General features: G+C 39.8%; 2 protein-coding genes across 3 annotated transcripts in view; one reads left to right on the top strand and one right to left on the bottom strand.

Annotated features, from left to right (window-relative positions):
* The window catches only part of tmem131 (transmembrane protein 131), a 199,055-nt gene extending 181,234 nt beyond the window's left edge, over positions 1 to 17,821 (top strand). The window contains exons 32-41 of the mRNA XM_039744684.1: positions 4,582 to 4,751; positions 6,511 to 6,644; positions 6,727 to 6,848; positions 7,406 to 7,564; positions 7,729 to 7,885; positions 9,320 to 9,441; positions 9,523 to 9,619; positions 15,714 to 15,814; positions 16,426 to 16,577; positions 16,799 to 17,821. Of these exons, the coding sequence (XP_039600618.1) occupies positions 4,582 to 4,751; positions 6,511 to 6,644; positions 6,727 to 6,848; positions 7,406 to 7,564; positions 7,729 to 7,885; positions 9,320 to 9,441; positions 9,523 to 9,619; positions 15,714 to 15,814; positions 16,426 to 16,577; positions 16,799 to 17,089 (1,505 nt within the window). The 3' untranslated portion in view covers positions 17,090 to 17,821. The remainder of the gene's footprint in view (positions 1 to 4,581; positions 4,752 to 6,510; positions 6,645 to 6,726; positions 6,849 to 7,405; positions 7,565 to 7,728; positions 7,886 to 9,319; positions 9,442 to 9,522; positions 9,620 to 15,713; positions 15,815 to 16,425; positions 16,578 to 16,798) is intronic.
* Positions 17,822 to 33,107: 15,286 nt separating this feature from the next.
* On the bottom strand, positions 33,108 to 65,214 carry si:ch211-201h21.5 (uncharacterized protein LOC555526 homolog). Of its 2 annotated transcripts, none has more exons than XM_039746097.1 (6): positions 65,184 to 65,214; positions 50,895 to 51,093; positions 49,660 to 49,839; positions 45,399 to 45,510; positions 39,159 to 39,295; positions 33,108 to 33,621 (listed from the first exon to the last, which is right to left on the bottom strand). In XM_039746097.1, the coding sequence occupies exons 2-6, from the start codon at positions 51,075 to 51,077 to the stop codon at positions 33,274 to 33,276; spliced, it is 960 nt and encodes a 319-aa protein (XP_039602031.1). In that variant the 5' UTR covers positions 51,078 to 51,093; positions 65,184 to 65,214; the 3' UTR covers positions 33,108 to 33,273. The 2 variants fall into 2 exon arrangements, with proteins under 2 accessions (XP_039602031.1, XP_039602030.1); XM_039746096.1 differs by lacking the exon at positions 65,184 to 65,214 and adding an exon at positions 64,405 to 64,427.
* Between the last annotated feature and the right edge of the window lie 6,875 nt (positions 65,215 to 72,089).

Raw genomic sequence — 72,089 nt, 5'->3', positions numbered from 1 at the left:
TAACCCATTAACAGCGGTGTTTGGGGTTCTTCCAGAGGGGTTTAAAGTGGAGAAAGACAAACAAATTGTGATTGCATTCACTACACTGTTGGCACGCAGACTCATTCTGATAAATTGGAAGAATCCAAACTCTCCTCTTTTAAGTCAGTGGGAAACCGATGTGTTATATTATTTGAAATTGGAAAAAATCAAATACTCAGAGGATCTGTACAGACCTTTTTCAAAACATGGCAGGATCTAATCAGTAATATTTTAAAACTAGCAAAATACCCGCGCTTCGCAGCGGAGAAGTAGTGTGTTAAAGAAGCAATGAAAAGAAAAGGAAACATTTTGAAAATAACGTAACATGATTGTCAATGTTATTGTTTTGTCACTGCTGTGAGTGATGAGTGTTGTTGTCATATATATATATATATATATATATATATATATATACACAAATATATATATATATATATATATATATATATATATATATATACACACACACACACATATATAAACATATATATACATATACATACATATCTACATATATACACACACAGCTATTTCAGATCAGTGCAATACGCTGTTTGTTAAAACGGATGACACCCGCTCTTACGTGCAAGTCTGCGTGGATATTATGAACTATCGATTTGTTCAAGTTCTATTTAAATTTTAAATAGAAGGAATTTTTATTTAGTCGACAGAAATATCTTTGGTAGGAATGGTAAAAACAGACAGGAATATTATTCCTGAATAAATCAACTCAAACCTTAAACAACTTATAATATTTTGCTCTCCATAAAAATATATCCTGTCTAAATTATACAAGTTAGAAATAAAGTAAACATTAAAAGAACAAACATTCAAATTTCTTTACTCTTATGTAATTTTATATTTTATAAAAATAAACTTAGATTTTAAATATCCCAAAAGATTTTGCTCTCCATAAAAATATATCCTGTCAAAATTATACAAATTCAAATATGAACATGCTGCATAACAAAACCTGGAAATATAAATAAAATGTGTTCCTTTCAGCAATAACAAATCAAATCATTCAGTTGTCTTTGCTCATATGTCATTTTAGAGCTGGACGCCTGGCATCTTTTTGGCACAGGTTCGTTTCTGTTTGGTGTGAGGTTCTGTGTTGTGGAGATTCTCAGGATGGATTGCAGGTGCTCATCAGTGAGGCGACTCCTGTGTGCTGTTTTGTTAGTCTTTATCACTGAGAAGAGCTTCTCACACAGATATGTGCTACCAAACATGCACAAGGTTCGAGCCGCATGTAGACGGACTTTTTTTGTTCTTCAAAGTCACCAAAGCGCCGTGCAAACTCAGTGCGCTCAGTTTATCAGCAAAGTGCGTATTTGGGAACACCGTAGTGACGACTTGGTTTAACATTACTTGGTAATAGGGAAAGTGGGGCAAGTGGTTGTGTCTCCCATAAAAGCAGCTCAATTGAAATCACTTTGTGATTGTGCACGGGTAAAACGTCCGCTGAAGTGTCAGATTCTTATTTAATTCTTCTGCTTTCTGTATCTTCTGCATTGCATTCAGGTCTTTCAGGTTACCCTGATGTTTTGTTTTATAGTGCCGTCTTAGATTAAATTCTGTAATTACAGCCACATTAGCTCCACAAATGAGACACACGGGTTCAGTAAACATATACTCAGCCTCCCATCGGTTTTAAAGGCTCTATTTTCAGAATCAACTTTTCTCTTCAGCATCGTGTGAGCTAGCTTCGCAATAACTTGCAGCATCTTAAGGTAGACTTGATTAACGCGTAACTGTTAGGCAAGGCAGCTGAAGCGCTGCATTATGGGATCTGTAGTTTATTGTGTTACCAGCGCTTCATATACCCGGCTTTAATAACAATAATACAGTATATAAAATGATCTCGGGCGGATATAATTACGCGCCGGGCGGATGTGGCCCGCCCTTGAGTTTGACACATATGGACTAAATAGAACTTGAAAAGATATATTTTTTCAAATGTGATCGCGCAATTCAGATAGAGTTGACGCGCACTACAGCCTGCATGCCTCAATAAGTCATCCTCCCTTGCCCTTACTTTTTACCGCTCATCTAATGAATACACTGAGTATGGCTTTACCAAAACAATCACTGATGGCGAATAAAGTATCCATTATTCGAGTATGTAGATCGGGTATATATATATATATATATATATATATACCCGCGTATCGCAGCGAGAAGTAGTGTGTTAAAAAGCTAGAAAAGAAAAGGGAACATTTTAAAAATAACGTAACATGACTGTCAATATACAGTATTTGTTTTGTGAGTGTTACTGAGTGTTGCTGTCATCAAGGATTTGATTATCATTATTTCTTTCAATCAGGTTCGTATTTGTAGGATGTGTTGTGTTCAAGTTACATTCCGTGTTTGTCAATCGTTGTAAAGATGACAGGTTTCATTCATCGATTCGCTTCTTACTGCATCAATAAACAGCTCGTCTTCTTCTTTATCTGAGACCTGACACACTGCATGCACGGGTTTTTTACACTGTCTTCCTTTAGCGGGACATTGACTTTTTCCAACGTGTGCTTTGTTTCCGCAGTAGTTGGATTTATGAATATGCTTGTATGTATGAGACGCTTCATATTTTTGCTGCCTTTTCAATTGTGTAATTCGGTTTTTGTTCAGCGCTTTGGAACTGTTGCCTTTTATCTGTGCACTGCGTCAGTTCACGTGAGCCGCTCGGTGTACATGCATCGAAGGTTCCCAGCTGTGCTGGTGCCATCTGTGCTATGTCCATGGCTGTATTTAATGTTACCTTAGTCCTGGCACTTAAAACTTTCTCTCGCAGTTTCGCTGAGTTTGTGTCAAACACCACCCTGACCATCTCATCTTCCTCTCCATAAGCACAGTCCTTAACCCGTGAATATTTAGTGGCAGTTTGCTATTGGATTGCCGCTGACGGACGGCCTTATATGGGCAGGCACTAAATTACAAACGCCAGCGCAGCCTGTCTATGAACTTAATTTAAAGTGTAGGTTTACATCGTGCTTTGTTTCCGAAGTAGCAGAACTCATCAATATGGTTGTATATGTCACTTGCTTGCTTCTTATTGTTTCGCTGCATTCTCAATTATATAATGCATGTTTTCTTCAGCGCTTTTTGAGGTCTTCCTGGTTTTCTATGTAATGCGTGATGATGTCACACGAAACTCCGCCCCTACGGCGTTGAAGCTCATCTCCATTACAGTAAATGGGGAAAAACTGCTTCCAGTTATGACCATTACGCGTAGAATTTCGATATAAAACCTGCCCAACTTTTGTAAGGAAGCTGTAAGGAATGAACCTGCCAAATTTCAGCCTTCCACCCACACGGGAAGTTGGAGAATTAGTGAGTGAGTGAGTGAGTGAGTGAGTGAGTGAGTGAGTGAGTGAGTGAGTGAGGGCTTTGCCTTTTATTAGTATAGATAAGTTCATAAAGCACAGATAATTTTTTTTTTTTTTTAAATTAGGTATGTTTACAAGCCTTAAATTTAACGTTATTTGGCTTGCTCTCTCTCTCTCTCTCAGAGGTGGGGATCGATCTGTTCTTAACTCAATTTTTCTTTTTGTAAAATCTTGATTGCTTTGTATGTATTGTAATAAAATTAATAAAAAAAAAAAAAAGAGAATGTCAAAGATGATAGAATACATTAGACCTGTCACAATTGTGTTGAAAATGTGCGTAATTAGGCAATGATGAGCTGTTTTATAAAATGCTTTCTGCGCACATATTTACTAGTCACTCATTGAACCACCTTGTAATATTTGTAACTAAATCATTTAAAATATTGCTAAGCCCTGCTCAGACGAATGGCTCAGGAGTTCTAGAAATTAGTAACTTATTGATTTGGTTTTACTATGTTAAATTAACATCTCAGAGAGCTCGGGGGCACTTATTAAAAAGAATTGAAGTCCAGTTTTAAAAAATGTGTAGAAGTCCAAGCCTTTATCTCATCCTGTAATATAGTAAGAATTATTGACAGTAAAATCATCAGATGAAGCCTCTACTAGTAGACACATTTAACTAACAATTTTAAGTGACTAAAGAAAGATCTTGTTTTGCACTTTAATCACAACAGTATTTTCTAACAGACAAATGAAAGATTTAGCAGACAAAATAGGTTGTTGGAAAGAGCTTTGTTGCTTAGCCTTTTAGACTTCATGCTCAGCATACACTGCATGTTTGGTTTCAAAACTCTTAATCAAAGGATATGTTAGCATAATTCTTTATATGACCTATTGGATTTTTTCATTTTGAAGTTTTCTCAATTAATAAAAAAAAGATTTCCTGCATATTTTCAAAATTTTGGTTGAACTAGCTAAAGTCTCAGAGTTGTGTTTTTAAGTACAAAAACATAAACATATATAATTTATTTAAAATATAAATAATTGGTTATTATGACAACAAACTTAAGGAAATTGCTAGATAAAGTGGTACTTCAGACCTTTGGTAACAGTTGCCTCTTTACTGCTGATCCAAAATGCAAATAATGGCTGTGTCTGTACCTACTTATTCACAGTATAACAATAGATCTAATTAAGGTGTGTGTACTTTTTTTTTTTTCTCTTGGAAAAGTCAAAATTCAACGTAAAAACAAAGCTCAAAAGAAAAAAGCAGAAAAGGAGAGAAGAAATAAAAGCAAACCAAATGAGGATGACTTAAAAGATTCACTTGCAGATAATGATGACAGCTCTTCAACAACTACTGAAACTTCAAATCCTGACATGGAAACAAGTACAAAAGAGGTAGTGGGGCTTGTGCTTTTGTTGGAATATCAGGATCAAATATCATTAGTCTCAATATCAGTTTTTCATATTGGACTTTATTGCCTGCAGGTTTTTAGTAATATTCATTTATATTCATTGTGATGAATTTATTAGACCAACTTCTTATAGATGTGGTTTTCAAGTTTGATCCTAAATGGCTACAGGTCTTTGTTTTAACCAGTTTCACAGTTAGTGAAATCATCCCTGCTTGTAATTGATCTCATTCTTTAGTTACCTGGCCTACAAATATAATTATTTGTATTCTTTGGCATAGATTTAAATAGGTGCATTACTTCAGTGCAATTTTCACTTGTGTGCACATGAAGAAAATTTTCTTATGATTGAGCAGGTAAGTTAATACAGTCATATGAAAAAGTTTGGGAACCCATCTCAGCCTGCATAATATTTTACTCTGCGTTCAACAACAAAGATAACAGTGGTATGTCTTTCATTTCCTAGAAACATCTGAGTACTGGGGTGCTTTCTGAACAAAGATTTTTAGTGTAGCAGTATTTAGTTGTATGAAATTAAATCAAATGTGAAAAACTGGCTGTGCAAAAAATTTGCGTACCCTTGTAATTTTGCTGATTTGAATGTATGTAACTGCTCAGTACTGATTACTTGCAACACCAAATTGGTTGGATTAGCTCGTGTGGCTAGTTCAGGGACTTGGGGCCCTTGTTAAAGTTGAGGGTCATATGAATTCAACCCAATGTCAACAAATTCTTCAGGATAATGTTCAAGCATCAGTCACAAAGTTGAAGTTACGCAACGGTTGGATATTCCAACAAGACAATGACCCAAAACATGGTTCAAAATCTACGAAGGCATTCATGCAGAGGGAGATGTACAATGTTCTGGAATGGACGTCACAGTCCCCTGACATGAATATCATCGAAAATTAATAGGATGATTTGAAGCAGGCTGGCCATGCTCAGCGGCCATCAAATTTAACTGAACTGGAGAGATTTTGTATGGAAGAATGGTCAAAAACACCTCCATCCAGAATCCAGACACTCATCAAAGGCTATAGGAGGCGTCTAGAGGCTGTTATATTTGCAAAAGGAGGCTCAACTAAGCATTGATGTAATATTTCTGTCGGGGTGCCCAAATTTATGCACCTGTCTAATTTTGTTACGATGTATATTGCATATTTTCTGCTAATCCAATAAACTTAATGTCATTGCTGAAATACTACTGTTTCCGTAAGGCATGTCATATATTAAAAGGAAGTTACTACTTTGAAAGCTCAGCCAATGATAAACAAAAATCCAAAGAATTAAGAGGGGTTCCCAAACTCTTTCATATGACTGTATGGTGCAAGGTGGTTATTTCCTTTAGAATTTGGTGTTATTGGCATTTGAATGCAATTGAAAGAGCAAACTGTAGAGACATTGGTAAATTAAGAAAAAAACTGGCAAATGAAATATAAGCATTTCATGTCTGTGCAAAATATAAATATTGAAGAAATTCTAAGAATAAAGACATTTCAGTTCACTAAAGAATGAGATCAGCTAAAAGAAAGAATTATGGCCCGATTGTGAAAATGGTTGGAATATAAGTCTGCAAACACAAGGGTAACCCTGGAACAGAATATGGGAGCCACTGCTATAGCACTTTGCTCTTCTTTTTCATTAGTATGCTTTTCCTGGACCTCTAAGCCAAAATAAAATGTAGTTGTTTGAAGTTAAGCATTAAAGAAAAAAATGCATTCTATTAATAATTTTGGACTTCACAGGGACCTGAAAGGAAAAAAGGCAGAACTTTTCCATTTGAAAAAGAAAAAGATGTTAACCAGATATTTCACCTGAAAGCTAAACACAAGAAGGTAGGAAATGGAAGGAAGGATAGCCAAACAGATGTCAAGCCCAGGTAATAATTTATCAATTATAATATCTTGGTTATTTGTGAAAGAACAAAACCTGATTAGTGTGTTTGTCTTTGTGTTTTCCAGTTCTTTAGAACTGCCATATACAACTCCTCTTGAAAACAAACAGCGCAGGAACTTCTCATCAAAAAACTTAATGCAACAGTCTATACCAAATGGATCAAAAATAAGGAACATCCCTAAACGAGGTATTCTTATGTCTTTTGTTAATCCATTTTGCATCTTTAATCTGGCAGGAAACCTTCATGGCAATTATTGAATTATTAAACTCTTACCAGTATTTTTTTATTTTTTTTTTTCTGAGAGAGGATATCACCCCAGTGGTCCTTCTGCCTACAGTACTTAAGTTACTGGGTAGAAAGTGTGAAGCTATCTAGATTCTCATTAAAAGCCCAATTTTCAAGTACTGTTTCACAGTTAATTGTAAGTGCACTCCATCACTAGCATTTCTAAGGAAGACTGATAATAAAGATGGAACCTTTATGTATTCTAGTACAAACATTCTTATACCTTAAACCTATAGTTTGTTAGACACACACGTCCTGGAGTTCTTTATAAAGACATATATCTTGTGTTGTATCCATCATTATAAATGTACAAAAGGTTTTTTTGAAAATATTTTACACAAATTAAACCATTTACTAAGCATTCTTTTTGTTTAAACAAAAACAGATTACATTGTAGCCATTTAATAGTAATTGCAAAGACTTACTTTTTTCTCACCTTCTCCTTGTACCCTTCCCAGGTTCATGCGGAAAACTTGAAGATTGTCGGCCTTCAAACTTTTCCAAGTTTCTTTTAAGTAACTCTACCCAGGAACCTAGTAATAGCAGTAGTTCAGAAGGAGAAAAGGATTCACCTCCACCTGAGTGGGACTGTGTCCCGCTGCACAAATCAAGCAGTTGTAAGATTAAAGTCCTCTTTGTGCATTAGTTGACTTTACTTTCTGTATCCTTGTGGTCTTTTATTTCATACTGTATTCCAAATACAAATGAAATTGTGTTTTCCATCGAGCAATCTTCAAAGGTTTTTCTTAAAGCTAATTTGTATAACTCTGTTTATTTACAGCTGCAGACAGCTTATATCAGTTATCCTTACAAACAATGAATGCCGACGTTTTCCTGAAAAGACCTATGTCTTCCATGTCAAGGACTTCGTCTCCTCCCCCATCTTTATTTAATTTGACATCCCGTGGCTCCTACAGCAGTATTGTTAATACCAACAGGTAATAATTGTTTAAAGTTCTGTGTTTTCTAATATTAAGATGTGTACATCTTGCTTCATTTTGACTGATATCTTTTTGTATTAATGAGCATTAATAAGTATTATATGTAAAACAAAATTCAGTTTATGGATACAACTAGTGTTACATACAAAGCTTTTCAAAAACCTTTAACTATAGTAGCATTTAAAACTGTTCACCTTCTATATTTTTCAGTATTTTCATATTATAAGCCAGAATCTATTATTAAATACTAGCAGGGGTACCTTGCCGCTGCTCAGGGTGAAATAAAGTACAGGTGCAGTTTCTAAATAAACTTCCTGGAGAGAAATTTGGGCACCAAACTACATTTCACTGACTAAACCCACAGTGGGAAGCAACTTGGCAAAGTTAAAAGTCCCAAAATGCCTCCTAGAAGCACTTCCTCCAACAAGGCACAGGTGTTGTCAAATTTCAGAACAAAATGCAGCTTATGGCCTTTCCCTGTATAAATAGGGGAATCTGTTGCCATATTTGGCAGGAAGAGGTTCAGCTGGGTGGATTTGAATATCGGAACAAACATATGTACACTCTTAAGGTAACAAGTAAGACAAAATGTTGGTTCAATACACAGTGTTCCATGTTGGACTCCATATCTGGTTATACCACATTTAGCAGTACTAAATTTCCCCCTAGGAGCAAAAAAAGATCTGTCTATAAGTGAAAGGAGACTTTTCCTATAGTAATTGATCAGCTTTTTGGATAATTTTTAGCCCACTCCTAGCAGAACTGTTTAAGTACATTTGCTTTTGTTGGATTTCAAGCTTTAGGTGTGGCAGTACTAGATCCTACCTACTGAACTCAGTTCATTGAGGCCTACAGTGCCTGCACAGCCTTCAAACACACCTGAATATTATATATTTTCAAGCTTGTTTTCTTTGGTGAAATACTAATTTGACCTTTCAGTTTAATTGTTATTCTGGAAACTTGATTATAAAGGAGAAATAAAGTAATCAACTATTGACATAAGCAGATGTGGAGTGATTGCAGCATTATATGTATGGCACTTTACACAGATTTTATTAAAAATGTAAAAGATTGAATGCTAATTTATAGATATGTTTTTCTATAGGATTTAAATGTTTTTTATCAAATCACTACTGACTTGTAAACTTTAGTACTGATCTAATTTTTAATACTATAAGCAAATGTAATTTTATTAATTCAGTATGAGTGCTTCTGGATATGTAGTATAATTAAGATTCAAGTAATTGATCAACTTTTGTTCATTCTACTTGTGCCGTATTTTTAAATTACACATTGGTTGATGTGTTTCAAGACAATATAGCTAATTGGAGAAAAACATAAACAGAAGACCTATGAGGTTTTGCACAACCAGTCAGTTTCAGTTAATTTGATTATGAACGTGGTGCTAGAAATTTCTCCTCTTGTTTACAGTGAAAATGCAGTGAAGAAACCTAATGCAAACAAACACAAGCTGGCAAAGTCATCATCATTGCCAGGCAAAAATGGGAACCCCACATTTGCAGCAGTGGCGGCTGGTTATGATAAGAGTCCAGGTAAGTGTGAGATTTTGTGCATTTTGCTGTGCCAGATGCCTTCTTCATTTAACTTGCAGTATTTTTGCTTTAACAAAACAGGAGGAAATGGATCTTTGAAAGGTTTGACAAGCAAAAAAGAGTCTTCAAACCACCATAACATTCCAAACACCTCCTTTGAAAGTGATGGGTCAGACAGGTAAAGCTTTATAATTTCTATACTTTTTATAGTCTGTTGTGTTGCTAGTTTCATAATAGTTTTTCTTCTATTTTTGTTCACTACAAACTAGGCAACGTGAGGTTAAGTAACAATCCTTTTTTTATTTAAATGACTCAGAGTTGCCATTTTTAGCGGAGGTGTGTTAGGTGATAAGGGTTTGAAGTTGCCTCATTTAGATGTGTTCAAGCTCATTTGGGGTTGTGTTTATGGCTAAGGGCAGAGTATGTCTGGAGATCAACAGATTACTGTTAAGTTACCCCTTTTGTACCCAACATTCATATGAAAATTAAATTATGCAGCTGGATGAATTTTTGTTATCAGTTGGTGTACAATACTTGTTCTGGTCACACTAAGTTTTATATTTTCAGTGAGCTCTCAGTTAATGATGTGGTGAAGTGATCAACAAACTTGAATCATCACTGGAGTAAAGCCATCGAGTTGTTTTGGTTACTTAGTTAGAATATCGGTAGGGTGATGTCTGTAAGGTGCCACCACTTGTGCATATGTAGGACATGACATGCAACAGTAGGAGTTTCAGAGTAAACCTGAATGAAATAAGCATTTGTCAGGATGGCCCAAGGAGATTAAGAATAAGTCTTATTTTTCAAGTCAAAGCTATTTCTTCATAGTCATGGTATATCTGTATTAACCACAGTGTCCATTTGCTCCATTTTAAAGCACAAGAGCAGGGTAGTTATTTAATTTATAAAATATACTTCACTCTAGAACATAGTTTTATGTGGCAACTTAATATATACCATGATTGTGAAGAAATAACTTGGACTTGAAAAACAGACTTACTCTTTAACTCCCAAGAGGTTTTGGAATCTAAATTGAATATATTAAATACGTGGAAAATGTATTTACCTTTTAAGTATGTGCCTTTTTATAAAGAAGGTAGGTTAAGTGTTTTGTATTATGCATCATTGTTTCCATTTTCAGATTTTTATGTAAATTTTATTAACCTGGCGAGTGTTTCTAGTTTTCCTTTGGTATTGAACATTTAAATTAATGCATTCAATTTGCACCCCTGCTTATTCCAATACGCTGTTGAGGAAAATTGAAATTGATATCCATAACACCAGGGGCCTCATGTATAAACGGTGCGTACGCACAGAAATGTTGCGTAAGAACTTTTCCACGTTCAAATCACGATGTATAAAACCTACACTTGGCGTAAAGCCACGCACTTTTCCATGGTACCTCATGCCTTGTCGTACGCAAGTTCTCCGCTCGGTTTTGCAAACTGGCGGCACCCAGCGTCAAAGCAATGGTACTGTTCTTGTGTGATTACTCATTATTTTCATGACGCGGCTTTATAAATACACAAACTAACCGCATATTGTTTATTAGTGTAATGCATCTGATTGTAATTAACTCGTAACAATATAATGGTCCAGGGAACAGCCATAGTATTCCAAATACCGTAACTGCTTTAGCGTTGTTACTCTCACTTCTTCTTCTTCTTTCAGCTCCTCCCGTTAGGAGTTGCCACAGCGGATCATCTTTTTCCATATTACTCTCACTGCACGACTCGGAGTATTTATATCACTGTATCTGAGTGTGAATCACAGCAACAGCTGATCGGAAAGAGAATTATCGGTATACAGCTTTAAGGACACGCTGTCTCAGCCACTGCAAAACATTTTAAAGCCTTTCCTGTACAGACCTCGCGGTTCAGAAACAGTTTAATCCCAAGAACTTTAAATGCACTCAATCAATTGCTCCTTGTAGAACGGTTTGTACTTATAAGTACAATCACCCCACTGTAAACTTGCACTACAGTTATAATATCTCACAACCTGGACCACTTTATAAAGCGTATTTACATATGATGACGATATCATTTTTAAGGTGAAATGCAGCAAAATATGTTTGTTAAATTATACACAAAACTTTAACTTCATTTAAATAATCTATATTCTTCACTGGGAGTGTCGTGAGGGATAGAATAATTAAACATGTACTACGAAGATATTTCAATGTTCCTTAAACGTTTTGAAGAATCCCGCTCTAAGCTTACAGATGGCTTAACGTCTATTACAGAGCTGATTGTGTGGCGATCGGTTACTTGGGGAAAGAAAAGCAAGGACTCTTGGGGCGGCCACGCCAATATATATTGAATGTAAAACAGAAAGAGAAAATAAAAACACAGCTAAAAACGCAGCGACAAATTTCGACAAAAGATAAATGCTTGTCATGAGCACGAGGCTGCTGTGCGGTGTCCGCAACGGACGTGGCCATCCACCGTGATAAGCTACCTTACTGACATTGGCCAACGAAGGAGCCACCGATTCTTCCTCTGCCCAGTGCCACCACAAGCCTAGAGCCGCCCCTGGGTACTGCTGCAATAAATTATTTCATCGAAGTGAAACACATGTTTAATAATGTGCTTTAACTCCTATCATCATGAAAATGACATCACGTATACATCTCAGTATTTTAGTTATTCAGAGAGCTGTAATATCACGAATGTAATGGACTCTGTGTCCAGTTGGAGGAAGAGAGCCAGTTTAAGAAGCAAGTAGTGATTCACACACACAGAGCACATACGAATAGAAGATCAAATACAAAACAAAGCATTTAACGTGCTACTTTAATTACGATGTGATTTGAGAAACTGGTTAATTAAACGATTTTAAGATGAAGTTTATAATGTTCTACTAAATGACAAAATAAACTACGTGATTAAAGTGGAAATGTCGAGATTGAAGTTGACATTTCGTGCTTTTTCCCCCCCGTGTGCCTTTTTTCTCTGTACCCTAATAAACTTTCATATGACACTCAGACAGTGGGCTTACAACTCTTTCTTTTCACGGCAACTTTGATATGTGACTTCTTTTTTTATTTCCGGCACTGTGCGATTTTGTGAATGTGAGCTTTCAAGTTTCTCCAACACGCTATGCCACTCGATCAACTTCCTTTTGTTGATTATACCACGGTTTATTTGAACAAATAGTATGTTTTTCCTTTGCCTCCACTTGGTATTCGCTGAAATTCTTATATTTTTCCCGTGCTTTTCCCATTGTCTTTTCACAGAAGGCTGCGCTTAAGGGCGATTTATATTGATTTGCATATTCAAATAGGCGTAATTCTGGGAGGATTTGGGGCGTTACATAATGCGCGTGCACGAGCGTTAGTGATCGGGATTTATGTAATGGAAGAACGTGGAAGTTGGAGTATGCACAGATTCCTGCATCTGGATTTTTCTGTGCGTAAACACATTTCGGCTTTTGTGCTTACGCCATGTTATAGTGCGAGTTCTACGCACGGCGTTATACATGAGGTCCCAGGTAATTCAAGAACTAATATTAAATAGGATACAAGTCCACTGTGAGGAAATTCATTTATACAACTACAATGACGCATTCCAGACCAGTTTGGAATAACCTGCCTGCGTAACGAAAGTCAAAATTTCAAGACCTTATTCCTTCACTTTGGGCCTTTGGACAAAACTGCAATATCTCCATAAAGCCCTTCCAAAAATAGTGAGACCATGTGAAGCCAACACAGCGAGCCAGGATGAGAATAAAGCAGCAGGATGAACACAGTACATTATTGCTTTAAATAAATGTGGCAGAAAAAAAAACGTGGTGGTGTTCTTTCTTTCATAGTGCTTTTCTTACCTCTGTGAACTCATACATATCAGTACAGATATGGTTGTTAGATGCTTTTCTAAGCATTTATCTTTAAAGATCCGTTTGAGATATCAAGAGACTTTTAAATTACAAGTAAAGGCAGAGAAGCCAAGCTTTCTGATGATTAGTATCACTTCTCTGTGTGTCATTTGCCTCCCCTTAAATTCTGCATTTATTTATGAATTATTTATCGTCATTCACTGTAAAGGTTTACAGCCAGTCAGATGCTAGGTTAGCAGTGCAGCAGCCTGCTCATTGGACATTCAATCTGTGGAAGTTTCAAGATGTCTTTTTGTTTCCTGAGAACATGTTCTTGTTGTTTATTATGCAAAGTCTTTTTTGCAATCTTGCATTGACTGTAAGGCATTTTTCAGCAGCAGAAGTACTGGAGGTTATGTAAGCATTGATGAGTAGTAAGGGATCCTCTGTGCCTGAGTCACGCTGTTCTAATGAGTGTGCTTTTTTTGCGGGGTGGTGTTTGCTTGGCTTTGATATATTTAGTTGGCAACCTAATTTTTAGAAGCATTGCATTTTATCTTTATTTTAACCATCTTTTGTTTTGCCTTTGGTGCTGATGGACATCAGTTGTGTTTTTTCGTACAATTGAACTATAATTAAGTTATTTTGCATTTACTTAATGTTTTTTTTTATTTATAAGAGGGTTGTGTAGTTTAGCTTTCATTCAGTTTGGCTTAGTATAATTTAATTGGTTTTCCAGTATGAAAAAAAAGTTGTAGGTGGTGTTTGTGTTTTTTTCCCACTTTTATCTCACTATGTTCAAATCTTTATAGTGTGTAGTACTGTTCATAACTGGCATGAGTGGAAAACTAAATTTGTGATGAATCAGAGGACATAAAGCAGTTTATAAAGAGGTAAAATATTACTTTATAGAAAAAAATCCTAAGGTTTTGCCCAAAGCATTAAGCAGTGTGTAATAATACAATTCAAAAAGAAGTTACAGTGGGTACGGAAAGTATTCAGACCCCCTTCAATTTTTCACTCTTTGTTATATTGCAGCCATTTGCTAAAATCATTTAAATTAATTTTTTTCCTCATTAATGTACACACAGCACCCCATATTGACAGACAAAAAAAAAGAATTTTTGAAATTGTTGCAGATTTATTAAAAAAGAAAAACTGAATATCACATGGTCCTAAGTATTCAGACCCTTTGCTCAGTATTTAGTAGAAGCACCCTTTTGAGCTAATACAGCCATGAGTCTTCTTGGGAAAGATGCAACAAGTTTTTCACACCTGGATTTGGAGATCCTCTCCATTTCTGTCAGGTTGGATGGTAAACGTTGGTGGACAGCCATTTTTAGGTCTCTCCAGAGATGCTCAATTGGGTTTAAGTCAGGGCTCTGGCTGGGCCATTCAAGAACAGTCACATAGTTGTTGTGAAGCCACTCCTTCGTTATTTTAGCTGTGTGCTTAGGGTCATTGTCTTGTTGGAAGGTAAACCTTCGGCCCAGTCTGAGGTCCTTAGCACTCTGGAGAAGGTTTTTGTCCAGGATATCCCTGTACTTGGTCGCATTCATCTTTCCTCTATTGCAACCAGTCATCCTGTCCCTGCAGCTGAAAAACACCCCCACAGCATGATGCTGCCACTGCCATGCTTCACTGTGGGGACTGTATTGGACAAGTGATGAGCGTGCCTGGTTGTCTCCACACATACCGCTTAGAATTAAGGCCAAAAAGTTCTGTCTTGGTCTCATCAGACCAGAGAATCTTATTTCTCATAATCTGAGTCCTTCAGGTGTCTTTTAGCAAACTCCATGCGGGCTGTCATGTGTCTTGCCTCTCCTCAGTGTGTGGAGACAACCAGGCACTGCTCATCACTTGTCCAATACAGTCAAATCAAAAGCATACCACTGCATACTGCAGATGAAGATGGGCTGAGGAAACTGGTACACAAGGTGTCTGTACCATAATAGTGCAAACTCCAGTTTCCAACAAGAAATACAGCATATGGTCTTCTGGAGAAGCTAGACAGAATTAGTGTTTAGTATTCTAACTAATTTCCAAAATAATTTGGACATTAATTCACCAACCTGTGAATGTGTCTTTGCTGGCATCTTTTGCTTATACAGAGAAAGTTGCAGTGAACGATTTAACATGCATCTTAACTGTGACAACAGGAAAATCTGAGCACACATGAAAATTTGTTCTGTCCGACTGCGTGTTCTTTACTGCCAGCCTAACGGTTAACATGCTATGCCCCTGACTGACTCCTGGGAACATCAGCATGCTCATGTTCCTAAACAAAAATCCTTAAAAAAAACTTTCCAGTTCTGTTGGGGCAGTTTACTACAAGTTTTAATTTTAAAACCTTTTCAGGAAAATCTATCTTTTATTTTGTTTTCTTTAATTAATGTTAAAAATGTAACTGATTCTGTTTTGATCAATCAAGTAAAATATTATTTTACTTTGTGTAGTTCTGGTTTGTGGAGCCCCATTGGAAATCCAAGTAGTCCAAGTTCACCTCTTAATGCCTTTTCAGCATTTGGTCCTAGCAATTCCTTCAACTTAACTGGAGGTAAGTACTAGAAAAATTATTTTTTACACCAAAATACATAACTTGCGTTTAGTAAAGGCATTTTTTTTCTTCTAATATCTTAACTGGCACTAAGCAAGCAATTAAAAACCTTTTAAACAGGCCAGATTTCAGTAGGTTACGTTGTGTGAGATACCATCACTTGGGGCAGTTGGGTGCAAGTATATGGGCAGGGGATCCTATCACTGATTATATGACATTTAGTGTCCCTACTGCCTGATGTAATTTTCTAACAACCCTATGTGACCATTCTGTTAGCTATTTTCATATAAATTCTTTGGACCAGCTTATAGTTAACATCAGACACTCCTGGACCACTGCCTTCCTGAAGAACAAATTGCACTGTGCTCAGTTGTGTTTGTCCATGTTACAACACACAGCTATTTTTCAACCTTGGGAGTTGAATTAATACTAATCACCACCATGTTTAACTCGAGTTTTAGATAATTATAATGTGCATTTGCTCTGGTCTTGGAGCCACTTTTTTCCCCACTATGTTTGGGTGCGATTTCATGTGGTGTTGTGATCATTTAAAATCTGAATGATGCAAATTACATAGAAGATCTAAAGTTGCAACACATTTTCCTTCACAGAGGTTTTTAATCGCACTGCATATCCTAAGTCCTTCAGCCAGGATCCCCAGCAGAACTGGCCTGAGTTCAGTCACGTCTCACCTTCTATATGGGATCATCCATCAAGCCCTTCTTGGCTTAGTAGTTCTGGAACCTCGACAGCCCCTACTTCAGTGAGTAGCTTGGGGTCTTTATTAAATAGCTGTGGTTTTAATTATGAGGGTGGTCTGTTGAAATGGTTGTCACATTTATTTTAATGATAATCTAAAAGCACAGTAAAGAACCATTTTGATCAGCTGTTGATCTCAATCCGTTGAGAAATGTGAACTGAAATATTCCTAGTGATTTTATAGAAATGTTTTTCTTTTAACTTTTTTTTTTTTTTTTTAAACAGTCAGTCATTGGCAGCACCACAAGTCTTTGGCCCTCATCTAATCCATTCAGCAGTTCAATCTGGTCTACTAATATTGACACTGGGTTACCATTTTCCAGTCCTCCAGCCAGCACTGCTTTGACTGACCTAATCGCAAATGGTGACAACAGTATTGCTGCCCCATTGCCATCCAACACCACTGAAATTGGGAGGACCTACAACCCTTGGAGCATGTGGCGTCCGACACTTGGGAGAAGAAGTTCTGAACCGTGGCCTAACAGTTCAAACTTCACTACAGAAAGTGGGAACTGACGCTACTGCTCTGACTTTCCTTCTCTCTTTCAAAATCAGCATTATATCTAAAGTGCACTTTTCAATGCAGGATTTCTAAGCTAAAGCATTATGCTTCCCATTAGAAAATTGGCTCAATTCTTGCAAAAGTACCCACTCACTGTTCTAGTGGTGAGACAAATGCATCTACAAAAGTGTGTTTTTTGTCCCTTTTAACAACAGGTAGCAGCCCACCGTACCAAGCAAATTTGAATGCTTATTTTATACTAAAAACAAAAAATAATGCTTTATAATCAGACATCTCCTCTTTTATACTTTCACCCTCACCCACTTCCTCTGACCTATGTAATACTGTTGATCGAAAATGTTCACTTGTAAGGTACAAGAAAAAAATCAGTATTACATTCTTGAAATAAGCACTTTGTGTAAAGTTAAAACAGTTGTATAGTTGAGACGATGTCTCATTTAAAGGGTTGCAATAATATAAAACTTCAGAATTTTTAATGGGTAAACTTGAACTGAGGGTGCAATGGCTCCCAAGTGTTATAGTGGCTGTATTCTCCATATTGCCAGTCACTGTCCTTGCCATTGCGTGCTTGAGGCTTTGTATTCTTTGTTGACCTCAATGCATTTTAACAGTTAAAATTGAAATTCTCACAGCCAAATCTTCATGGCATCAAGGTTTTTGGTGTATTTCTTATTTAAAGAAAACAACTATGGGTTGTTCTTTAAAATAAATATTTTCGAAGAAAATCTTTTTTTTTGTCTTTATTTTTTCTCTATATTAAAGAGTTGGGGCATTTTTTGACACCAGGTCATTTATTTGGAAGTTTAATTTTAAGGTAAGGTCAGATACCTTAAGTGCTGTGATCCTGTCAAAGCTGTTCAGAAATTACATTTTCTTAATCACTGAGGTTCTCAAAAGGGTGTTCAGTTACGAGCTTAGAGGTCTGCAGTGGCAGCAGTTTTTTGCTTTAACCAAATTTGTAATTAGAACCCATTTATTTTCTATTAAAGCAAATGTATTGTTGGGCTTAGTTTTAGTTACCTTGTTTGTTATGCAGTGTGTGCAGTGCTAGAGTAAGCATTTGCCACTTCAGATTTTTCATTTGGCTGAAGTACAAATTGAGGCTTAATGAAAATGTTTTTACCTTATCTGCCTCGGACCTGAAGTAAGTAATAACAAAGCTTTGTTTTCAGCTGAATTGACATTTTTACACTTTTTATTAATTTATGCTCATTTCCTGAATATCCAACCCCCAGTCACATCTTGCTGTGTGTCTGTTAGGGTGCTGGTTGTGGGGGGGCGTATTTGTAAGTAAAGGAAGTGGATTTGACTTGTTGTTGGCAGAGACATGGTGTTCTGTGCCTGTCTGTGAAATGTGCCAGCAGTGTGCCATAATGTGGTTGTGTGAACAGAGAATCAGCTCGGTGGATGTCAGAAGGCTCTAATAGCAGTCAGTAAAGGCAGATACTGGGATCTGATGGTAAAAAGTGCACGGCATGAGTCTGTTATTGTCAGGGTTTTCGCGTTTGATTTAATTATGGAAAATGATCAATTGAACATCAGAATTAGAAGTCTCTGCTGATGTGTGTGTTTTTCAAGGGCTATGACCGGAGGTGTGGTGCACAGTTTTGTGAATTGACCACCAATATGCCTTGTCAGTTTCAGCACTAGTTAATGGGTACCAGGTTTAGAGGGCAAAATTATTTCAAATTTCACTTTCTAGCTGTCAACACCATGCTGCCTTTTGCCCATATTTGACCCCACAGCGACTTATTAAAAACAAATATATATATAGATATATATATACATACATACACAGTGCATCCAGAAAGTATTCACAGCGCATCACTTTTTCCACAAATTGTTACAGCCTTATTCCAAAATGGATTAAATTCATTTTTTTCCTCAGAATTCTACACACAACACCCCATAATGACGTGAAAAAAGTTTACTTGAGGTTTTTGCAAATTTATTAAAATAAAAAACTGAGAAATCACATGTACATAAGTATTCACAGCCTTTGCTCAATACTTTGTCGATGCACCTTTGGCAGCAATTACAACCTCAAGTCTTTTTGAATAAGATGCCACAAGCTTGGCACACCTATCCTTGGCCAGTTTCGCCCATTTCTCTTTGCAGCACCTCTCAAGCTCCATCAGGTTGGATGGGAAGCATCGTTGCACAGCCATTTTAAGATCTCTCCAGAGATGTTCAATCAGATTCAATTCTGGGCTCTGGCTGGGCCACTCAAGGACATTCACAGAGTTTTCCTGAAGCCATTCCTTTGATATCTTGGCTGTGTGCTCAGGGTCGTTTTCCTGCTGAAAGACGAACCGTCTCCTCAGTCTGAGGTCAAGAGCACTGTGGAGCAGGTTTTCATCCAGGATGTCTCTGTACATTGCTGCAGTCATCTTTTCCTTATCCTGAATAGTCTCCCAGTTCCTGTCGCTGAAAAACATCCCCTCAGCATGATGCTGTCACCACCATGTTTCACTGTAGGGATGGTATTGGCCTGGTGATGAGCTGGGTCTGGTTTCCTCCTAATGTGATGCCTGGCAGTCACGCCAAAGAGTTCAATCTTTGTCTCATCACAGCAGAGAATTTTGTTTCTCATGGTCTAAGAGTCCTTCAGGTGCCTTTTGGCAAACTCCAGGCGGGCTGCCATGTGCCTTTTACTAAGGAGTGGCTTCCGTCTGGCCACTCTATCATACAGGGCTAATTGGTGGATTGCTGCAGAGGTGGTTGTCCTTCTGGAAGGTTCTCCTCTTTCCACAGAGGACCTCTGGAGCTCTGACAGAGTGACCATCGGGTTCTTGGTCACCTCCCTGACTAAGGCCCTTCTCCCCCAGTCGCTCAGTTTTAAATGGCCGGCTAGCTTTAGGAAGAGTCCTGGTGGTTTCAAACTTCTTCCACTTACGGATGATGGAGGCCACTGTGCTCATTGGGACCTTCAAAGCAGCAAAAATTTTTCTGTAACCTTCCCCAGATTTGTGCCTCGAGACAATCCTGTCTCGAAGGTCTACCGATAATTCCTTTGACTTCATGCTTGGTTTGTGCTCTGACATGAACTGTCAACTGTGGGACCTTATATAGACAGGTGTGTGCCTTTCCAAATCATGTCCAATCAACTGAATTTACCACAGGTGGACTCCAATTAAGCTGCAGAAACATCTCAAGGATGATCGGGGAAACAGGATGTACCTGAGCTCAATTTCAGCTTCATGGCAAAGGCTGTGAATACTTTTGTACATGTGCTTTCTCAATTTTTTTATTTTGAATAAATTTGCAAAAATCTCAAATTTTTTCACGTTGTCATTATGGGGTATGGGGTTTTGCGTGTAGAATTCTGAAGGGAAAAAATGAATTTAATCCATTTTGAAATAAGGCTATAACATAACAAAATGTGGAAAAAGTGATGCACTGTGAATTCTTTCTGGATGCTAGAGATAGATAGATAGATATATATATATATATATATATATATATAGATAGATAGAGATAGATAGATATAGATAGATAGATATAGATATATATACACTCACCTAAAGGATTATTAGGAACACCTGTTCAATTTCTCATTAATGCAATTATCTAATCAACCAATCACATGGCAGTTGCTTCAATGCATTTAGGGGTGTGGTCCTGGTCAAGACAATCTCCTGATCTCCAAACTGAATGTCAGAATGGGAAAGAAAGATGATTTAAGCAATTTTGAGCATGGCATGGTTGTTGGTGCCAGACGGGCCGGTCTGAGTATTTCACAATCTGCTCAGTTACTGGGATTTTCACGCACAACCATTTCTAGGGTTTACAAAGAATGGTGTGGAAAGGGAAAAACATCCAGTATGCGGCAGTCCTGTGGGCAAAAATGCCTTGTTGATGCTAGAGGTCAGAGGAGAATGGGGCAACTGATTCAAGTTGATAGAAGAGCAACTTTAACTGAAATAACCACTCGTTACAACCGAGGTATGCAGCAAAGCATTTGTGAAGCCACAACATGCACAACCTTGAGGCGGATGGGCTACAACAGCAGAAGACACTACCAGGTACCACTGATCTCCACTACAAACAGGAAAAAGAGGCTACAATTTGCACGAGCTCACTAAAATTGGACAGTTGAAGACTGGAAAAATGTTGCTTGGTCTGATGCGTCTCGATTTCTGTTGAGACATTCAAATGGTAGAGTCAGAATTTGGCGTAAACGGAATGAGAACATGGATCCATCATGCCTTGTTACCACTGTGCAGGCTGGTGGTGGTGGTGGTGTAATGGTGTGGGGGATGTTTTCTTGGCACACTTTAGGCCCCTTGCGTTTAAATGCCACGGGCTACCTGAGCATTGTTTCTGACCATGTCCATCCCTTGATAATGCACCGTGTCACAAAGCTCGAATCATTTCAAATTGGTTTCTTGAACTTGACAATGAGTTCACTGTACTAAAATGGCCCTCACAGTCACCAGATCTCAACGCAGTAGAGCATCTTTGGGATGTGGTGGAACGGGAGCTTCGTGCCCTGGATGTGCATCCCACAAATCTCCATCAACTGCAAGATGCTATCCTATCAATATGGGCCAACATTTCTAAAGAATGCTTTCAGCACCTTGTTGAATCAATGCCACGTAGAATTAAGGCAGTTCTGAAGGCGAAAGGGGGTCAAACACCGTATTAGTATGGTGTTCCTAATAATCCTTTAGGTGAGTGTATGTGTATATATGTATAACTAGCATTGTTGAAAATGCATTCCATTTTTATTGAAATCTCTTTCCTATAATAGACTGGTGTGCTGGCCAGAAATGGATCCTGCCTTGCATCTGATGCTAACTCCAACCTTCAGTTGTATTAGGAATTTATGATCTTTGGGAAACAATTGACATGTCGTCTTGATAATTTGCTTGCTTAAGAGCATTTCTTCTGCTGAAAAGCCATTCTAATATATGGGCATCCATTTCTGAAAGCTTCAATTTCTGCTTTTCATTTTTTGGTTCCTCTGTTATGCAGCAGTTGTTTACTGTGCACACATTTTCAATGTCATTTTGCATTTTCACATTACGTTGTATTGGCTTTTAAAGGGTGTACTAGAAATGACTGTTGAGCAACCGGCAGGACAAAGTTTTAAATCATATACCACAATCTTTATTACACAGCAATATACCAAAGAGACTTGACAATGCTGCATGTGTTTATTAGGAAGTGCATCAGTTTATGTTACATTTCTTATCTATGCAAAATTCTTTCCTCCTTCTAGCTCTTTTCACCATTACCTAATGTCCATCACTTGACCAAAGCAAGCCGTCATTTCTTTATACCCTGTGCAGGTGTCCAAATCTTGCTTATTGATCAATTCCCACCATTTTAAGTTTAAAATTAGGAGGACCCCCCACATGAGATTGTGGGCCACTCAAATGAATAGTTACTTGACACACAGTACAAGCATCTCAAGGTTAAAGTCTTGGCAGCTGCATTTCTAAAACAATGGCCTTAAGTTTTCTTATAGTACAAGCTGTCCTTGACTTTTCACTATCACATTTAAGCAATTTGTATTTTCCAGCTACTTATAAGAAATAAAAAAGGCTTTTCAATTTTAACTCTTAACATGTGCTATTACAATATGTTTTGCTTTAAGTTGATTGAGAATGAATTGATCCATAAATTTATATTTTCTATATAAGCAGCTTATCCATACAATAATAACGAATACATTATAATCACCAATACCAATGGTTAATCAGGCTAATTCCAAAAGGACATAGTAATTCTTGCACAGGGGGATTAATCTTATCTTTTGCCCACTAAAAATGGTCAGAGTTCCAAATAACACGATGGACTCCTTGACCATCAAGTGACTATAGTATAAATACTGTATATGTGCCGCCAATACCAGATCCAAGTTGGAAAAATCTGAGAAAGCTCCATCAGAAACCAAAGTTTCCCACCCACCACTCATTTAACCAAATTAACAGTACAAATAACAAGAGTTCCCATTGTGTGCTTGAGGCTTTGTTTGACCTCAGTGCGTTTTAACAGTTAAAATTGAAATTCTCACAGCCAAGGCTTCATGGCATCAAGGTTTTTGGTGTATTTCTTATTTAAAGATAACTATAAGTTGTTCTTTAAAATAAATATTTTCAAAGAAAATCTTTTTTTTGCTCTTAACAGCCACGTAAATGCCAGAACCCAGAGTTTCTCAGCAGAACACTGCCTAGAGCATCACACTGCCTCTTTCGGCTTGCCTTACTTCCATAGTGCATCCTGCTGCCATCTCTTCACCAGGTAAACGAGGCACACATACCTGGCCATCGACAGGATTCGCCAGTCCAGACTACCTTCTTCCATTGCTAAATGGTTCAGTTTTGGCACTTGCATGTGTCCATTGTGGGTGCTTTCTGAGTCGGCATGGGTACTCTGACTATTGTGTGGTTATACACCCCCATACATAGCAAGCTGCGAGGCACTGTGTTTGTTCTGACACCTTTCTCTCATTTGTGCTACAGTAGCTCTTGGACCAGATGAGCATGCATTTGCTCCCTATGGGTGAGCCTTGTGCACCCAGACCCTGTCTTCCTTGGACCACATTTGGTGAGTACTAACCACTGTATACTGGGAATGCCTCACATGATCTGCTGGTTTGGAGATGCTCTGACCCAGTTGTCTGGCCATCACAATTTGGCCCTTGTCAAAGCTGCTCAGATTTTATCTACACTTGCCCAGATTTCCTGCTTCCAAGATGTCACCTTCAAGAAGTGACAGTTCAGTTGCTGCCAAATATATCCCAGCCTTTGACAGGCACCCGTCCGTGGTTTAAATGTTTTTGCTGGTCGATGTAGATGGGATAAATTTGAGCAATTGCCAGATGGCTTGAATATGAGAGTTTTTGCACCACAGCTCTCTTGTGAAAGGTTAAGTATAAGACTCATGAAGTTGTAATAACGAGTGCAGAGAGAGGAGGAGTAAAGTGTTTTGTCACATTTATTAATAGAGCTGAAATCGTATTGTCGCAGAACCGACCATAGAAAGGCCTGATTTAAACACGTTCTGCACCTTCAAAGCCAGTTGCACAGACCACATTCGGTGCAGACTCCCTGTGTCATGAAGCAATCTGTGCAAGGCCAGGATTTAAGGAAATCAGTTTGGTCTGGATAGACTAAAATTTAGAAATGTGATTCATGTCAAATGTTGCAATTTCTGTTACTTTAATGCCCATATTCATTTTGGGTTCTGGTTGCACAGTACTGCCATGCTCTAGCTAGGAGAAACCTAAGAGCTCTTAATGAATGACTGAGCTATTTGTAATAAGGCCTCAGATAATTGTCCCCAAACTGGTAAGCTGGGGGCTTTGCTTTAATTCATGGCAGACATTGCAAAGTGTAAATCTCTAAGAGGATTCAGTCCTTTTACTATGTGATGCAGGTAAGATGGAGATTGAATAAAGTCACCTCTATGTAGGTTTAGTGCCATCTGAAGAAAACAGAGGAATCAGAGTGAGTTGATTTCAACACCAGGAAAGACTTGTTGTTTTAACAGAAGAAATTTGGACTTGCGTAGACGCTGTGCATGGCAGTGTCCAGGACATTCAGATGTTTGGTGGTGTTTTTTTTTTAATCTCACTTTCTCTTCTCCTGTACTTCCATTCCCATCACTCTTTTGCCCACATTTCCTTGTCTTTCCTCACCACATGATCATACCACCTCAGCCTCCTTTCCTTTACTTTCTTAGATATCTCTCTGACTTTTGTTACCTCCAATTGTCTCATTCCTTACTCTGTCCTTTTTTGTATCTCCACACATCTATCTTAATAACCTCATTTCAGCCACATTTAACCTTTTCTCCTGTGCTCCTTTTACTGCCCATGTCTCAGCTCCAGACGTCACTGCTGGTCTTACCACTGCCTTAAACACCTTGCCTTGATTCTTGAAACTTCCAATTGTTCCATCCACACTGCACTCTCTCTGTGGTTTAGCTCTGCATCTCAGGCTGCCAATGATCCATGATGTTGAAATGTATCCGCTCTGTTCAGTAGCTTGCCCTGCTGGTTTACTTCTGAATCATAATTATCATTAAATCTCATGCAGTATATACCTTAGATGAAACCTCTCTTCTTCCTATTTATCTTCCAAGTTACTCTCCCGTTCCTTTTTTCTGGTGCTGCACCATATGATGTCCTCAGCAAAAACCAGGGGATTGGTCTTTTATCCCATGACTCAACACATCCATAGCCAAAGAGGCAAGGACTTAAAGAAGGTTCCTGGTGCAGACCTGCTCTAACTGGGTGCTTGTCTATTACCCCAACACTGCTTTTAACCCTCACATACTCCTCTGTTTTTCATGCACCTCTAGACCTGGCACTGCCTTCTTCAAATCAGTAAAGGAAACGTGCAAGGTTTTCCTAATGACATAATTGTTCTAAATTTGCCAGTTCGGTTTCAATGACAGAAATATTTTTGTTTGGGTTGGATTAGCATGAGAAGCAATTTAGATTGGATTGTTTCTGATTAAACCAAATTTATTTTCATTAATAATTTTAGCCTTGTTACTTATAGTGGTGACACTCTGAGTGTGTGCCTGGACCAAGGGGCACAATAATGGTCAAGTCAAATCAAGATCCTGAGAAACGCCTAAGCACTTTCATGGAGTTTGTTTAAATTGCAGTCACGTGGGAGTATTTTTAATTGTGTTTTCATTTAAGCCCAAGCTGGGAGGGAGTATAAGAGCCGTTTTCTTTCCCCAGGCTCAGTAAGAAAACGTCGAGTGACCTTTGTGACTGAAGTAAAGCCATTAATTGGTACATTTTAACATCATCACAACAAGTGTTGGGAGCAGCTCCTTGGGCCGTGTCATTGTTTATTAGGAAAGCCCATTAGAGCTGTGTGTGTGTGTTCTGTAAAAGAGTGAAATGATGGAGCTCATCTAGTCAGCATGGGCATAGTGAGAGCTGTTAAGAACATAGATGAATGAAGGAGAAAGGCAAGCAAGCACAGCCCCAGATGTAGCACCAGATATATAAGGAACCTCAAAGAATGAATTCTCCTCAACCACAAGTCAAGAGTAAAATGACGCCACTCCTCGTTGCCTGCATGTCCTCTTCTGTTCCAACTTGTGAGGTAAGTAACAGGGCAGTAAAATGGCTTCCACCTGCGAGATGGAACTAAATACGAAACGTAACAGTGAACTCCCAAAACAACTAGGGTGGCCCACATAAATAAGGAAGGTGTGGGGGTGTCATTAGTCACAAACATAAAGGAGATGAGATAATAACCACAAAAGACCGACGCCTCTGAGGGCGAAGCTCAATGCTACAGGTGGTGCCATTTCTGCCTGTTGGATGACTGAGCCACTTCCTCCTTCCTGCCTTTGTCCACCAATTGTCTCTCCCGACTTCAAGTTCCCTGGTCATATGGCATTTGCCTCTTTGAAATCTAATGTGGGACATAAATAGGAGATCACCTTCAGTCTCCTCTGAAGGGTGGCAGGCTATTTGGCACCCTCTGTATAATGTGTATAGCAGGAGTCCCCTACTCCAGTCCTGGAGGGCTGCAGTGGCTGCAGGTTTTCATTCTAACCATTTTCTTAATTAGTGCACTGTTACTGCTGCACTTTTTGTGAATTTATTTTAATTGACTTGTTTTATTAAGATTTGTTCCCCTGAGTTTTTTCATTTCTTTCCTTAAACGGCACCCAAACAGAAATGAAATGTGAAGCAAGTAAGACCAACTAAGTCAGGGCCTCAAACTCCAACTAACTTCATTTCAACCAGTTGCTTAATTAGGCTTTGATTCTTGTTAATCAAACTCGTTCTTTAGTGCCATGGCTTGTTGCTGCTCTCATTGTGCAATAGCAGACATTTACGAAACTGAGGAATTTCTCCTTTCTAAGAGCACTGTTAAAATGTTTAGGGGATCTGAGCAGATCAACATTCCTGAGACCTTCGTCTTTCCTTATTTTCAGATATTGTATGATCAACACAGTTTGCTGGCCGTGTTTTGGCTCATTTTGTATCTCATTGTTTGGATGCTAATTAAGGGGTCTGAGCCTTCAAGAGCGCTTTGAGTAGTGAGAGAAGTACTAAAAAAATTATGAATTCAAAAGAAGCTAATTAGCAGCAATAACAAATCACTAAGTAAAAGGGATAGATTGAAAACTTGCAGCCATTGCGGCCTTCCATGAAAGTTATTGGGGACCTCTGGTGTATATCATTACTGGCATTTCTACCTGCCTAAGGAAATCTGAGTAATCAACATGGACCTCAGTGTTGATGTTTGTAGTGCACCATCTATTGTGCATTACATTTGTCATTCCAAAAGATGGCACGTCACAAGCATTTGTAGTAATGGAATGCATTATTACAAATGTTTAGGATAAGCCACCTGTTAGAATTCTAAATGTAATCTCTGTGTTATGCTACTTGGTATAGGTTTCACAAAATCAGTGTTGTTTGTGATGCGCCATCTGTTGGAATGAAAAATTAAAATGTTTTATTATTACAAATATTTGTGATACACCATCTGTTGGAATAACAGACATAGCAACCAGACAGACACACGGACACTTGTTCTTCTATTAAGGTGGATATCTGTATAGATAGGTCTATGAATGTGTATGTACACATATACTGTATATATTTGTAATGGAAAATACCCATTATTAAATTTATATCAAAACATTCCTTTTTCAAAAATATTTTTTATAATTTTTTTTTGTTCTACACAATACAGTAATCCCTCACTATATCACGCTTCGACTTTCGCAGCTTCACTATCGCGATTTTTTTTCTCATACACGCTTATGTCACTATGCATGCGCCTTCTGAGAACTTTTATCTAAGCCCTACGATGGCTCCTAAACATGCTGCTTATTCTAAGCCTTCTGACAATAAAACTAAGTGCCAGAGGAAGATGCTTACTATCCAAGAGAAGGTGAAACTCTTGGATATGATCAAAGATGGCAATACCCTACAAAAGCCTCCTCACGCATATGAAAAGACAGTGCCAGCAACTGCTTATCAAGATGTTCTTCAGCCGCACACCCGGACACCCACTGCCTACTCCTAGTATTCCTTCAGCTGAAGAAGACAACAACGCACCTACTGAAGATACTGCACCACCTGAAGACTCACCTACTGAGGTTATGCCTTCATAGGTTAGTGGTTGTGTGTAAGAACTGTGTGTGTGTGTGTAATTAAATGTACAGTACAATAATCTACTATATAAAAGCATTCAGGATTGTCCTTCCGTCCCGTGAGTGCAAAGCGTAGCGGTATTCCGCTTATCACAGACTTACTACTTGCGGCTTAAGGTACGAAGCGAGGCGATGTGAGCAGAGTTCTGGTGCTGTCACCGTTCCCTTGCTTTTGTGCGCGATGCGCTGGAAAAATAGACAAAATTATGTCTCTGGAAATAATTAATGTTGATGGAGTACAAATACCTCACCGCATAGTAAATATCAGGGGAGATGGTGCTTGCTTATTCTCATCTATAGCTTATTTAGTGCATGAAACTCCGTCTTTAGTGGTACAGATTCAGGCTGACATTGTATGACTTTGGACAGGCACTTGAGGGGATAAAAAAAAACTTAGGTTTTCGGGAGATGTTATGAATGGGCACTTTGATATTCTCATTCACTTACATGCCTGATGTACACATGGAGCGCACAAAAATTGAGGATAAATGTCGTCGCCTTAAAAGGCGAGTGCGCCTTAGTAATATGATATTTGTAACGTCTAATATGTCTTATTTTCTCCTATTTTGTGTAATATATTGGGTAATACGAGTGTAATGGTGACTAAGGGGTGTTATTTCATGTCTAGAGGGCTCTAATAATGTTAAATTTATTTAGAAGGTCGTAAACAGGTTTTCTATACTGTAACTGCGAAAATATTCGATTTATAAATAAAGAATCCTACTTCGCGAAAATTCATTTATCACAGTAGTCTGGAACGGATTAACCATGATAAACGAGGGTTCACTGTACCTAAATGCTACATATCTGCATAAATCTAAAAAAAAGTAATAGAAAAAGTCTTAGACATGTATACTTAACATGATGAACAGTGTAAGTAAAAAGAAAGAAAACAAGCACAAATAAGGCACAAAGCAAAAGACAAATGTCTTCAAGAACAGTAAAGAAGGTCGCAACGATGCATCAACTGATACCGCAAAAAGACTGGAAAAAAGCTTTTGCTGCTCCATTTAGGGTATGAATGGCTGTTCAGAGCTCATGGAGGTGCACTATACACTGCGTGACAGGGTGGCACATCACACAACTTCTAGTCAGCGGGCTAATGAAACTTGACGACTGCAGTTGCTGGTGTCATCGTCTGAGCGTGTCATTCTAGACATCTAGTGCATAAAACACAAGACATTAAAAAGATCGGCCTCTCTTTCTTTCATTTGAGAGGTCCAAAACACCCTTGCTCCTCATTTCTCATTGCTGCTTTATATGTGTTGTACTTCTGGCTGACTGCTCATTGGTGCTCAAGTCTCACACACAAGGAAGCCAAAATCAGACCTGTCTTGGCAAATCTGAACATGAATGCAGTGCGTTTTGGAAAAGTTGGAACAAGAAGCAGGAATCTTCTTCTTTGTGCTGAAATAGCTTTGTATCTCAAAATATTAACCTTGTGTTTTTGATAACAATGTATGGAACATTTTCTGTGTGAAAAAACTTTTTCTTTTTGAGAACCTACTAAATGGCAATTTGCTCCAATTATTGATGATGCTGACGTTTGGGCCTAATGGCACCAGAGGAAGGAAAGGAGAGGGAAGAGGGAATTGGAAATGAAACCTAAAACACAATTTTACAAGCTTGTTTTAATTTGTAACAATATTCATTTATATTGTGATATACCCAGTGTCAGTTACTACCAACTCCTAGCTAGAAAAGAACAAAAAAAAAATCTGTCTTTTTAATGACACCTAAACCCCCCACACCCAATTTCACTGTCTCTGAAGAAATTTAAATTTTGCCATTGCGTCTAGAACATTCTATATGTAAGAGGAGAAAGAAGAAGCCAAAACAACCCAGAGTGCCATCAGTTTAGCCACTCTATGTTCATAAATGCAGTTGTATATGCAAGTGGAGGCAGATCTTTTTCTTTATTTTTGTTTTGTTCACTAATTCATACCTTGACTTCTAATTGTTGTGTGATTCTGTATTTGGTAACCACCCTGCATAATTCTGCTGAATTTAGAGTGACATGAAGGCCAGAATGAGCAAAGGCATGCGACTGTTCATTATTTGAATAAATGCTAATGTGTCTGTACTGGGGGAAAAACATTGCCCATCACATAGAAGACATCTGTGTGATTTTAAAATGTTCATTGAGCAGCTAAATTCAGATTAACCTTCCATAGACATAACAGATTTAGTCAACGAGACTGGTACCTACCACATATTCTATTGCTTCAGCTATAAAATCAAATAAATGTCAAAGCAAATGACACAAATATTAGACATTTTATTAATTTTTCACTGAAATAAAGGATTTAAACAGTTTTAAAGTTAAGAAAATCGGAACCCAAACCTGTAATTATGATTGTGTGTCATTGATGCAGAAGCGGCTGTTGTTTTCATGTGGCTATCTTGGAGCTCATGCAGCTTATTATTAGACTGAGAAGAGCTTCTTGAAGCACCAAGCATTATGGGATGGGCTCAGATTTGTGTTTTCAAGCACTGACCCGCCAACATCTAACCATGCAAATGAAGATAACATTACATGGGTGGGCCATGCTCTGATATCTCCACCCTCTTCCACGTCTGTCGCTGTTCCATCCCATTGCCCACAGCAAGGACCTTCTCACCTCACAATGGTTCAGCTTTCGGGAGCCACAGACCGCAAAACCCAACTACCTCCCTGTGATCCTCATTTTCATTGGGTTATGATCCCTATGGCACCGTGAAGGACTGCTCCCACTCCACCTGCCGTTTCTGGCCCACTTCCATTTGGCTGAAGGTACTGTAGCATCCGAACCAGTTTTGTTCTGCAATGGCTTCTTCCCATTGCTGCCTGGAGTCTGAGCTTATTTATATGCTTTATATCGGTGTTGCATTTGTTACTGCAGTTGGTTTAATGCGCATCGACCTAATAACAGGCGTTATTGAGTAGTAGTGTCCTCCTCCGAAAGCTTTCACATATGTGATGAAACATAACTTGCAGTTTAAAAATTGCGATTCTAGTTCAGACTCCTTGGGCAGATTTTGGTATCTTCTCCCTGAGATTGGTAGTAAATCTGGGCAGATTTCGTTTAGCAAAGTTTCTAATTTGGATATAGTGGAAAAATTGTGTTGATGGGAAATTAAATTTGGAATATAATTGTTCATAGGATGCAAAGACCATTATCTATATACAAGTCTCTAAAAGATTTGATCCCATTCATTTTCCAAACATTATAAACTAAGTTTGCAACGGTGGAAAAAGGTGGTTATCATGTAGAGGAGCCATAGATAAAATATTCTCTAACGTGAAGTGCTTCCTATGCACTTGAATGAAGGACAATTGGGTTGTTAGTATATTGATGATACCTTGTATTTACTGGGCCCAGTTGTTCAAAAGTTATCCAATGGGATTTGGGATAACAGATTGGATTGAATCTTGAAAATGGACTGTTCAAAGGGAAAAGAGGGATTCTGGAATCTGGCCCTCATTTGGAGCGAACATTGGAGGTTGTTCTGGTTGCACAATAAAAGGGAAGATGTTTTATCTAATGTTTGCTAGAGAATTCACTGGAAAGAGCACACTTTTGTTCAAATTACTTTTTAGTCCAGATATCCTTTGAAATGCTGTTAGGGCTGTAGGCACAGAATTTTGTAGGTCTGATATATACAGTACTATATCATCTGCATATAATGATATTTTCTCTTCAAGTCCTTCTTTGAAAATCCCCTTTAACTCTGATGCATTTCGGAAGTGAACAGCCAGTGGCTCAATTGTGATGGCAAATAACAGTGGTGACAAGGGGCATCCTTGTCTAGTACCAAGTTTTAGTTTGAAGTAGTCTGAAATAATGTTGTTAATTTGGTCCTTTTATCCCTTATACTTTAAAGTCCTGGTGCCAGGTACAACAGCTTTTAATTGTATGTAAATATATGTTTTTTTTAAAGATTAAGCACAAATATAGTTAATTACACTATAGAATGCACAGTGTAATAGTAAACTAATGTAAAACATTGAATAACACTGACACAAAACACCCAGGCTCCCTGCTCAGTTACACGAGCAGGCTCTCTCTCTCTCTCAGAACAGAGAGAAACATTTGAACAAATCTGAACTTTGATTTAAAAACAGGAGTTCACGCTAATAGCCTTACAGCCCGATCACTGTACTGTACAGTAAACACTTTTTTTAAAATGAGTTTTAAGCACAGGGAAAAAAAGGAACATTTGAAAAAAGAGAAAAGTAACATTGCAACAATTCACGCTACGAACTGAAAAATTAACTTTTGAAAAATCAGTAATACAAAAACCACCAAGAAAACTAACCTTGCATGAGTCGAGTTCTGGCATGAAGTGAGGAGGAACTGGTGGAGAGGAGGTTACAGTTTTGAGGGAGAGTCCGGCTACGCAATGGAGTGGTGTTTTCGCTGTTGTGATTTCTTGGGTTTCTTTTGCAGGCAGGCAGGCACGCACATGCAGATAAGGAGGCACGTCTGACCGAGAACAATGCAACACGTGCGGAAATCATCGGCGAGCACAAACCAAAAGGGAAACTGGCTTGTTCGTATACCGAGTGTGTGGTCGTGAACCGAGGCAAAGGTTTGGCGAACTTTTTGGTCGTGAACCGAGTTGTACGTGTACCGAGACGTTCGTGAACCGAGGTTCCACTGTATCTGCATACATCCTGCTTTCTTTTGTATTTTACTTATTTTCTTCAATAAAAATTGGTTCATAATAAAAAAAAAAAAACAAAAAAAACAGGGCAACCAGCCCATGATGAAAAATGTCAGTTTCAGGAAATGTTTGGACACATTGACATTGTTGAGTTTTGATTTCTGTTTTAAAGCAGATGATAAGCAAATGCAAGTGGATTTTTCAATTGAGAAAATACAATTATGGCAAAATTTTTATTGCTGTAAAATGATTTGATGAAAATATTTTTTTATACTACTGTATTAAGTTTCCAAGCCCTGATTGAGATCATTCTGATATTCACACAGTAATCAATACAATAGACAGCAAAGCTGACATTTTCCATAGCTTATATGTGCTGCTAGTTTAGTGCCATCCAGAGCAGCTCTTTGATTATGGTCATGTTGCACTTCTTCATTACAAATATCTTGCGAGTCGTGTTTAGCTCATTCATTGGATCCACTGCCATCATCCCTCGGGTTAAATGCCCACTCAGTTCTACTCTGGCAGCACATTCAGACATTTCAACTATTGCACTATTATTTATAGCAGCAGCCATGGCAAATGAATCATAGGGAACAAATCCATTTCCGAAAAGGAGATCTTTTCTGGAGGTGACCTCTCTAAAATATGCTCTGCAGGATGAAGTTATTTTCTTCATGAAATCTGCCTTTTCAGTACCTTGGTTCACCCATTTGTCAAAGAATTCCTGTATAAAAACAAGAGTAATTATATGAGACTTTACCCAGACATGTCTATCAGTACATCTCTAGTCATTACGTAATCCTGAACAGCTCAAATCGTCTCTGCTAATCATCTTTTACTAGAGGGAGAGGTTCAGCCATTAAACATTTGTTCCTTTCACAGGGCACGCACAAGTTTTGTATGCATTTGAACAGCTGATGTACCTTCTTAAAAAGCTGCTTTGAAACATTTGTGTAAATTTCATGACAATCAGTGGCACTGCCAGTCACAGAGTCATATGTCAGACTGAGTTTTTAACAAGCTGGAGTTGCCACCCTAGTGCTTTAATCAATCAACCTTACTCTGAACAACCACCTCCTCTCAGCTGTTCTTATACTTGAGATGGCAGCAGAAGAACTCGAACTTTGAAACTGGGTCTTAGGATTATGGACCATTCTTCTTTGGCAGCTGGAGTGCAGGACAACTCTTTAAGCCTAATGGCCAATCAGGCTTCATTTAGATCACTTTAATATATTCATTTTGATGATAGAGAGGCTTTTTCAATGTCAAAAAAACAAAGCAAATTAGATGCACTGTGATTCACTTTTCTACAACAATAAAATGTGAAAACTTCCAAGGGGATGAATACTTTTGATAGGCACTTTATCTATGAGGGTGCCCTCTACCCATCAGCCATCTTTGTCTCACTTTTCTGTCTTGTTCCACTCACACTTCCTGTTACGGCCATCTTTAATAATGGTCTCCTCCACAAGCTGATTCACAAAGCACATCTACTACATACTGTATTTACTCCACTTCAATTTTAATGTGTTTTCCTGGTGAGGGCCTGCCAAACTACATACACCAAGTCACCTCATTCTAGATAAAAACCTCAAGAAATATTACATTAAAAAAAATCCTGCCAACAGCAAAATTTGAATAAGAGCATAGGATAACAAACTAGTAGTAAGAGGGTGTGCAGCATGTTGGAGTAAAGTTAAGAGCCAATTATTTATAAGCAAATGAAGACTGAAAGATTCATTCATTGCAGTTTCCCTGCACAGAACTGCTAACAGTTTGATTATTTATTTATTTTGACTTCTCCACTTCAACAAAACATTTCTGCCTTCTAGAGGAATGTTTCTCTGGTTTGTATTTTTTGAAGCATGTGAATTTTTCTGCTATGATGAGAACTCGCCTCATTTTTTTTTTCTTCCTTTCCCTCTCAAGGTTGTGGCAATTACAGGCCAGGTTTGTCAGGTCTAATTTCCCTAAAGCCAAATACAGTTTCTATCATCTATAAAGGAATTCCTAGGGCATGTAAGAGATCTAATCCTTGCAGATTATCTAGAGTCTCTAACTACAAGTCATGCCAAAATAGATCTTTGGCAGGAGATGCCAAGAGACTTCCTCAATATATCATATTGATAATAATATATATAATAATATCCAAACCACTGCATCTGTCTCATTTCAGGCCAGAGAACTACCAGTTCTACTTCCAAGTACTTGACCCACTCACCCTGTTATGAAGACTGAGTTTGCTAACTCTGTGCAGGAACCTCACACACTTTATGAACTTCAATTTCTTTCTCTCAGATTCTACTCAAAGTAGATAACATTTATAAAACAGGAACTTGGACTCCAAAGTAAACAGAGTGTGTTGCCCCTTCACTAGGACCATGTTAGACAGCAACATTTGTTGGTCAATCTTATAAATGTGTTAACAAGACCTTGAGGTAATTCAATTCTTCTGTCAAGGCCACACATCTCATATTTCATAAGGCTCACTCTGATTCCTGTCACATACGCTCCAGACAACACTGGATATGTCAGTCAGATGCACAGAAGAGGAAAATCTAGTTTTTTGCAAATAAAAAAGATGACTGCTGCAGATCCCTAAACTAGATACTTGTCAAGAATCAACTGCACCATTATCAACTGGGTAAGAGCACAGTGCAGAGGAGGCTGTGGGGTCTGTGATTGCTAACCCTCTCATGGGACACAAATCACATGTTGACAAGACTGCGACAGTCCAGACTCTTCAAGAACATGTAAAAGGACAAACATGCAGAAGAAAACACTACACTGACAAAGAGCAAATGTTCTTTCAGTGTCAATTTACCAGGGATGCTCCAAGCGGGTTTTATAGGGTTGATCCAGACCACTGATTTCATATTACTAGAATTGTACTTTAAAAAAAAAAAAAAAACATTTTCTTCATTCAGCACCAGCATAATCAGCCATATTGAAGCCTTATATTCTATAATAAAGTGTTAACCTTGGCATTTTTACAGTTCAGTGGCAGATCACAGGTGTTACCTCTTTATTTCTTTAATTGACAAAATGAAATTCTATAGACGTATTGTTCAGTGACCACAAAAATACTAAAATAAAAGGTTCCCTTAAAATACATGGTTTAACTAATAAAACATATGCACAAAATATTTTCTATAATGCCCATGGCATAATAGAAAATGCTTGATATAATTACAAGCCACAATTCTTCATCTATTCTTTTTCTAATTAAAAATATGAGATGCTATACTAAACACAAGCTCGCTCACTGTCCACACTCAGTCAAGGAATGTCTGTTTTAAGTAAAAGACAAAATGAAAATATACAGTATGATCTCATTAAAGCAGCTTCTCTCTTAATTTCTGACAAGAATGTGCCTAACCCTAACCCTTTTCCTTCAAATCCAGGTTTAGCCAGAGAACATATAAGACTGCCATTCCTCTCCAGCCATGGAGTAACTCTTTCGATTGCTTTTTTTCAGTTTCTTACTCCACTTTCTTTAACGTCAAAGCTGATATTCCAGTCTTCTCTCCTCAAGTAAAGCTACTCTCTGTTTACAGGAAGTTTTGACAACAAAACTACAATCGCACTTGCTCAGGTACGGTGATACTTTGCATAAAATAGCACTACCACTAAATTACCTTAAAACTTCAAAAAGTAAATACTGAAAAAATTGATTTTTGAGATGAGCCAATTTACTCATCACCAATCGAGTCTTTTGGAGTGAAAAATCAGCTGATTTAGATTGGCAGCCAATTAATCGAAGCATCACGACAATTTACTATACAGCATGTATAGCTGGGAGGACATCTATAGGCCGCAGTGATATTAACCAATGTCGTGAATTTGTTTCATTTGCTTATATGATGAGTGACCTTATGGTTTTGAGCATGACCTGTAAGTAGAAACACCAATAAAACCAAAAGAGTTTTATTTTTCAACAAAATCACATTAAATATTTGTAACGCTCCTTAAGTTCTTCAGTGCCACTCAAAAACATTTTGCCCTACTTGTTCAGCCTCTCTTCCTTAGCCACCTCTATCACTAGCATAACACAATGACCCTGTGGTTATCACTCAGGGCCCACTCTGCTGAACCAATCGGTGTGGCATGTGTCTGAAACCACAGTTTCACAGACTAGTCCTGGAACCCATTGAGTGTGAACAGGGACCATGTTATGAAGCTGATGAACGATGGATTTCAGCTTTCCTTTACTGTTTCCCTGACTGACTGCCGTAAACTCCAAGGAAAATCGGCATAATACTGAAAAGTGATGTATGCATTTTGGGGAATGTAATAAATATGGACTGTACCCTCCATGTCATAAAAAAATGTGCACATGGTCCTGCTGGCACTAACTGGGATAATGAATTTCTTTGAAATTGGAGAGTCACTATGTTTTGCTTGTTTGGACTCCGGTTCATTGTGATGTATTCTAGTTTCATTCCTAGCCAGTGGCGTAGCTAGGAGGGGGCAGTCCGCCCCGGGTGGCACATTTTTGGGGGCGGCATTATTGGCCACAAGGCTCAGTACAATTCGTGTGTAAGCATCAGGGTTCGGAAAAATATCACTCATGTATGAAAAAAGTCAAATTCTCAGATTTTTTAACCACAAAAAATAATGTTCAGACTGTCCTTCTGCATCAGACACAGCAGTTGAAATGTATGAGGCAATGACGAAAATAAACATAAACGTTACACCGATAATAATTTCTAGGAAGATAAACAACTAATTTACAATTTATAATTTCGTTATTAATCTGAATGCGTTCTTGCTCTGCGCAGAAAACATCCCCACCTATCACTTGTATCGTACATTGGTTGTGGTTTTCGTAGCGTAATTATATTAAACTAATAATTAGAACACGGCTTATCAGTGCGTCTATACAATATCCTTGTCTAGTTGATGCTTATAAATGTATCTAAAAAATTATTGCAGTTTCTTAATATATGAATACATCTATGCAAAATGCATCTTAATTTTTCTCTATACGTCATTTTAATTTTCTATTCAAATAGTTTAACATATTCAGATATGTTGGAGGGCGGCAAATTGAAGATCCAAGAGCGGCACAAACTCGAGCTACGCCACTGTTCCTAGTCAAATTCCTGTCAGTCTGATTTGATTATTTCAAGATTCTTCTTGGAACACTGGAGGCGGCAATACTTAGTTTCAGGAGTCTGCATGCACAGACCTTGCCTTGCTTAATTGTTCAAACGACACATAACCAATTGCTACTGTGCCTGCTACCTCACAAACCATCACTTTTTGATTCTCAATTACAGTTCACTTCACAGCAACATTTCCTTCTGTCATGGGTCATCTTTGAGGAATGTCCTGCCAAAATGGAATTCCACTGCCCAGCTCTTGAAGTGGACTAGTCCAAGTACAGTACATGTTGACTAGGTGGGAACCACTTCCCTAATGTGTGTTGTCCTCCAGCTTCACAAATTTAATGATAGCACAATACTTGGTTTTACATTTTTTCGCATCCACGTTGACTTTGTTTGGAAATAACAAAGATACACAATCAACTGCAAATTCTGTAAACTTGTAATTCACATGTTTTAGTGTACAGGAGCTAAGCTTTGGTCACTTATGAAACCAGCACTGTAAATTGCTCTGTTCACATACAGGCCCGTTAACCACTCCTCACATATACTGATTATAGTACATTTATTGGTTTGTATAAAGGAATTTTCAACGTCCAGTACAAAGAAAAGAATGTTGGACACTACAGATAACAGAGGTAAATTGAAACCAAACAACAGTTAAGAACTTTTTGGGAAATAGTGTTTTAAAAGAGGTTAAATTGGAGACTTTCTTACTCAAAAATAATAGAAAGGGAGAAAAGACTTGGCCAATAAAATTTGCATATACAGTATTTCTGAAGGCATGGTCTACCTTGTTAGATGAGTAAGATTAGGACTGAGGTTATGAAATATTAGATCCATTTCATGCAAACTTGGGCTTACCTAGTGTCTCCTCTGAGAAGAACACGGTCAAAAAGTCCAGGACTACACTATAAACACAGCTTCCTCCCCTGTTGCCAAGAAGTAAAATGTGACAGTAAAAACTAACAAAGTAAACCCTTCTTCATGTGCCATGTTTTATCTGTTCTCTTTAAGAAGTAAGAAGAAATAGGATTCATTTTCTTAGTAAGTGAGCATGTATGTTCTGCTGGAAATTTCTTCTTTCTCCTTCAATAGCAAAACACATTTGTTAACAGAAATAACAGATTACAGGCAGGCAGTGGCAACTTACCCATGGAAGTTTGTTCTGACAAGTAAATTCCCATGTGGCAATGTAGGTAGGGCAAGAAAATTCATTAAGGACAACATGTGCTGCTTCTGGGTCCATGACAAAATTAAATTCTCCACACGCTGTCTTGTTTCCTTGACCTACACAGAAAGACACAAAGGCATGACATTAACCTTTTACACATATTCATACAGTATCTTTACACAAAGCAACTAGCTTCGACTGCTGAGGAGCTGAACAGGTAACATGTCGTCTAAACTTTTTAACAAATTTTAAACATAACTAAGTTTTCACACTGGCATAGACAGCCCAATAAAGACTATTTTGCTATCCTAATCAATGTTTTCTTTTTTTAATGCCATAATTAGACTTTTATTGTTTGACACGATTTTACACATGTAACGAGAATGGACACAACTATACAATGTTATCTGTAGGTATGCTACAAGAACACTTCACCATCTATTTGGGAATGGTTAAGTGGCAGTGGTTGAACTGTCATGTTGTTTTGAACATATAGATCAGTTACACTATCTCCTCTCACACAATGGACTGCTTATTCACCGTCATTATCATGATCCATTCCAAACAAGTACGAGACATACCAGAATAAACATGGGCCTGTATAAAAGTGCCACACTTTTAGCACCATATAACCCAATAAATACACTTTATTCTGTGGATAAATTGGGGATCCACTTGGCATTAGTATAGGCAAGTCCATTAACATTAATACATATAAAAGATATGTATATACAACTCATTTTTAATTAGGTTGGTGCAGTAAACTTCTAGTGCTTTCCACACCATTTTTTGTGGATCAAGTCTGTGACTGCAAAGGCCCTTTTTTCTGGGGAGTCCAACATAGTCTGTAACATCACTTTCCCTCTGCCATTCTAAATGAATTGATTAATTGCCAACTCCAAATTTGTCTTACAGGGGAAGAAGATATATATGGAAATGTCCTGCTGTGAAATAACACCCTGCCAGAGTTAGTTCTTGGCATACAAGATGTTCTTAAAAGTTATTGATGCTGTTGAGCTAGGCTCTCTCCACCCCCAAAACTCTGTAATAAATAATAACAAAACAAATTCCATCCATCCATTTTCCAACCCGCTGAATCCGAACACAGGGTCACGGGGGTCTGCTGGAGCCAATCCCAGCCAACATAGGGCGCAAGGCAGGAACCAATCCTGGGCAGGGTGCCAACCCACCGCAGGACACACACAAACACACCCACACACCAAGCACACACTAGGGCCAATTTAGAATCGCCAATCCACCTAACCTGCATGTCTTTGGACTGTGGGAGGAAACCCACGCAGACACGGGGAGAACATGCAAACTCCACGCAGGGAGGACCCGGGAAGCGAACCTGGGTCTCCTAACTGCGAGGCAGCAGCACTACCACTGCGCCACCATGACAAAACAAATTGAATAGTTTCATTTAATTTCCACTAGCTGTGTTACCTGGCTTCAACCCGGAAATCTCCAAAGACAATGGGCCTCAGTTACAGTGCTGTTGGTTATTCAGATGTATCAGAAGTATTATGTAACCAACGAAACACTTTTTTGTATATAATATTTGCAGTATTTTTTACCAGGGTCTACAATTATTAGTTCACTGGAACACCTTACTGTTAAATATGCTACATACAATTGCCCATGATTAAAACATTTCTGCGGAATATTCGCCACATGCAGTTTACGGTATAACAAATCGAGGTTGGCAGGAGGGCTTGGAGTCACTCTAGCACCACCAGTCGAATCTTTGTGTCTTGGGTTTATAGAATCCAACTCCTCCTGTATTTTTCTTTCCCTCCCTGGCATCTAAATTTAGGGTGTATAAGATGTGTTACCACATTTCAATTCAGTTTCGGTGCAAGTTCCTTCTTCCACTTCAGAGGTTATGCCACATATCATCCTGTTTTTCCCTTGTCAAAACACGTCTGCTTATTTACTTTTCTGTGCCTGCTATTGGTGAGTGGCGATGTTGTGCTGGCAGCATTCAACTGGCAGCCTGTCAGCGTTGAGCAGAATAAAGACAGGGTGCCTTAAAATAACCCACTTCCTATAGCATTATTATTGACAAATATCAACAAATAAAAAAACATGTCCACTAATTTTCTTTTTTCTATAGGGTCACCATATTTCAACCCAATCAGTCAGTTTTCTATTGTAGGGTGTCTTTATTCCTGCATATTGTATTGAAATGCCCTTTATTAGCAAATACCTAGTCTTGCCATATTTTAAGCTTTTTAAGTAAACAATAGTGTTTTTGTTGATGAGTGAGTGAGTGAATGAGTCAGTCAAGTTTTCACATTTGCATTTGAGATATATATATATATATATCAAAGTCAAAGTGAAAGTAAACTTTATTGTCATCTCAACCATATACAAGTATACAGATAGACGAAATTGCGAAGCTCAGGGTCCACAGTGTAACAACATGATGTGCAAATAGTAAATTAAAAATAGAATAAAATGTATATATATATATATATATATATATATATATATATATATATATATATATATATATATATTTATATATATAGTGACAGATAGGAGGCGCTATCACTCCCTTGGACCCCTGTCCACCACTCCAGACACCAGGTAAAAGTCCAATAGTTGACTTTATTAAATCGCCACAGTGCACAAAGAACACTTCACTCTCCTCCACTATACTCATACAAATCAATAACAAATACACAATAAATCAATCCTCCAACTCCAAGACACGTTGCCACCCTTCCACCCAGCTCAGCTCTCCGTCTGGGAGCTCCCACAATCCTTTTATATTCCCTGACCTGGAAGTGCTCCCAATCCCCAGTCCATTTGATCTTGTATCACTTCCGGGTCTGGTAAAAAGTCCTTTTCTTCACCCCGGAAGCACATCATTCCCCTTGTCCCTGTGACTTGGATGTACTTCTGGGGTGTAGGGAAAACACCCGTTGTTCCCCCAGCAGCGTCTCCTAGTGGCCCCACTGCATCCAGTAGTACTGAATGTCCATGATGCCCTGCTGGTCTTCGGGGAACCTCCATACTGCAGGGAGGGCTCCATCTGGTGGCTTGGGGGTATTGGCCAGGATAAACAGCTGGCCATACACCACAGTATTCCCCTTCCAGCGACGAATTATAATTTGGAGCGGCCTGCCCCAAGAAGAAAGTCTTTCTCCAAGAGGCCATTCCGGTTGAGCCTGGACTGATTCTTGAATCTTGTTCCCTGGAGAATCTAGGGGGAATATTAGTCCAATTTGACAGCTTGTCCCCCTCTCTCCAAGGACAGTTTCGCCAAATGTGGCCCAACCTTTGGCATCTGTAGCACTGTCTCCGTCCTCCTGGTATTCTCCCCCTGTGGGATTGAAAACAATTGGGAAACGTTAGGGCCACCCCTTCTCTTGCTGGGAAAGAAACCCCCGCCGCCTCTAACGGTGCTCTCTCTCCTTTGCATTTCTTAACAGGAGACCCCTGTATTATTTTAGAAGTCTCCCGTTTCATCTGGGGCTTGTCCACAGTTTGGGTCTCTCTATTGGAAGAAGAGAGCCCTTTTACTGTCTGCACCCCTTTTGTTTTATAAATTACCGGTGGCAGCGTCTTTAGGGCCTCCTTGCTCCGGAAGTCAGTACTATCTAGCTGCCCCGGATCGATCAGCCCTTCCCCCGACCACTTGGTTAACGAACCGGCCTCTCTTGTAGGGCACGCCGTGTATTGGCACCCGCTATTCATTAGAAGCGGGCCCGGATTACATTGCGTCCCTATTACTTTATTTACGGTACCGGCTTGACTCACCTGTACCGCCGCATCATGAAATAGGGGAGGCTCTCCACCAAACCGCCGCACGTAGTCTCTCACCTTCTCCAACAGCGCTTTGGCTGCAGCACCCAACTCCCCGACGATCTTCTTGATGCTCGTCAGGACCTGTAAGAAACTTAGTATGGGTTCGATCAGCTTTTCGAGTTCCCATACATTAATATTATTTACTTCGGCCGGCAGAATATTCACTTCCTTGTTTGTCTTACCTGCCGGCCGGGAGCCAATGAGCACGCCCGCTTCTGGCATGTGCTCTGACGGGTCTCGCGGAGGTTGCTGGGACATGGAGTTCTCTTTGGCTGCGGTCGAGGGTCGGGTCGCTTCCTTCAGCGGACTGTGGTCTGTCTTAGTTAATTTAGCGACATCCTGAACAGCCATTTCCCGACCCTCCTTACCTTTTTTCGTGGTGAGCGGTGCTCCGCTCGCCTCCCCCTTCCCCTTCAGAAAGTCCAAGTCCGTAACTTTGGGCTCGAAGGTGCAAACAGCGGGACGCGGACCTCCTCCTTCCCAGAAAGCACTGGGTTTGCTGCCATGTCCCTCGTCAGCTATCGTCATGCAGAAGTCTTTTCCCATGTGCTCAGGTTCCAAGAGGAGCACGCCATCGTCTTCTGGGCTGTCTTCTTTTCCCTGCGGAGCCTCCAGGTGATCATCTCCGAGGTACATGCATGGAACAAAGTGAGTTATTACAAAAGGGTTTTCAATAACGTTTCCGGCACGTACTTCAGAGCGATCGTTGGTTCCTGGAGGTTTCTCCGGACTTGTAAGGCCGTTCCGTGACTCCTCCCAAGCGTCGGCCATTGCACACAAGGCTCTCCCACTGGCGTTGTCGCTCTGCTTGCCCTTCTTCTTCCCCATTCCGGACTTGGTGAAGGTAGGATCTGGCGTTTTTGTGGTGGGTCTGAATGCCGGCTTCTTGGGGTTCTCTGCCCACAGAAAATTTAAATACAGGTCCTCTGCAAATGACGCTAGAGTATCCTGCTGACTACGCCACTGTAACAGATAGGGGGCGCTATCGCTCCCTTGAACCCCTGTCCACGAGTCCAGACACCAGGTAAAAGTCCAATAGTTGACTTTATTAAATCGCCACAGTGCACAAAGCACCCTCTCCTCCACTATACTCATACAAATCAATAACAAATACACAATAAATCAATCTTCCAACTCCCAGACGCGTTGCCACCTTTCCACCCAGCTCAGCTCATAGTCTGGGAGCTCCCACAATCCTTTTATATTCCCTGACCCGGAAGTGTTCCCAATCCCCAGTCCAGGTGATCTTGTATCACTTCCGGGTCAGGTAAAAAGTCCTTTTCTTCACCGCAGAAGCACGTTATTCCCCTTGTCCATGTGACTTGGACGTACTTCCGGGGCGTAGGGTAAATACCTGTTGTTCCCCCCTGCAGTGTTTCCTAGTGGCCCCCACGGCATCCAGCAGGGCTACGTATAAAAACTGCAATGTCCATGATGCCCTGGTGGTCTTCGGGGAACCTCCATACTGCAGGGAGGGATCCACCTGGCGGCTTGGGGGTATTGGCCGGGATAAACGGCCGGCCATACACCACAATATATATATATATATATATATATATATATATATATATATATATATAGTGATGGATAGGGGGCGCTATCGTCCCCTTAAACCCTCATATAATGTGTCAGACACCAGGTAAAAGTCCAAATAATTAATTTATTAAATACAATAAAGTGCCAAAGCACCTTCACCTCCACTATACGTTCAATAATCACAATAATAATAACAATAATCAATCCTCCACACCTCCCAGCAGCTCAGTCACCCTTCCTCCCAACTCGGCTCACTACTGGGATCTCCCATAGTCCTTTTAAAGTCCTTGACCTGGAAGTGTTTCTGTCCCTTCTTTTTGTAACACTTCGGATCAGGTGAAATCTTCTTCTTTTCTTCAACCCGGAAGTACGTCATTTCCTCTGTCCCCGGGACTGGGACGTACTTCTGGGCTATATGGAAAATACAAGTCCTTGGGCCTCTGTGCAGCATTCCTTGGTGGCCCCCACGGTATCCAGCAGGGCTGCGAATTAAAACTCCAAAGTCCACGATGCCCTGCTGGAATTCGGGGCACCTCCATGTTGCAGGGAGGGCTCCATCTGGCGGCTTGGGGGTACTGGCTGAGATAAGCTGCCGGCAATATTACACTATATATATGTATATACTGTATATTTATAAATTATACTTATGTGGTAAATCCATTTCTAAAAGTATACCTGTTATTATTCTAATCTATATAATGATAAACTTTATTCTCATGTAAACCTCATAGTTTAACCTATTGTATAATCTATAAATATAATATAATATAATATATATAATATAATAAATATTTAATTGTAAGATTCTGTATCCCTTTGTTAGTCATGATACACTGAGTTGAGGTTGGTGGGCAGTTAGTCTCTCACCTTGCATGTTTCCTCCCATAATATAAAGATTTTTTAGCTTCTGAGGAAACGTTGGATCCATTCGTACTGCCAGAGCCAAGTTGGTTAATGGACCAATGGCAACAATTGAGACCTGAAAAAAAGCATACATTTTACTCCCGGTGAGGTCAAACTGGTGTCTCTTCCCTAAATTCAAATCCTCATTTTTACCAATTCTGCATTTTAATGAGCCCCGTGTTTTGGCTTTTTCCAAGATATCAGTATTTTTTTTTTTCAGATTACAGGACTGAATTTACACTGCTGAGTTTCAGCCATGTGTAACAGGAGAGGCAAGTGCAGGAATGCTGAGAGCAAGAATTTGCTGCTATGTAGCCACCATATGGCTAGAAGCCAAATCTGACACTATTTTAAAAAGGAGTTCTTCATTTCCACTATTAGCTGAAAGAGTTGTTCTGTAACTCTAATTCCTCTATGTTTTTGTGTTTTTCGAATGGACCATTATCATAAAGATTTGTGGAAAACCAGCCCTTGTTCAGGTAAAAAAAATCAGCTGTTGAGAACAGATACAAATCAAAGTTACTTCATTTATCACAAATCAATACCACACAGTTCTACTTACTAAATCCATGTCTACAGTTGAGTACCACGAGTTGATTTATCTCACCTGTAGTATAAGCCAAATCCAAACAAGACCATAGTTAAAAATTTTGAAGATACACTCACTTGGAATACACCCTATTTAGATGCGAGCCTTCAACTGCTGAGACAGCTTCTCTGGGGGGGTATTATTTGGATGTTAACACCTGCAAAAGCAAGGTTATAATCCTTTGTGTTGTGTTTGTGCCCTGAAAGTGGATGGTCTGGTGACAGAATTGATGCCGCTGCTCATGACAAACCCAGTTTCATGCCTAACAGAGAGTTTGCATTTTCTATTCTCCAGCAGTTTATTTTTTTCTTCTGAATGAATGAAATTGAGAAAGCACATTCTTAAATCATTTGACCCTACAGGGATGTTTAACACCTTTAAGGCAGTAATGTTAGTGCTAGCACCAAAATTATTGTAATTGTCATAGAATAACTTCATTGGTACCACCTCAGACCCCTCTTATTCACTAAACTATTGTTATTTCTAAGTACTGATACAAACCCCTTTGGTATGACTTGAAGTCATTAAGTTCTCGATTGACTATATTTTACAGCTGATTGTTTACTGGACCATGACTACCTTTCTGCACAACATATTCCTAATGAAAAATGATTACTTGAATCCTTCACACCAGTGCCTTTTTCTAAAAAAACACTCTGCTATAGGAATCCTTTAGAAAGAGCTGAACTCATTTTTTCTAGTCTGCTTAATCCAGACCAAGGTCAGCTGGAACCTATCCTAGCAAGCATAAGGTGCAAGGCAGTAACAAATCCTGGAAAGGGTACCAGTCCATCGCAGGATGAACACACACTACCCAGTTACAAACTAGGGCCAATTTACTGTTGACAATTCACCTAACCTGCCTGTCTTTGGACAGCAGGAAGAAACCAGAGCAACCAGAAGAAACCCATACAGACACAGGGAGAACATGCAAACTCCAAACAGCGAGGACCCAGGATGTGAACCATGTTCTACTTACTACAAGGCAGCATTGCTACCACTGTGCCACTCCAGAGCTGATACAGTGAAAAATCAAGAACATGTGATCTCAGAAAATGGCAAATCTGCACATATTTTTCGAAGATCAAAGCAGAAGCAAAAGTTTCACTAAACAAGGAGATATTTATGTCCTTATCTACTTTCTGACTGGCTAGTTTCCAGGATTTAATTTTACCATCCTTGACTAGAGACTCAAGTAAATTGGGCAAAAATCTCTTGGCATCAAAGGGTAGAAATATAAGCAATGCATTATGCCGAGTTCATGTGCTGACATAATGTTAAAGCGGCATCACAACTTGGTAAATGAAAGTAATAAGGTTATCTCCAAGTTCTCATTAATAAATACTGCTTAGAATGGTGTTTACATGAAGGGGTGACTCTTTACTTCATCCCCACTTCAAGGATTGGACAAAGGGCTTCAAATTCACATTGAACTCTGCAGTTGATATTTAAAAAAACAAAGTTTGACAAATCTAGAGTGGTGAATGAAATACCTTTATCATCAGTCAGAGTAAATGTTTCATTCATTGTTCTTTTGCTGGACTATCACATTTTTGGTAAGGGTAAGAGAACCCTTCTGCGCATATATATATATATACATACTAGACATTAAGCCTGTTACAATAACGGGCGCTAGAACAGTAGTGTATAAACATTAGTAGGAACAGTCTACATTAAATGGCAAGGGACCTTCACCTCATTCTGTCTCTTGTCTTAATTTTTTTTTTGTCAAAAATATTTTTGCAAGAAGCCTAAAGTAAAATAATAATAAAAATACAATAGAAACGTATGACAACACAGTAAGTATAATTAATATTGCCTTAGTGTAAACCTTTGTAACTATCTGTAAGACACAATATCTGAAGAAGATATTTAGGTAAAATTTTCTATTTTTTTACCCCATGAAATTTTTCTATACAATTTCATTATAGACAACATTTCTTGTAAATATTCTGTCTGAGTTTGGCAAGAGTTAGCCTTGTTCAGGACCATCTACAACCTTGACAACAACATCTGGATAACTTCTAACTCTTGATAATGCAACATATAACTGACCGTGGCTGAATACTGGTTCTGGCAAGTAAATGCCAACTTTTTCTAAGGTTTGCTCTTCTGAGTCTCTCTCTTTTAGCGTTTTTCTGACGCTCATTTTCTTTTTCTTCAATCGATCTATTTGCTCGTGTTTTTCTTTGTCTTTCAGCCTTTCTTTTGTTGGTGTTTACTTGTTGAGCTGACTGTTCTTCCAGGCAATGTTGCTTATATACAATTTGATTGTCTGTGTCTTTTGTCCTACTTGACGTGTCCTTTTTTTGGGTGGCATGTTGTTAGTAGATATGTTCGTAATATTTTCTCTTACAGTAACACTGGCTTGTATGTGGCTGTACTATGCGTCAGTGTATTGTGTGCCTTTAATTTTCTCTCGCAGTATTACTGGTTTGTATCTCCGTAAAATACCTGTAATTTTCTCTGACAGTAATACTGGCTTTGATGTCCGTAATATGACTTTAATTTTCTGTCACAACAGTGGGCAGAGTGTCCCCAGCAATTGATGTCATGTGTGGCATGTAGCTGATAATCGTGCCCGTGGCGTCTCCCCAGCAAGTACTGTTTAGTTCCCCAGCAAATATTTGAATCTGTGCTGGCGGATTTTACGTGCGCGGCCGCGACTACCCAATTGGCACTCTCCCCAGCAATGGTGTCCTTTATTTCTTATCATGCGCGGCCGTGACAAGGCCATTCACTGTGTGCCCTGCCCAGCTTCCAGTGTGTGTGCGTCCCATGGTGCCATGACACACACACACACACAGACACCTGGACGCACACAGGGGTTTTATTAATGAGGATTACCATTTTTGAAAAAAAAATTCCCTGCTAGGGAAACGTATGATCATAAATTGTGAACATTTCCCTTCCTGCTAATCAGGGTACTTATTTACCTATACCTGTAGCAAGGTTTCAGTCCCATTGTGTGTAATATTGCATGACTTGAAATGCCTGAGATTCTCACGGTTGATCTTATGATTTTAAATGTTTCAGCATTTCTCTGTCATCTTCTTTTATCTATAAAACTACAAGAACTCTGGTTGTTGATGTAGCCCAGTCTCCCTGGAGGAGAGTTTATAATGTATAGTAGTGTATTCTTACACACATAATTATATAGGGTTGAGAGTGTTACAGTATGTGAGCAAAATGTATTCCTAAAACCCCATTACTTATTAATATTTTACCACTGCAAAATTACGTTTCCCCCTATCCTTAGTGGCTTTCTCCAAGTACTACAGTCTCTTCCTAAAGATATGTACAGAATGTTAGGTTGACTGGTAAGTATTAACTGTCCCAGGGAGTGCCATCTAGGGTTCCTCCTACTTTGAACTTGATGCTTCTGGGATTAGTTCCTATGACTCCTTAATGTATAAACATTTTTCAAAAAATACACAGATAGACAAAAGTCACATGTTATATGACAGATTTGAATCAATGTGAGAAATGCACATGAAAACACAAGTACAGTATCTCGAATAAAACTCTAAATCTCTCTGATGATTTTTCTCGTGTTTTGCAATTAATCTTTTGACTTTGCGACCACTGCATGAGGTAACTGAGCAGTATATGCCGATACATGTCTTCTTATAATACCTGCCCCTGGTATTCAGATGCAAGTCTGATCATGGCACTGACTGCTGGCTCTGCCTGCAACTGTTCTGTCTGCTCGTTGCTATTAAGCAGTACATCACCCAGTCCATCTTTGCCGAAGTGGTCACAGCTAAGGCAGGGTCCCCCAATCAGTGATGAAGCTGCACCGCAAAAAACTGGGATCTGAAAAAAAAAAAGGTTTATTTAGCATCCAATACATTTCTAAAAAATTAATATTAAGTTAATAACCATGAAGAATAATAAATTACACAAAAGTCTCCACTGTGGCTCCTATTGTGTATTTTGTATTCTGGCTGATTTGAGAAAGGTTCACACTGGGAATGTAATTTACTGTTTTGTTTAAATGTGTAGCCACAGAGTATTGTGTCATAGTGGTTAAAAAACTAGACTATAAACCGCAAGTCTCTCAGTTCAAACATTGTGACTGAGGGCAAGTTTCTTAACCTTCTTGTGAATCAATAAATGGAAACTATGTTTCAATTGACATGGGTTTGTAAAGTACCTCTGGATAGCGTTCACTCAAAGTCATATATGAAGAAATGTGCGGTTTTGAAAATATAAAACTATTACACACATTCTATATTTCACTGTTAATATGACTCTGCTTTAATACAGAAAGAATCTTTAACAGGTCTAAATTATTTACAATAGATCTGTTTGAAAATCATTAAATTACACTGAAAATAACTAAAGAAAATCTCTTTGTGATTTTTAAAATAGTGATTAATGTGTGGCTTCTAGCGTTCTTCAGACTTTACTCATCCCTGCGGTGAGATGGGATAAAGACAGCAGAACTCCATGTGGAATATTGTTGTGCACTAACATGCAACTCTTTTTGGACAGAAGTTGACTTGGCTTTTAAGTAATGCCAGTTAAAATTACAGAAGAAAAAGCTACTAACTTTATAGAAAACTACTGTGTAATTAGGTGTATCATCCTCCATTCTCTATACAGACTTTGTAAGATTCTCTGATTTTCTTCAAGAGTGTGATATCACTTTCAGAAGACTGGACCAGCACAACCTACCACAGATTGCATCTGATAATGTCAGATGCTGCTCTGACCACTGGAGCCACAAAAGTGGATTGAATAAGTTCATCAAATGGAGAGAGGTACTAAGAGATAGGCTGTTAAAATATTGTGTAGAATACAAATGTAAGGCAACAACAGAAGCCTGCCAATCATTTGTTCAGGTTTCTCGTGTGTATTTTCCGTACCTCAAGCTTGTTGCACACTTTGAGGACCTCCAAAGTATTTCTACAAACATTCTCTACGGATGTGTTCCCAAAGCAGCAGGTGATTCCCAAGATTTGTACCCTTGGTGCAGCGAGGGCCATCATAATTGCTTGCGCATCATCAATTCCACAGTCTGTGTCCACCAGAAGCAGAGTCTGTGCCATTGTTTTTGTCTTGAAACTGAAGAACACATGAAACAATGATGTAACAGACAATGTGATTGTCAAGAGCCTAGGCAGAAACACAGCCTTCTCTTTTTGCTTTTTCTGCTTTGGCTGTACTATCTTTTATTTAAACCAAGAGCAGTATGCCAGTAATAAACATTTTCATCAAGAACATAAGTGAGAAACTGTTCTGGAAAGACATTTTAATAATTAACAAATATACTCAGTCTAGTTAAACAACAGGCTCAAGGCCAGAACCCATCCTGGCCTTGTTGCTAGTTCACCACTAAGCAAAACCATTTATGCCACCATACTAGCTCACTTTAAGGTCAATAATTAATCAAACCTGTGGACCTTTTGAATGTGGCAAGAAAAGTCACTCTTACTGGCATATTCTGTAGGTAAATAATATAAGGGACAGGACTGCATGTCCCAACTCACACTGCATTATGAGGAAATCTGACTGTCAATATCTGTGAGGCATGTGATCTTACAACACAGCAAATATTTATATTTAAAACACAAAGAAATAATTTTCCATACTATAAAATGAATATACAGTATTTCCTAAAGCTAACCACAATATGTCATCTGTGAATAATGCTCTCATGTTCCAACACAGCTTAAATTTACAGTGGATGTCACAGATGGTGAGTTTTGGGTTGTGGGAGTATCAAAACATATAATGAAAATCTGTTTAGATAGATAGATAGATAGATATTTTATTAATCCCAAGAGGAAATTCACATACAATGGATTCTGCATGATTGGCTGGAGCCTGCTCAGTGCCCGTCGCTCTGCCATGAATGTCAAACTGTCCAGCTCTGTGCCTACAATAAAGCCTGCCTTCCTCGCCAGTTTGTCCAGGCATGAGGCGTCCTTCTTCTTTATGCTGTCTCCCCAGCACACCACCACATAGAAGAGGGCACTCACCACAACCATCTGATAGAACATCTGCAGAATCTTATTGCAGATGTTGAAGGACGCCAGCCTTCTAAGGAAGTATAGTCAACTCTGTCCTCTCTTGCACAGAGCATCAGTATTGGCAGTCCAGTCCAATTTATCATCCAGCTGCACTCCCAGGTATTTATAGGTCTGTACCCTCTGCACACAGTCACCTCTGATGATCACAGGGTCCATGAGGGGCTTTGGCCTCCTAAAATCCACCACCAGCTCCTTGGTTTTTCTGGTGTTCAGGTGTAAGTGGTTTGAGTCACACCATTTAACAAAGTCCTTGATTAGGTTCCTATACTCCTCCTCCTGCCCACTCCTGATGCAGCCCGCAATAGCAGTGTCGTCTGCGAACTTTTGCACGTGGCAGGACTCCGAGTCGTATTGGAAGTCCGATGTATATAGGCTGAACAGGACCGGGGAAAGTACAGTCCCCTGCGGCGCTCCTGTGTTGCTGACCACAATGTCAGACCTGCAGTTCCTGAGACGCACATACTGAGGTCTGTCTGTAAGATAGTCCATGATCCATGTCACCAGGTATGAATCTACTCCCATCTCCGTCAGCTTGTCTCTAAGGAGCAGCAGTTTGATGGTGTTGAAGGTGCTAGAGAAGTCCAGAAGCATAATTCTTACAACATCACTGCCTCTGTCCAAGTGGGAGAGGGATCAGTGTAGCATATAGATGATGCCTTCCTCTGCTCCCACCTTCTCCTGGTATGCAAACTGCAGAGGGTCAAGGGCGTGGCGGACCTGTGGCCTCAGGTGGTGAAGCAGCAGCTGCTTCATGGTCCTCATCACATGTAACGTCAGGACAATAGGCCAGAAGTCATTTGGCTTACTAGGACGTGATACCTTTGGGACTGGGGTGATACAAGATGTTTTCCAAAGCCTCGGGACTCTCCCCTGTTCCAGGCTCAGGTTGAAGATGCGATGCAGAGGACTCCCCAGCTCCAGCGCACAGGCCTTCAGCAGTCGTGGCGATACTCCATCTGGACCCACTGCTTTGCTGGCACGAAGTCTCCTCAGCTCTCTGCTCACCTGGGCTGCTGTAATTGCATTTTTGAAATCAATAGAAGCAATGACCTACAAGTAATGTGCATGGACAATGAGAGCAAACTTTACTATGGAAAAAAATCTCATCACAAATAACTAAAATATTTAAGATTATGAAGAAATTAAATATTTCTTGGAGACACAGCAGTAAAAAAAATTTGTGTGTACATAGCACCTGATGCTAATGCTAGCTCGGCTCTGGGGCTTTTGCATGACACCATCAGCAGCAAACAAAGCAAGTATCCTGAGGCTGTTCACATCATTTCTTGGGACTTTAATCATGCAGATCTGAAAGCAGTTCTCCCAAAATTCCATCAACATATAAAGTGTGCAACCAGAGGAGTAAATATACTGGACAAGCTGTACACAAACATCAGACAGGCCTATAGAGCTAAACCCCTAGCACACCTTGGCCAGTCTGATCATACGTCCCTGCTTCTGATCCCTGCATATAGTCCCCTCAGGAGACAAGCTCCCATTATGACCAGGACTGTTACCATTTGGTCGGGAAGGCCTCCCAACAGTTGCAGGAATGCTGTCAGAGAACCGACTGGGAGGTATTCGATCACCAGGACCTGGAGAGCCATACGACAGCAGTCCTGGATTATATCAGGTTCTGTACAGAAAATGTCACCAGGGTCAGACGTATAAGGATTTATTCTAACAGGAAGCCCTGGATTATGAGGGAGGTCCAGAGTCTGCTGAAAGCTAGGAATACTGCTTTCAGGTTTGGGGATGGGGCCCTCTACAGTGCAGCCAGAGCGAACCTGTAGAGAGGCATCCAAGAGGCCAAGACAGTATACAGAAGGAGGATAGAGGACCATCTGAGGAGCAAGAACACCAGGCAGGTGTGGTAGGGTGTCCAGCACATCACCAGCTACAAATCCAGCAACTCCTCGGTCGCTGAGGGAGACGCTTCTCTGACAGAGGAGTTGAATATCTTCTTTGCCCGTTCTGAGGTGACACCAACAGCTGTTCCATCGCAGCCACCTGTTCACAACAGCAACACACTCACGGTGGAAGAGTGTGAGGTGAGGCGGGTGATGAGGAAGGTAAACCCGAGGAAGGCTGCAGGACCCGACAGGGTGGCTGGACGGGTGCTGAAAGACTGTGTGGATCACCTGGCTGGAATTTTTAACCAGTCCTTGTCCCAGGCCACTGTGCCATCCTGCCTTAAGTTCTCCATCATTGTTTCGCTGCTGAAAAAATCCATCACAAACAGTATGAATGACTCCCGCTCAGTGGCACTCACATCTGTCATTATTAAGTGCTTTGAGAAACGGTATGGAGTCATGTCATCGCCTGTCTGCCAGTAGACCTGGACCCATTTCAATTTGCTTATAAAGAAAAGAGATCCACTGAGGATGCTGTGGCTACAGCCCTTCATGCTGCCCTGACCCACCTGGAGCAGCAGGGAAGTTACATCAGACTGCTCTTTGTGGACTTCAGCTCAGCGCTTAACACCATCCTCCCACAACGACTGGTGTCCAAACTGGCAGATCTGGGACTTTCATCACTCACCTGCAGTTGGATACTGGACTTCCTGTCTGGTCACTCCCAGAGGGTCAGGCTGGGTCCCCACACCTCCACTGCTCTCAGCCTCAACACCGGGACGCTGGTGGGTTGTGTGCTCAGCCCGCTCCTCTACACCCTCTACACATACAACTGTGTCCCCAGTCACCATAGCAGCAAGATCATAATGTTTGTGGATGACACGACAGTGGTCGGACTCATCTCGGGCAAGGAGGGTGAGCTGGCATACAGAGATGAGGTGGAGCAGCTGTCAGAGTGGTGCAGAGTCAATAACCTGCTCCTCAACACCACAAAAGTGAAGGAGTTTGTTATCAACTTTAGAAAAAACAAAACTGACATCCAGCCACTCATCATTGGCGGTGCCTGTGTGGAGAGGGTATCGGTGTTCAGGTTTCTGGGCATTGAGCTAGAGGAAGACCTAACCTGGAGCACCAACACCAATAAGCTGCTGAAGAAGGCACAGCAGAGACTGTATTTTCTGAGAATCCTCAGAAAGAACCATCTCCCCAGAAATCTGCTCCTTGCCTTTTATCACTGTTCCATCAAGAGTGTGCTCACGTACGGACTGTGTGTGTGGTATGGCAGCTGCACTTCCTCAGAAAGGAAAGCGCTCCACAGGGTCATCAGGACAGCGGAGGGAACAATTGGCTGTACCCTCCCCATTCTGGAACAAATCTACACCTTCCGATGCCGCAAAAAAACAATAGACATTTCACAGGATTCATCACATCCCGGTCATTACCTCTTCCAGCTTTTGCCATCAGGTAAGAGATACAAAGCAATGAAAACCAGGACAAACCGCCTTAAAAACAGCTTTTAACTAAAAGCTGAACTCAGAATAAAACTGCTCCATATCATTCTCTAAATGTGCAATATAGACCTTAAGTCAACCAGTGCAATTTGTACATTTGACCAGTGAAATATGTATATGAAAATTGTAATTTGTATATATTTGTAATGCACTCATTACTGTTCTTTTCTTGTTTTTTAATTCTTATGCCTCACACTGAGTCAACAGCATCTTCAATTTTGTTGTTCCTTTGTAAAAGTGACAATGACAATAAAGATTTATCTTTATCTCTCTCTTAAAATAAACTATAAACAGTTATCATACCTTAAAAATGCCGAATTCAAACTTCTCCCTATATTTGTTATATTTAAAAAGTTCAAACGTGGTAATGAAATAAACAAGGACTTCTCACACACAACTCTGTTTTAAGAAGTTTACAGCACTGGACTATTTTGCAAATCTCAGAAATATTCAACAAATGTCAAATATTCAGTTGTAAATGAAAAAATATGATGTAACATGAAGCAGTTAAATAAAACATTAATATGATAAGGAAAATACAAGACATACTAAAAACTACACACAATGAATATAGATCTAAAATAGTACAAGCTAAAAGCAACAGGGGTACAGAAAGGAAGGCTCTTCAATGCAAGGTATCACCTTAGGGAGGGTATAAAACAGAAATACTTAAGTTGACAAGGAGCTGGGCAACTTGAAATAAACAATCATGTAGTGGGTGAGAGCTTCATATAGTACTATTCTTTTAATGTAATCCTTTCAACTTTCATGTGGATTTATAAGAATTTCATTGTACTGTGTAAACATAAATATGAACTGACTTGTGCTGGCGTTCAGATTTTCCGCTTAGCTCCATTAAATTTACATGTGCATTATTGGCAGAATTAAATTTATTGTTTTGACAAAATAGTCATTTATCTCAAGCATTAGATTTTCATACTAAATGATGGGCTATAACCAGTTTAATTGTCACTGACAGTGTAAACAACTAAATTCAAAATGGGTTAACAGAACAAAGTGTCAAAGGGATTCCTAACAACTTGGAATATTATAGGGTTTTCAAGGGTTTTTACTCCTCCATTTTGCAGTTCCAAAACTCAGGCATACTTGCCAAATCATAGGAGAACAGATACAAGTTAGATTGAAACTCTAAATAGATACTACAATTCTTAAACATTACAGTAATCCCTCCTCGATCGCGGGGGTTGCGTTCCAGAACCCCCCGCGATAGATGAAAATCCGCGAAGTAGAAACCATATGTTTGTATAGTTATTTTTATATATTTTAAGCCCTTATAAACTCTCTCACACTGTTAACATTATTAGAGCCCTCTAGACATGAAATAACACCCTTTAGTCAAAAGTTTAAACTGTCCTCCATGACAAGACAGAGATGACAGTTCTTTCTCACAATTAAAAGAATGTAAATAGATCTTCTCTTCAGGAGCAGAGAATTTCAGAGGGAGAGAGAGAGAGCTCGCAAAGAAAAGCACACAATCAAAAAATCAATACTTGTGCTTTTAAGTTTGCAGCATTTTAGAGGAGCATTAGTATCTTCTAAGCAAACAGCCTCTGTGCAAACAGCCCCTCTGCTCACATCTCCTCCGTCAGGCGCAGAGAACGTCAGAGAGAGAGCGAGATTAAAGCAACAATCAAAAATCAATACGTGTGCTTTTGTGCTTTTAAATATGCCGAGCACCGCAATAAAGCGGCATTTTTTTAGAGGAGCGTCAGTATCTTTTAAGCAAACAGCACCTCTGCTCACACCCCCTCCGTCAGGCGCAGAGAATGTCAGAGAGGGTGAGAGAGAGGCAGAGACAAGCAAACAATCAAGCTCCGTGGTGGTGGATTTTAGGAGGCCCAGGCCCCTCATGGTCCCCATGATCATCAGAGGTGAGTGTGTGCAGAGGGTACAGACCTATAAATACCTGGGAGTGCAGCTGGATGGTAAATTGGACTGGACTGCCAATACTGATGCTCTGTCTGTCTATCTATCTACTGAGCTTTTAGTTTAGAAAAGCAACTCATACATTAACATCTTTTGTCTTAAAAGAAAAACATAATAGCGGAGCTTTCAATGATACAAACAACTTTTTGTTGAAAGGTAAAAGTTTGCATTCGGTATGCTTTTGAACAATTAATGTGCTTTTTGCTGTTGTATGCATGCTGATAATTTGTCTAACCTTGGCTCATACTTTGTAAGTTTGAGAGCAACACATGCAGCACTCAGGTCATCTGTTAGTCTGTTTCTGGTGTCAGATTTGATTTAATTCAAAGCTGAAAACAGCTGCGCACAAGCATAAGATGTTCCAAACAAAGTAAGGAAAGCAATCTCAAGTGCCTTCATTGGCTTAAGATTATTTGGCAGAGAATTCCACACTTTAAGGATTTCATTTTCATAACTAACTGTGCTGTCCTTTATCATCCCTTCAATCCTCTCAAGTGTTTCACGCAGGTCTTCCCTATTAAGCTCCGCCAACCCCCCACCCCCCGCTTCTATTATATATTATGGGGTCGTGGATCAGGTGTGGCGATTAGCAACTCCCGGCAATAATTACAGATGCGGACGACTCCTCACCTGTGCGCTTAGCGAGGACTGCCAGCGTCCACAAAGCTCCCGAAACCGCTCCGGCCACTCTACCATAACCCCCTTTAAGCCGCGAGTGCGGCAATTATCTGTTAAAACTGGCCTTTTCAATTTTGAGCTGTGGACCCGCTATACCACATCCCCTCCAACCCCACCATGGGAATCACAGACTCAAAAGGCTGCAGTCCGTGCCGCACCCTCAAGCAGCATGTGTGTCGCCCGCCTTACCCCAGACAGGAGAGGAAGGAAGCGCTCCCATTGGGCTGCTGGGCAGAGGAGCGGGTGATATGAAAAAAGTCCTCCGGAGCGCGTGAAGAGGGGGAGCGGTGAGGGGAGTAGCCCGGCCCCGCATTCCTCTGGCGTTATAGTAACGAACTCTGTGCTCGGGCGACGGCGCGCGTGCCATAGGTTCACCACCACTGTCTTATAGCATTGAGGAGTTTTAGTTAATATGTAATACATGCTCTGATTGGGTAGCTTCTAAGCCATCCGCCAATAGCGTCCCTTGTATGAAATCAACAGGGCAAACAAACTGAGGAAGCGTGTAACCTAAATTAAAAGACCCATTGTCCGCAGAAAGCGGCGAACCAGCGAAAAATCTGTGATATATATTTAGATGTGCTTACATTTAAAATCCGCGATAGAGTGAAACCACGAAAGTCAAACCGCGATATAGCGAGGGATTACTGTATACCTAATTATTAAATAATTTGAGAGAACTGTCCTTTACAATCCATAGCAAGTGTGAGTCTGCAAGTTTGGGGCAACAAGCATGTACCGCATTAGGTTCTCATCAGTGCAAAAGACAGACTTGTATAGGTTCTTGTACTGGTGTGTGTGCGGTGAGCTCAAAATGCTGCATTTCCAAATCTCATTTTTTAAAAAGTCAAAGCTTTGGATGCATACCATCTCTGAATGAAATTCATCCGTGTGAATCGCAGGCCAAGTCTCTTGGTTTTAGCAAAAAAAAAGTATGCTGCAGAAGTCTTGAAGTTGTCAGAACACCTGTGGAAGTTTTCAGCCAGTCTTCTCAAAAACATGCACATTTTTGAGACTATCGGGAAGTTTGGAAATGTTAGCTTTTGACTTGTTAAATCAGGCAAAGCCAGATCAAATGTCCGATTTTCCTTTTCAGCTTTAATACTTGTGCTCAGGGAGAAGTGTTTTCACTTGCCATCTATGTAGCATGCTAAATGTGTGTCTGTCTGAAGATGGCACTATTTTGCAGCATTGGCTCCTATGGCCCACTTCACCAGTGGTTATTAAAATGTTATTTAAATGAAAATTAAGAATCTTAAGTTTAAATCCTGCTACCAGCCACTGTCTGTGTAGAGACTGTGTACATTCTTTGTGTCACCCTGGATTTTATATCCACATGCTCAAAAACATGTGCCTTGACTCTAATGTAATGAGTAACTTAATCACTTGTAAACAAAGGTTGAGCACAAAATAGATGACAGTAAGTGATTTATGAATTATAAAGTGAATAACATTGCAAAAATGTATGTGTTAAATGAACTGCTATTTCAAAACTGACTCAGGGAGAATGAATGTGTCTGTGTGGATCGAATGTTGTCAATAAGGTAGAGCGGCAGAACACAATGGATGTAAAATGAGTAGAAGTATTTGGCCTCATTTAATGCAGAAATAAAAGCATTTTCATACCCTATCAAAATAGAATAACAAGATAAAAAGAGAAGGACGTAAAAATATCAGGCATGTCCACTTCCTACAATAGAGTATGACACACACACACAAGGTATGGCTCTGTGAAATATAGTTTACGACGTTATTGGCATGAGTCTGACTGTTCATAATCCTGTTTAGAAATCTCACCTACTCGGCTACCGTTCCAAACTAATTATTGCTTCTGAAGTCATTCGAATAACTTTTCTGGTTAGCTTATCATATCCAACAAGTAATATGTCTGATACTCTCTTGTGTCTGGTACGATACTCAAATTTTTAAAAATAAGATCTTTTTCAGGGTTGCACACAGTCTTGAAAAATGGTGTTTCTTTATCTTGTGGGAACAATTAAGTTGGCGTGTCATGGAAATAAGTATTTGTCTTGTGCGTATAAGCAGTTATCTTGTGTGAATAACACCTGTATTTGGGCACACAAAATATTGTCTTTTGGTTGCAAGATTGATATGCTGTGCGTACAAGTTATTATACTATGGACACAAGATCTTGTGAAATTGAATTATTAAATTGGGCACACAAAATAATGAAGACAGAATTTAGCTGACACAGCTACAAATTACAGAAATTTACCATGATCCACTTTGGTACTCGCCGCTGCTGCTCTCTCTTTTTCTCTCTCTGAACAGTACTTTTATAAGAGATGCATTCACTTGGCAGTGTCTATAAGAACATTTTGCTGATTCCAGCTTTATCATTTATTTTCACTGAACATTCAATACTTCAGCAGTATAGTATAGTATTTGATGTCATGTTAACTGTTAAAATGCGATCTTCGTAGAAAGTTGATAAATGCATTAACCATATGATGAATAAACAATTACAATTACTGACTACACTGCACAACAAAGACTTAGCTTCTTTATTGAGTGTTTCTTATAGATTTTTGGGTGCTGATCATGAATATCACATCAAAATTTACCCATCACGTACCGTTTCAGTTTTGTCATGATTTTTTCTTATATTTGTATCTAAACATTTTCGTTCCTGTAGGTGACTTATCAACAACGGTTTGTGCAGCCTGGGCATGTCGAGACATGGAATCAGGTCAGGTTAGAAGCTGTTCTGTGGAAGTTGACATCCTGGGTAGGTCTGAACGAGCTTGACGCTGTCTCACCATGCTATGAAGGTAGCTTGCATACACCGATCCTGCTCATTTGGTTTATATAGATAGTCAGTGTGTGTGTATCGTATCAGTATAGTAAAGTATCTGTGGCAATATAACAGTAAGTAAGCCTGATGCTATAGACGTTTTGGTGTTGGGCGATATGTCTTGTCAATGTTGTAACAGCCGCGATACATTCTGCTATATCTGTGGCGAAAATACACTTGTGCGTTAGAGACGCTGGATAACTGCTCTTGTGAAGAAAGTTTATCATCTGTATTTCGGCTGCAAAAGTGATCGACAAGGAATGTGCGCTTCACATTTGCTGTGCGACATGTGCTGTCAGTCTGAGAGCCTGGCTCAGAGGCACTCGAAACACAATGCCATTTGCTGTTATGTTGATATGGCGAGAACAGAAAGACCATGTGACGGACTTTTACTTCTGTTTGACTAATGTGTCTGGTTTCTCTGCCGAAAACAAGAAGTCAATTGAATATCCTAATCTGCCTTCAGCAATGAGACCCATGCCACATGACGGTAGTCTTGCAATTCCAAAACCATCAGAGGACTGGACCTTAGACAAACCAGATGAAGAAACTGCAATGCAGGATACTGACAGTGACATTGACCCGGATTTTGAACCGTGCTCATCAGGCGATCCACATCTGATAACACAGTCCAAATTGAACAATTTGGTCAGAGATTTGGGTCTGTCAAAAGTGAAAGCCGCGCTGCTGGGTTTGAGACTGCAGGAATGGTGTTTGCTGTCACCAGGAACGAAAATGTCTGTGTTTCGAGGCCGATATCATGATATAACCAAATTTTTTACACAAGTCGACAGTCTCTGTTTCTGTTGTGACATTGAAGGATTGTTCTCAGACTTGGGTTGTGATCACAACCCGGAAGAGTGGCGTCTCTTCATTGATTCGTCAATGTTAAACCTGAAAGTTGTTCTGCTGCACAATGGCAACGTTTATCCTTCAGTAACTGTTGGCTATGCAGCACACATGAAAGAAACGTATGAGAATATGGAACTGTTGCTGAAGCACATCCAGTATAGCAGGTACAACTGGAATATCTGTGGAGATCTTAAAGTTGTTGTTCTGTTACTAGGACTGCCGTTAAGCTATACAAAGTACTGTTGTTTCATCTGTGAATGGGACAGCCATGCCAAAGAGTCGCACTATTCTCAACAGAACTAGCCACTCCGTAAAATGTTAGTTCCAGGACAGAAAAATGTGCCACATGAATCGCTTGTCGACCCGGTAAAGATATTTTTGCCTCCTCTTCACATAAAACTGGGACTCATGAAGAATTTCGTGAAAGCACTAAACAAGGAAGGCAAAGATTTTCGTTATTTAAGACAGATGTTCCCAAGAATAACTGACGCCAAGATCAAAGAGGGAATTTTTGTTGGCCCCCAGATCAGACATGTTATGAGTGACAAGCAGTTTGAAGATCTGTTAGTTGGGCCGGAAAAAATTGCCTGGAAAGCCTTCAAAGTTGCTGTTGACAATTTTCTGGGCAATTACAGAGCCCCAAACTACATTTAACAGGTAGACAAACTTCTCAAAGCATACAAGACAATGAATTGCAACATGTCACTCAAGATTCATTTCCTCCACTCACACTTGGACTTCTTCCCCACAAATCTTGGTGCTGTTAGTGACGAACATGGTGAATGGTTTCACCGGGACATTGCTACAATGGAGAAACGATACCAGGGCAACTGGAATCCAGTCAATGCTTGCTGACTACTGTTGGACACTGCAATGTGATACACCAGACATTGAATACAAAAGAAAATCAGGATCAAAACACTTTTAATTCTGTTGAATTTAATAGCTTATGCGAAACATAAACGTGAGTAAATACGTTATTGTCAGTAAACATATACATGTCTATGTCTCAGAGTTCCTACGCCTACATGATGCCATAAAATCAAAACTATATTTGTGCATACCCAGTAGGTACCTGTCACAATCAGAAAACACTTTTTAGGAAGCAAGACTTTTCAAAAAAATTGTTGTGCAGTGCTATCAGTGCTGATCCAAGCCCATGTGGAGCCCTAGGCAAGGCAAACCCAAAAAAAAAACAGCACTCCAAAATAAATGCATAAACAATGGACATCAAAAAAACACAGATGTCTTTGTTTAATACAACAGAACAAATTAATGGCAAACTAAACTAAGCACATGCAAAGTGCAGGAAAGGTAATTATAAATAATAATAATAATAATAATATACACATGTACACACAACATAAAACTTCCCTATATAGGCGGTAGTGATGGAACTATCCCTGAAAATACTTTGAATAATAATAATCATTAATATCTTTAACAGGCTCTTTGAGGGGGCGGCACGGTGGCACAGTGGGTAGCGCTGCTGCCTCGGAGTAAGGAGACATGGTTTCGCTTCCCGGGTCCTCCCTACGTGGAGTTTGCATGTTCTCCCCGTGTCTGCGTGGGCTTCCTCTGGGTACTCCGGTTTCCGCCATCAGTCCAAAGACATGCAGGTTAGTTGCATTGCCGATCCTAAATTGTCCTTAGTGTGTGCTTGGTGTGTGTGCGCACCCTGCAGTGGGCTGGCGCCCTGCTCGGGGTTTGTTTCCTGCCTTGCGCCCTGTGTTGGCTGGGTTTGGCTCCAGCGGACCCCTGTGACCCTGTAGTTAGGATATATAGCGGGTTGGATGATGGATGGATGGATGGAGGTTCTTTGAGGCAAATTTGCAATTAAAATGTATGTATCTAAGAATAAATTAAAGAACAGTTATCTCTGCACCTATGTGCATTATATCACTTAAACATAACAAAATACACACAGAGCTTTCACAACTGATATTTAAACACAATTTAAGGACTGACATAACAATGAGAACTTTTCTAATTACAGATTTACCTACAGAAACTTTCTTGCTTTCAAGTCCTCTAGACATCATCACGAGTGATACTCATTACAGCCTTTCTTACGTAGTACAATTAATTATTATGACATTACAGTAACTGTAGACTAAATGTGTGATCTTTTCTTAAAAACCTTTCTGACTACTACAGAAGTTGGTGTTGTCTTGATAGCATCATTATGCACAGGAGTAGATTTAGGAGAGAGGAGGGCCCAGGGCTTGTACCACTTTTCATGCCATAAAACCAATAGTGTTCTGAAGAAACCACAGAAAAAAACTAATATGTAATGTAAAAGTCTACACAAGACAGGCAAATAGTATGCGAGTATATCAAATATATATAAAAACAGTGTAAGAGATTATGAACAAGAGAGAGACAGAAAAAGAGAGAGTAACAAAAGTGCAAAGACAAAGTTTAGAATTATACTTGATAGCCATAAGAGCTCAGTGCACAATGTGAAATATTAAAAACAAAGAGTCTGAGCCATCTGTTTTGAGAGAGAAAGAGCCAGGGAAGTAGAGGAGGAGGAAAAATGTTTTAAAACATTATTATGGCAAGAGTTTTTTTCACTATACGATGTATTTTTGCTGTTAAGATAAAAAAGGAAAATATATGAAAACAGTAAAAATTGATCGAAATAGATTAAAATAAAATAAAAATAAACACCTCAGTAGGTTTACCTTTTCATCAGTTTCATACTCGAACTATTCACTTTGTCCAGCTACCAATAAACAGCAGCTGTTCACTATTCACATATTGGTCTAAGTTAATGATTGTACAGTTTGAGGTTTGTCAACAACAGCACTCATGTATGTAAAGTGTAGAGCTCTATTTTATTTTCTAAAAAGAATTTCTCACTACGAAATGACAGGTAGATTGTCGACAAAATGCAAACGCCTGTTGAAACGTTTTCCACTAGTAATCCATATTCCGGATGGTCCATATGATGTTTCACGGAAAGAGTTTGTTGATCCGCACATTTCAATTGCAGGATTTTTAATTATTACAAACAATATAACAACTCGTTGCCACTTGTATTAAACCAAATAAACCCCAGGAATTGTGTTTCATTGTGTGGTTCTGGACGAGCTTCTGTGCATGTTTATTCAGGTCAGGCACAACTGCATCTGACAGCCGTAACTTATGAACGGACAGACTCCTGCAAGGGATCATCCTGTAACAGAATAAGATGCTTCTCGCACCCTTGCACCTTCAGACACCACGTCAGACACCAGGTAAAAGTCCAAAGATGATATTTATTTTATAATAAAGTGCACAAAGCACCCTCTACTCCCAAGTCACTCTGCCAGCCATCAACCAGCAAATAATGTGTTCTCCTTGAATAGTGTTCACGCCACATATAAAAAGAAACATCTTAATCTCCACATCACTTCCATATTTTAGACTATGTAAGTGAATTAAAATTATCTATGCAGAATGAAGATTTAGAGAAACAGACCTTATTGGTGACGTCTTCCTTCAAGTTGTCACGATCACAGAATGACTGAATGACCAAATCGCCACCCTTCAGTGGTATTCGTTAATTTTCTGTTAAAATGTTAATGTATAATCTGTAATATGTAATCTTGTGCTATTTATGAGCAGTACAGTAGTAAGAGATTAACATTTCTGATTTACTAGACCAGACAGAGATCCAGTTGTGATTGTAGGCCAGACCATTTGCATGTGGAGTCTTCAAAGTTTTTGGTGTCAGTTTATATAAAATAGTCCTTCTTCTCTGCCACATCCTAAAAGTGCACAGGTTGATTCTTATTCACGCAGAATTTCTGAATGTGCTCTGCAATGGAAAGGCATATTTTCCACAGTAATTCTTTACTTTATGTTTGACGCTGCTGGATTAGGCTCCAAACCCCAGAACCAGTTGCGAACAGTAGTGGGCGCCACTCAGCTCCCAAACCCCAGACATACAAGACCCAACAAAACTCCCCTTTAAAGTAAAGGACTTTTAATCCACTTAGCTCAAAATTATAACAATACACAGTCAATACACATATTTTAAATGCTGCTTCTCTTCCTCCTCTCCTTCTCTCCTCCAATGACCTTTGCCCTCTTCCACCCAACTCTGATTCACCGGAAGTATGGAAGCAGACTTCTTTTATGCTGGGCCTGGCAGTACTACTGGTGGCACCATAGATATATGATTACTAGACGCCGCATGACCAGCAGCATCGCACGTCAATGTCGCCGCCATATTGCGAGTGGCACTGCTGTGGAGTGAAGTATTGGATAAAGATGCATGTGCTGCTTGGGATTGTGCAAACCACTGTACGTTCCAAACTAGATCCCGGAGTATTACATTTCATAGGTAAGGCTGAAATTATTTTGGTTATATTTGGCCATTAGAAAATCGCGTTTTGTAATCTTAGCACTCAAGGTCACCTTACAATAAAATTAAACAACATTAGTAAAATGAAAACAAGAGAATGATAAATCAAAAAGTAATAATTAGCAAACAAACAAATATTACTGGCAGTAACAGTGCAAAATTCACAATTGGTATGCCAGTTTGAAAAGATAAGTTTTGAAGGTAGTTTTAAAATGTGTTATTGAATCGAGCTAATGTATAGAGAGAGAAAAGAATTCCCGAGTTGAGGAGCACGATGAGAGACGCTCGAGCTCCCATAGCATAGAGTTTGGTGTGTGGTACAGAAAGTACAGCTGCAGATGAGAATCAGAGTGAGCGAGACGAGTGTCAGTCTGTAGGAGATCAGTAAGGTTGTGGAGAGCTTTAAATGTTAAAAGCAGTATTTAGTATTCTATTTTGTAGTTAACAATGAGCCAGTGAAGTTGAGAGAGAATAAGTGTAGTATGTTCAGTGGATTTAGAACAGCAGGTTATTATCCTGGCAGCAGAATTTTGAATAATAATCTATACGTGAGGTGACTCAGACTTTAACCAACACTTTAGTACTGTGTTGCGTAAGAACAGGACGAAGTCTAGAAATGTTTCGGAGATGGAAGAAGGCAGTCTGAGAAATGTTACTTATACGGAGGAATTATTTAATAATAATAATTAATATTATTACTATTTAATAATTGCCATTATTAGTGTATAAATGGATATAAATAATTGCATTTAAACAATTTGCCAAAATCTGTTGTATGTAAACGATACTGTTTAAAACGTTATTGTTTTTTCATCAGAAAACCCGGTTTCCACATCTACCTGTATTAGTTTAAATGGCACTTTTGCCACTTGCAAAATACGCGCTGACGTATCGTGTCGACTGGGCAACACAGTGAATGCAACGTCTACCTATATATGTCTATGGGTGGCATATCATGCCTTGTTGGAAACACTTCTGGGTCATACAGAAACCAGGGAGGTCATCCCCCAGCAGTGCCCTCTGTTGTTCCCCAAGGATTCCTACAGGACTGCACTTCCAAACTCTGATTCCCATGCAAGCCTGCGGGTGTTCAAACTGGAACTATTGTTGAGGAACACTGCCACCTATTACCTTGGGAGGATGAACTTCTCTCGGCTTCCAGCTCTCCTTAGTCTACTCATCCTTTCGGCATCCCAGTCAGGATGGGAATTATAAGGCTTCCTGTCAGGGTAATGTCTGCAATCTGTCTATCCTTCCAATTATGGCTTCCAGGCCAGGTAAGAAATCCTTCGTGATTGTGGCTGGGATGCCAGTCCATCCTCCTGGGCACTTACACAGTAAAAGGTTTGAAAAATGTATGATGGACTTTTATGATGTTTTGTTGTAACTAATTGATCTCTGTCAATCATTATTACAGTAATGTACTTGTACTGTATGTGGCCAGTGTAATTTTTGTATACAGTATTGTGCTGGGAAGATGGCATTAGTGCAGATGATGCCAACAGAATAAAGTAACTGATTAAAATGGTTAGTTCAATCTTGGTAGTTAGGCTGGACTCATTGTAGGAAGTGGTAGAACAGAAGTCACTCAGGAAGCTGCTTACTATTCTGTACGATGAGTCTCACCCCTTACATAAGAATCACATTCAGTAACACTCTGAGATTACTGCATTGCTCCAAGGAGCGTTATGTGAGGTTGTTTCCACTCTCAGCCATCAGGCTCTGTAATGAGTGACCCCATGACTAAGCTGGTATTGTTCCCTATGTGCTGATTGGTATAGAGCTGGTCCAACAGACAGACATTTTAGTAGACAATGACATTATGTGCATTATACTGTGTCTATGACAGACATCCTGTACTGTGAAATCAAAACTGATAAGTATGTGGAATTATAATCACTTAACATTTAGTAAATACCTAAAAGCTGGTACTAGGACATATCAAAGATATCATCACAGATAATTTGGACCCCTCCCCTTGCAATTTGCATACTGTAATAACAAATCCACAGGGGACGCCATAGCAATTGCACTTCATTCTACCCCGTCTCACTTGGAAAACAAAAACTGTTATGCCAGGCAGTATGGACATTACAACTCTGCACTTGACCTAGTCATACCATCGAAACTCATTAGTAAACTGTTAGATCTGGGAGTCAAAGCTACCCTCTGCAACTGGATTGGTTGTTGGCAGACCCCAATGTGCTCAGACGGCAAAATCAGCTCCTCCACCATGACTCTTTACAATGGCACTCCATTGAGCAGCATGCTTAACCATTGCTGTAATCCCTGTTTACACATGACTGTGTAGCCAGATACAACTCTAACTAGTTGTGGGCCTGATCACAGATATAAATTAGACAGCATAAGCCAGGAAATGAGACTACTGGCATAGTAGTGCCAGGACAATAACCTTACTCTCAACATCAGCAAAACAAAGGAGATGATCATTGACTTTAGGAAACAGAAAGGGTCACATGCTTCCATTTGTATCAGAGTTGATGCTGTAGACAGGTCAACAGTTTCAAATTCCTTGGGTTCACCCTTACTAATGACATCAAGTAGACGGAGAGCCAATGCCTAAGCATCCTTAGTCATCTGAGAAAGGCACATATGTCCCCTTCAATACTGACCTGTTTCAACAGGTGAGCTGTGAAGTCAGTTTTCACAAGATGTATTACATCCTGGTTGGTAGCTGCTCAGCACCTGACCCTAAAGCACTACAAGTCATTACTAAAACAGCACAGAAAATTACTTGCACACAGTTTCCTGAAATTCAAAGTATCTATAATACATGCAGTCTTGGAAAGGGAAGACAGATCAAGAAGGATTCTAGCCATCCTATTGTGGACCTGTTCTCTTTCTCTACTGCTGGAAAAAGACTGGCCATCTACATACACACAACACAGTTCATAGACAGTTCATAGAGTTTTATCCCCAGTCAACAAGACTGCTGAACATGTATCGACTGGCAGTATAGACACTCAGACAGTATCAGCCATAAATGTACACTTACAAATTTTCAATTTACTTCCACTGAATCAATTATATAACCATGCAGTGCTATATATATATTTATTGTATGTCACATTATTTTGCACTGAAATATTATCAGCATTGTGTTATACATTATTTTGCAATGTCACTTAAATTACAGTTCTTGGACTTAGCATTACATTTATCTGCAAGCTATTTACTTTGACCTACAAACTATACGCACTGTTTAAGTTTATCTGGACTGCACTTCATTATTATTACTGAATCTCAGAACTGTATCAGTATCTTTATTGCTTAACTGTGTCACAGGTGGCTGGGTGCGGTCGGCAATCAGTCGCCTATTTAAGGAGCCGCCGCCCTGCAATCAAGGCTTGAGTTGGGTGAGGAGGAAGACAAGGTCGTGGCAGAGGAGGCGAGGAGAGGCCTGAGTGATTTGTGTGTGGAGACAACGGCTTTGGGGAGACTGGGGGTTTGGTGGCGGTGCACTTGACATTTGTAAATAACTGTAAATAAACATGTGGTGATGGCTGAAACGGTGTCCGCTTGTGTGTGTCCAGGCCGTCGTATTTCACAGTGGCGTAGTCGGCAGGATGCTCCACCTGGGTCGAGGTGGGGACCTGTATTCCTGATAAAGTCTGTGAAATGCCCGGCACAACAGGGAACACCCACCCACGTGCCGCAGGGGCGGCGTGCACCCTATCCCGCAGCAACAAAGTGTAGCATGGACCAGTGGAGGTCCATTGGTGGACTTTGTGTTTAAGGGGCGGCTCACCGACGCGGGGCCCAGGAATGAGGCTGCCGAGAAGATGAGGCTGTGGCTGTGGAAGCCGCAGCAGCAGCGGAGCTACCTGGAGAGACGCTCTCCTGTGAGAGAGGAGAGCGAGAAGGCCGACCAAAAGTCCCTCCTTATTACAGGCACGTGATTAGACAGCGTGTCCTGTTCTCGCCAGCGATTGGTTGAAGGCGAGAGCAGGGAATGTCCGTCCCGTGCACCAAGGAAACCCGAGAGGGCCGCAGGGAAAGGTCCATAGAGAGCAGTCGGTAAGTGGACCTATTCACAAGGTAAGCCCACCACCGGCTGCTTCTCTCTCCTTGGCGGCGATTTTACAGGAGTTGCAAGAGGAACTGCGCCTTGTGCTGTCGCCGCCGGCCGAGCAATGTGCCCTCCGGGCGGAGACGCTGGAGTCAGGAGGGATGGCAGTGGCTTCGGATCGAGAGCCGCAGGCAAGAGAGGATCGGTGCACTGTGGGAGCTCCTGGACGGAGAGGCACAGCGGGGAAGGTAAGTGAGACCAACCCCGTGAAGCTCCGGATGCCAGCGGGGCTGGGTCTGCCCTCTTACAATAGGCAGATCCAAACCGCTGCGGCGTCCCAAATTAAGCGGAGGAAGCAGCTTGCGGAAACCTGTTCCTCCGACATGGGAGGACGTGCCGCTGGGTGCGCACGTCCCGTGAAGGGCCGTCCTCTGCGGAGGCAGAGAAGAAACCCGCAGCTTGGGAGGTGGATACGACGCCTGATCCCACTAGTGGTTCTGTGGTGGGGACTGCGGACTGCTCGTGCGGGGAAGCCGAAGGAGGGAGCATCGGGGTGCCGATTGGAGCGGAGAGCAGTGGCCCAGCTGAGAAGACGAGCCGAGGGGCCGCGTCAGGGCAACGTCCCCGGCCCTTGTTTTTCTGTTTCATTTACAGGTTCGGGCCCTAGGCTGAAATGTGTTGGCTTGTCGCCGAGGCGTTCACATCCTCACGGAATGGTCTGCTGGTCCTTGGAGGTCTCAGCTAGCGGGGGAGTACTGTCACAGGTGGCTGAGTGCAGTCGGCAATCAGCTGCCTATTTAAGGAGCCGCCGCCCTGCAATCAAGGCTGGAGTCTGGTGAGGAGAAGACGAGGTTGTGGCAGTGGAGGCGAGGAGAGGGCCGAGTGATTTGTGTGTGGAGACAGTGGCTAGTGAGAGCCTGGACTTTGGGGAGACTGGGGGTTTGGTGGCGGTGCACTTGACATTTGTAAATAACTGTAAATAAACATGTGGTGATGGCTGAAACGGTGTCCGCCTGTGTGTGTCCAGGCCGTCCTATTTCACAACTGTTACAGTGATTACAACTTCTCATTTACTACTTGTAACTTTATCGTACTGCCCTATTCTACCGCCTTACTTGTCCAGGCTGCATATTGTTAGCTATTGCACAGTATTTTATACTCAGTAGTATAGCATTTATTATTCTGTATTATTGCAGTACTGTACTGTTAATTGAAGAAATAATTGTCAGTCAATAGTTGTGTTCTGCATGGTGGGCATTCAAATAAGTACTTGACTATACTTGTACGCTGTACTAAGTATTACATGTATTACAATAAAGGTTGATTGATTGATATCTACTTCATATACTTAAAGATAATTCTTGTTATACTGTACATATATTTTTACTTTGTTAACATTTTTATGTATATGATCATTTTTGTTATGAATACAGTTTTTTTGTCTACCGCTGTAACCTTGCAATTTCCTTTGGGATTAAACATGTATGTATCTATCTGATAGAATGATAATAGGTAACAATATCTGGAATATTAAGGTCCAAGCCTGTGCATATCTCCTTACACAACACACGGAGAAGTATTGTTGGGGCACTAAGTGATATACTATGCCTGGTCTATGAACATCCTTTTTTACATGTTGAGTGTAATCACTCAAAATTTTCCTAGTGAAAAAGTTTTAGGCAGATGGGTCTAGCCAATATCATCAAAAATTATGGGTGGCACCTTTGGGTAGTTTCACCTTTGTATGTTAAAAAGCCTTTAATTGACCTGAAATGACCATATACAGGTTTATAACTTAAGTGTGTGTACTCACATTCACATTCATAGACAGATTCAGCCTTGTGCCCAGTGTTGTAAATGTACAGTAGGTACTACACCAACATGGCCAAACATTTGAAATCAAGGTTAGTAAATGAATAGACGATTTGAAAAATACCTTGCAAATTCAAATGCCATGAAACCTTTCACATGTCTGGACTGCCTAATGA

This window comes from Polypterus senegalus, chromosome 2 (assembly GCF_016835505.1).
Source record: "Polypterus senegalus isolate Bchr_013 chromosome 2, ASM1683550v1, whole genome shotgun sequence".
NCBI lineage: Eukaryota > Metazoa > Chordata > Cladistia > Polypteriformes > Polypteridae > Polypterus > Polypterus senegalus.
Note: the sequence above shows the minus strand (reverse complement) of the source record. Positions and strands in the feature narration are given on the sequence as shown.

Coding starts and splice junctions, on each gene's coding strand:
- si:ch211-201h21.5 (XM_039746096.1), bottom strand. Junction 49,840..50,894: donor AAGTGTGCAACAAGCTTGAG/GTACGGAAAATA, acceptor TTTTTTTTTCAG/ATCCCAGTTTTTTGCGGTGC. Junction 45,511..49,659: donor CATCTGAATACCAGGGGCAG/GTATTATAAGAA, acceptor GCTTTTTTTCAG/GTCTCAATTGTTGCCATTGG.